Here is a 72,089-nt window from a genome sequence, read left to right as displayed (position 1 = left end):
TATGGTTTGCCTTTGATATTTTTTACTTCTTTTGATTAATGCGGTGTATCACACTTGGGACTAGAGTGACAGCACAGTGGTTAGGGCACTTGCTTTGCATGTGGCTGACCAGAGATAAATTTCTGGCACCCCATATGGTCCCCCACGCCTGCCAGGTAAGACCTCTGTGCATTAAGTTAGAAGTAAGCCTGAGCACACAGACTGGTGTGCCCCCCGCATCCCCCCTGAAAGTGGTGTATGCATCACATTAATTGATTTGCACATATGATGTACACTTTCACATTGTGAATATATCCTGCTTGGTCAGGATATATGATACATTTAATATAATGCATTTTATTAAGTTGGGCTGGAGCAAAAGCATAACGGGTAGGGCAGTTGAACTCATGGTCAACCCGAGTTCAATTCTCCCTCTGGGAGAGCCCAGTAAGGTACCGAGAGTATCCTGCCAGCATGGCAGAGCCTGGCAAGCTCCCCAGTGCCAAAAACAGTAACAAGTCTCACAATGGAGACGTTACTCGTGCCCGCTCAAGCAAATCGATGAACAACAGGAGGACAGTGCTACAGTGTTACATTGCATTTTATTAACTAGACTTTTATCTAGAATCATTTAACCCATGATCCTCAGGGATATTGATTTGAATTTTATTTTTAGTGATGTCTGTGTCAGATCTGGGTATCAAAATAATTGTCTTATAGAAACAATAGAGGATTTCTATTACTTTCACTTTCTGGAAGAAATTAGAAGAATGAATAGCAGGTAGTCTTCAGTGGTTTAAATGAACTAACTAGTGAGCCAGTCTGACTCAGCACTTTTGATGTGGCTATTCCTTGATATTGTCTTACCTTTCTTGATAGTAAATAGGACTATCCAAGTTGTCAATTTCCTCCTCACTCAGTCTTGGAGTTAGAAGACTCTTTATCGTTTTATCATTTTCTTTCAGATTTTTCCATTTAGTGTCATTATGTTTAGTAATCTAACATAATCTTTTGTATTTCTGAGGCGTCTGATATAATTTCTCCCCTTTTATTTTGAACCTAATTTTTCAGGGTTTTCTCTTTCCATTCTGTGAGTCTGGTCATGGATGTATTGATCTCACTAACCTTTAAAGACCCATCACTTTGCTTCATTGGTCTTTTGGATTTTTTTAAAATTTCCATCTTATTGAGTTATTTATTTGGATTTTTATTATTTCCCTTTGCTACTTTGGATTACCTAGTTATTTTTTTCTATTTTTTTCAGTTTTGTTTAAGTTATTTGCTTCTTACTTTTCTTACTTCCTTAATGAATGCCTATATTGTCATAGATTCTCAAGTATAGTTTTTGCTGTGTCTCATAAGTTTTGGTAGTTAGTGTCACATTTGTATTTAAGAATCATTTTTTTAGTTCTTTAATTCTTCTTAAATCTCGTGATTATTCGATAGTGTGCTATATTCAGCTTCCCAGCATTTGAGTTTTCCCCCATACTATGTTTGTGTTTTATTTCCATGATTGGGTATAGAGATCTGAAGGGTACTTCGCATCATTTCCATTTTCTACATTTTGTAATCATTTGTGTCCTAGTATTTGGACTGTCCAAGAGATGGACACATGTGAACTGGAGAATAACGTGTGCTCAACTCTTTTTGAATAGAGTGTACTATAAACATAATTTTAGCTCAGCATTTCATTTCATCCTTTTAATTCTCTTCTATTTCTTTATTGAGTCCCTGTAAAGTTTATCCATCCAATGATGAGTACTATTGGAGTCTCCTACTACTATTGTTTAGCCACCTATATTTTTACTTTTTACTTATTAGAAGTTATGTTTCACATGGTGCTTTCTCAGTTACTATGTATATGTTAATTAGTTAAAAATCCTGATGTACAAATATTTTGCTTATTTTATAATGCCTATCTGTGTCTTTTTTTAGTCTGAATTTTGATATTAGTATGGGAGTCCCAGCCTTTTAAATTCTACTGTCGGTCTGTGAAATTATTTTCCAGCTTTTTGCATTTTTTTTTAATTTGGGCCCCTGTTTAAACAACACAGGTGGAACCTCCAGAGATTTGTTTGTTTGTTTTAGGTACACACCTGGCTGAGCTCAGAGCTTGCTCCTGGCTTTGTGCTCACAAAGCACTCCTAGGGTTTGGGAGAACATAAGTGGTTCTGGGGTAGAAACCCAGGTCAGTCACATACTGGATAATCACCCTAACCACTGTACTATCTTTTCAGCCCTCCAGGGATATTTTAAATCCCTTAAAACCGTATGCAAAAGTAGATTTTTGCATGCTTTCTCAATTATTTAAAAAAGAAGTCTTGAGATTTATGTTTAAAAAAAATTGTGAAAAGTCATTATTGAAAACCAGGATACTCTTAAAAGAGAAGTTACTTGAAACACATAGATTTTTCTTCATTTACCATGATGAAAAGTCTTGCTTTCCAACCACTAGAATGCAACCAGTTATTGAAACATTTTAGCTTCCAAGAGAGTTTGTAGAGGAATCATCCTCTAAAACTACATTTAAGCCAAGCAACTTAAATTTTATGTCTCCAGAAACAATCAATCAACTCCTAGACACAGTTAACATTAGTCAGTCCAGACCTCCTAAATATTTATATTAGTGATTCACTAGCTGCCTCTTCTTTGGGTGCGTGGTGTTTACAATAGAATTGTTCTTTATTGATTTTTATGCATCTCTAGAAACTTATTCAAATGATATTCATGTAGACCTAAATAAAGTTGACAGAAAATATATGACCATGTTATTTTAAATTTAACTCGATGAAAAATGACAAATATGGTTATCTCCCAGGTGATTTTTCTCTTTGCCATCTCAAATTCAGCGCTTTAGAGTAATTAATGTTCTTCATAATTTAGTAACACAGTTTCAGCTTTTAGTATTTTTTTACTGTAGGTTTCATTCTAATAGTGAAAATTTTTTCCTGGTTATGTTCACTGTCCACTTAAAAGAGATAATATTATTAAATTATTTAGCTTATTTGAGTCTTATGAACAATTTTCTTAAAAGTAAGATATTATTATTTTTAGACATGCATTTATTATCACTTACTTGAATTTATTGGTTGGTTAAAAACAAAGCCAAACAATTTTTAAACTTACTGAGACACTGCAAAATATTGTTGTGAAACTAATTTTTCCATTACAGCCTTGTATGTAATAAGGCTGTGGAATAAACAGGTTATTAATCGAAAACATAATGTTATATTTCTTCGACGTTCTTGAAGGCGTTCCAAGCTGCTCTCTTCCTCCTGCGCAGCTCGGGTGCCAGGTCATTTGTCATGTTGACTTCTCGACCTAGGTACACATAGCTGTTTCATTCGGAGATGGTCGTTCCGTTGAGAGCAAATGGGGCATCAGGAACGAGGCTGTTTCTCATAAACATTGTCTTCGTAAGATTCAGCTGTAGTCCTACCTTTCCACACTCACGGTCAAAGTCGGCCAGCACTTGTGCCACTTGGCTGATGTTTGGTGTTATTAAAACAATGTCATCAGCAAAGTGGAGGTGGTGCAGTTGCCGACCATCTATCTTCACTCCCATTCTTTCCCATTTTAGTTGCCCTATGATGTTCTCAAGGGTGGCACTGAAGAGTATCGGTGAAATGGTATCACCCTGCCGAACCCCTCTCTTGACATCAATGATTACTTCTTTGTAGAATGGTGAGATCCTGGTAGTGAATCCGTAATACAGCTCATGGAGGATCTTGATGTATTGGGCTTGAATGCCCTGATTGGCTAGGGCTTCAATGACCGCTTCCGTCTCAACAGAATCAAAGGCCTTCCTTAAATCAATGAACGTTAAACAGAGCAGCATCTTAAACTCCCGAGAAACGTCAATGAGCTTGGTTATCGTGTGGATATGGTCGATGGTGCTATATCCTTTGCGGAACCCGGCTTGCTCACATGGTTGTCCTTCATCTAGTGTTCTGCCAATCCTATTTAGGATTACTCGAGTGAACAACTTGTAGATGACAGACAATAGGCAGATCGGGCAATAGTTGCCAATGTCATGGATGTCTCCCTTCTTGAACAGTAGTACGGTCCTGCTGGTTTTCCATTGGAATGGAACCTTGCATTCAGACAGGTAGCGTGTGAAGAGCCGAGCCAGTGTGTTGATGAGTACTGGCGGCAGGTTCTTCAGGTGTTCAGGTCTGACCTTGTCTGGGCCGGGTGCTGTTCATTTCTTTTCTGACGAAATGGCATGTCAGATTTCGGAAGAGAGAACGTTGGGAATGACATATCCATCCTGTGGAATTTGGTATGTCGGCAAGTGGACATGGCTATCGAAGAGAATTGAGTAGAAGTCATGGATAATCTTCTCCATTGCCATTCTGGAGGACGTGATGGATCCATCAGGACGTCGGAGGGCAGTCATCTTGGTCTTGTAGTTGGCGAAGGACAGGCGGGTGTTACGAATACTTTTCCCGGCTTCTGCCGCATCTACCAGTACTTCTGCTCTTCTCTCTTTGAGGTCTTCCTTGATCGCATCTCTGCACTGCTTTGCGAGCTCGGACGTTAGCTTGCAGTTGCCTGACTGACGCAGCGCCAAACCACGTTGGCGAATAAACTCAAGAGTTTTTGAAGACAGGCTTTTTTTTGTGGCTATCTCTCTCTTGTCGTTCTTCGCACAAACATGGACGTGCTGAACCAGTCTATCGTATTCCTCGTCAATGTTGTCAACAATGGTATCTTCCCATGTTGCCGCAATAATGCCAAAGAGCTCCCAGTTGGTGGTCATTCTGGGAGTTCTCTTTTTAAACTTTGCAGCCCTTTCTCCCCGCTCTGTGAAGTAGAATTTTGCATGAAGGAGACAGTGGTCCGATCCCATTCGGAATTTTGGGACAACAGCGACATCCGTCAGGAAAAACCGTCGATTGAATATGATGTGGTCTACTTCATTGTGGAATTGTCCACCGGGAGACTCCCATGTCCAACGTTTAGATTCTGCCTTCTGGAACTCTGAGTTACCAGGAATGGTCTTGGTTGACACGATGTTGAAGAAATAGCTAAGAGGAACGTAGAACCTCCGGCTCCGGGCACATCTCTTTGATTCCACTGTTCTTCCTGCATTAACGTATGCCTCAGAGACCTGGGCCCTACTTAAACAGGATGAGAATGGTATTCGGGTCTCCCAAAGAGGAATTGAAAGAGCTATGCTTGGAATATCACGTTTCACTCAAATGAGAGAAAGAATCCGGAGTTCCGACATCCGCCGACGAACAAGAATCAGGGATGATGTCTCGTTTGCCAAGGTGTCAAAAATCAGATGGGCTGGTCACGTAATGAGATTTAAAGACGACCGCTGGACTAGAGCTGTTACAGACTGGATCCCAGGGGATGTCAAAGACTGCGTGGCCGCCCACCTACCAGATGGTCAGACTTCTTCATCAAGATCATGAACGATCGGTTTGAGGCCCTTCATGTTCCCGGAGCGAACAGATGCCATTGGGCTACACTAGCACGCGACAGGGACAAATGGAGACGTTACTGGCGCCCGCTCAAGCAACTCGACGACTAACGGGAAGTTAAGTGATTAAGTGATTAAGTGATAATGTTATATGTACCTTAGCTTCCAGAATAAGACGGTACAAAAGTTTGCATGATTACAATTCCAGAGAACAGTGTCAATAAGTATACATTTCTTAATCTCAGGATAATGCACAAATATATCACATTAGTGTTTTATTATTAGAAACAAAGCATCAAAATGATAGAGAAATAATAATATAATGCTACATTGTAAATATGACATAAGAAAATAGCGACAAGAGATATCAGTTTTGACCTTGGCCCCAGATTGAAACAGGTTCAAAAAAAGATCTCTCTTAAATACTTAACCACAGGCAAGTTATCTTTTCGATGTGAGGTTTACACCTGCATTACAAATATGTCAACCATTATAAAATTCATAGCAATATAATTTTTGGTTTTGAGCTGGCACTGCCATTTAATGATTTTTTAAAAATTGCTGTCTTGATGCAAACTTCAGGCAACTCAGTTAAATATTAACATGCATCTCATTCTCAGAATATTAGGATTGATATATCTGTATTGGGACATATATGGAAGCAGCTGAGGAGTCTGAAGAATAGCATGCTCAGAAAAACAACATGTTTTGAAGTATAGTTTATTTCATATTTTTTTAGATTGAATCTTAAAAATGCATGATAGACCTAATGATAGAAAAAGAAAGCCCAAATGAGAGGTTAGTTTGCTAATAAACAAGTCACCATGTTCCCAGAATAAATTTCAAGAGGTGGTTATGTGGTGTATATTATTGAGGTTTGCATATAGACAGTTGCTGGTGGAGAGAGAATGGGGTATAGAAGAAACTGTAATCAGAGGAAAGTTAAAATATTTTACTGCAGTGGAGGAAGATTGAAAAATATTGGACACAGCGCAAGCCTGAGTTGAGAATCAGGGGATTGTTTCTTTTCGGTTTTATATGTGAATTAGACATCCAAAGAAGGATGTAAGTACAATGTCAGTAGGCTAAGACTGAATTTTAAAAGAGAGTTCTTCATTCCAGGAACCCTTTGCTCACCAATCTAGGTACCTGCCCAGCGGCAGGGCCCCTTCCCAGGGCTGTGGGTCTAACTAGACCCCCCAAGAATGGCCAGTTTTCATCCTTGGTCAGCAAAGGACGTGAATTGAGGCACACTGCATGCACCCACAGCTGAACCATTCCGGGCACCCTCTGCTCACTCATTTAGGTAACCTTTCCCAGAGGCGTGGCTGCTAATGTGGCCATGAGTTTTTATCCCCCTACATATCCCATAGGAACTATAAGTTATCCTTTTAGATGGAACTTTCTCTAGGTTAGCTTAACCAACAGAAACACATTAGCCAATAATTCATTAAGCCCGTCTCAATTCTGCATCATAAGCAGAATAATAACAGTCAGTGTGAATGTCTAAACCACACAGGGCACAGTGGTAAAGTAATTCAGAAGCTCACCAAGCTTAACTATTGAAGAGACTAGCCCAGAAGGCCCCAACAGTAATGAAGTCCTAGACAACGTCTCTGACCAGGAATTAAAAAAGGAGCTATTGAGGATGCTAAAAGAAACAACGGAAAGCAATGCCAATAAAAGACAAGAGGATTTGAAGGTAGAAATGAGGAAAATGTAAAGAAAATTACAAACAGAAATGTCAGACCTGAAAAACCTGGTAGGCGAATTGAAAAACTCAGTGGAAGGTCTCAACAGCAGAGTAGCAGTTGCTGAGGGCAGTATCAGTGAGTTCAAAGATGAAGTCCAGAGATTCTCCAGAAAAGAGCAGAAAATGGAAAAGAGATTACCAATCTGGGAACAGATGGCAAGAGGAGATCCTGATGAAGCCAAGAGGAGTAACATAAGAATTATTGGAGTCCCAGAGGAACAGAAAGAAAACCCTGATGAAGAAGAAACTGTAAAAAACATTGTTGCTATGACGTTTCCAGAGCTGAAGAAAACATGTGACCACACTGAGGAGGCCGAAAGGGTATCAGCTAGAAGAAATCCAAATAAAAATACCCCAAGACATATGCTGATCAAAGTGACCAAAACCTTAGATAGAGACAAAATTCTGATTGCAGCAAGATCAAAGAGAAAAATTTCCTATAAAAGAGCATCCTTAAGATTCACAGCCGATTTGTCTGATGAAACACTCGTGTCCTCCAAACAGTGGTGGGATAAAGTGAAAAAACTCAATGAAATAAAGGCCTCACCAAAAATACTTTACCCAGTGAGACTCACATTCATAACAGAGGGAACAACACACAGTTTCACAAACAACAGCTCAAGAACTTCATAAACTCAGAACCATGGTTACAAGAGCAGCTAAATGGACTAGTTTAAGACAAGACAGGCCCTTCAAATACACCAAATTTCAAGAGAAAAATGGGACAAAACCTCATAACAATAATCTCTCTCAACGTCAATGGGCTAAATGCACCAAATAAAAGACACAGAGTGGCAGGATGGATTAGAAAATTGAACTCAACATTCTGTTGCCCACAAGAAACACATCTCAATAGTCAGAGCAAACACAGGCTCAAAGTCAAAGACTGAAAAACAACCCTACAGGCAAACAATTCCCATAAAAAAGCTGGGGTAGCCATCCTTGTATCAGACCACATTGATTTCAGACTGAAGAAGGTCACAAGAGACAGTGAAGGCCATATTTTATTGATCCAGGGATCTGTACAACAAGAATAACTTACAATACTAAATGCATATGCACCTAATGAGGGACCAGCAAAGTACTTAAAACAACTACTAATAGACTTGGAGAAAGACATCAACTGCAGCACAATACTAGTGGGAAATTTCAATACTGCGTTATCACCTCTTGATAAGTCTACCAGACTAAAATTTAGCAAGGACATACTTCATCTGTGGGAACACATTTAAGAAAGGGGCTTAGAAGATATATACAGGCCACTCCATCCTCAAAAACGTGAGTACACATTCTTCTCAAGTCTATTATGGAACATTCTCCAAGATAGACCACAGGCTGAGCCATAAAACCTACCTCCATAAAATTAAGAAGATAGAGATTGTATCAACAATCTTCTCAGACCACAATCCGCTGAAATTAGAGCAAATCTCATACACAAACAGAAAACTGAATCAAACACCTGGAAATTAAACAGCTCACTCTTGGACGAGTGGTTGAGAAAGGAAATCAAAGGGGAAATCAAAAGATTCCTGGAAACGAACGAAAATGAGGACATGAGTTACCAAAACTTATGGGACACAGCAAAAGCTGTGTTAAGAGGAAATTTTATAACTCTACATGCATTCCTCAGGAAGGAGTAGCAAGCCCTAACCTCACAGCTTAAGATCTTGGAAAATGAGCAACAGAAGTAGCCCATCCAGAACAGGAACAAGGAAATAATAAAACTCAGAGCAGAGATTAATGAGATGGAAACCCAAAAAACAATCCGAAAGATCAATGAAACCAAGAGCTGGTTCTTTGAGAAAATAAACAAATTGATTCGCCTCTAGCAAAACTCACAAAAAAGGGAGAGAGAAAACCCTAATAAACCAAATCAGTAATGAAAAGGGGTCATTACAACAGAAACTACAGAAATTCATAGGATCCTTAGGAAGTACTTGAAGAAGCTTTATGCCACGGAACACGAAAACTTCAAGGATAAAATTCTAAATTCCTATTACCTCCCAAGGCTGAACCAAGAATACCTGGAATACCTGAACAGACCTATCACCACCAAGGAAATAGAAACGGTAATAAAAATTCTCCCAAGCACAAAAGTCCTGGCCCAGATGGATTCAGTAGTGAATTCTTCCAAATCTTTAAAGAGGACTTACTCCCAATCCTCTTTAAGCTTTTTCATGAAATTGAAGTATCAAAAACATTCCCAAACAGTTTATATGAAGCAAATATCACCCTGATACCAAAAGCAGAAAGAGATACCACAAAGAAAGAGAATTACAGGCCAATATCCCTGATGACACAGGCACAAAGATCCTCAAAAAACTATTAGCAAACAGAATCCAGCGTCTCATCAAAAAGATCATAGACCATGACCAAGTAGGATTCATCCCAGGGATGCAAGGATGGTTTAACATTCGGAAATCGATCAACATAATTCATCATATCAACAAAAGAAAAGATAAAAACCATATGATCATATCAGTAGACACAGAGAAAGCATTCGAAAGATCCAGCACCCATTTTTGATGAGAATTCTCAGCAAAATAGGCATTGAAGGAACTTTCCTCAATATAGTGAAAGCCATCTCCATAAGCCCACGGCATGTATCATTCTCAATGGGGAAAAGCTAAAAGCCCTCCCTTTCAGATCGGGCACAACACAATGTTGCCCACTTTCGCCACTCCTATTCAATGTAGTACTGGAACTCCTGGCCATTGAAATTAGGCAAGAGAAAGGTATCAGGGGAATACAGATAGAAAAGGAAGAGGTCACACTATCACTATTTGCAGAAGATATGATACTATACTTAGGAAAAAAAGCTACTAGAAACAATAGGTTGGTTTAGTAAAGTGACAGGCTACAAAATCAACACCCAAAATTCTATGTCTTTCTTATACACAAATAACAGAAAAGAAGAAATAGACACTTAAAAAAAAATTCAAAATAGTACCTCAGAAAATCAAGTGCCTTGGAATCAGCTTAACCAAATAGTTGAAGGACCTATTCAAGGAAAATTACAAAACACTACTGTAGGATGACATTGGTTTGTCCTTCCTCCCTTGCCACAATGAACTCAGGTTTATTACAGTGCTCCTGAGGCCCTTCCATTCCATTGTGTTTATTTGTAAACTCTTTATTATGCTCTCCTTCCCAACCAGTTAATCAGCTTTTTCCCCTAATCAGAGTCTGTTAAATTGTAAGGTCAGATTCTTCAGAAATCTATGATTTTATATGTATGAGTGAAATACTGTCTTTCTCCTCTCCTTATGTCATGACTAGTTTATTTTAAAGCAATGTCCTTTTTGTATAGATACAGGAAGCCAGTTAATATTATGCTTTTGTAACTTAGGATTTAATTGGCTTTGAATATTATTCACTCCCGGGCATCTGCTTTCTCGACTTAAGCCTCAGTTTCTCTTAGTTCCTAACACCCCTAAAGTAGGGTCCTAACGAGGGACTGAATGGATCCAAGGCAAGCTGTGAGCTACCCTGGCATCGAAATGGACCAGGACAAAGGCCATGATTCTTAACTGTAAGTTAATAATCTTAGACAAATGCTGTCAGGATCCAAAAGTCACGATGAGACTAGGACTCTGCTAGGGATAGGAAAGACTATCTGGCCGAGCACTGTAGTCTGAGGTTGAGATGGCTCTAGGAGAGTAATTCTATAACCTTAATGTGTCCATAGAAAATGATTAATGTTATGAATGCATTTATGTTTGTTGGACAATGAGAGGAGAAACACACCCATGGGATTCTGCTCTATGGTGGGTTGGCCTGCTAATGAGAATCTGTCGTAGAAGCAGCTGTCCCCGAGGGAAAGAATTTTACCCCTATTGATTGTGACCACACCTATGTGCAAACCCCAACCCCTCAGGCGTTGGGATATAACTAGATTGTAACAGTGGGCTAGGGGATCAGGATCCAGACTCCAGAAGGAGAAGGAGAAAGGGGATACAGACCCAGATTCCACAGTCAGAAGGAGGATGAAGGGGTATCGAGGAAAAGAATGAAGTAGCCATGGGAGAGGAAGAAGCAGAAGGAGAATCAGAGGAAAATGGAGATGGGAATAGAATAAATAGAATAGAATAGAATAGAATAGAATAAATTGCAACTAAGACCAACAAGCCTAGCCCTCATTCCTTCCTTCACCTGCCCTTCACCATAGACCTCCCCGGGGTGGGAGAGCCGGGGTGAGACTACTGAATGTAGGCGGTGGGGAGAGATAGACCTTTATGAGTTTACACACACTACTTCCAGACATAAAATAGGACAGTGGGAAATGGAGACACATCCCCTGCTCATGGATAGGGTGGATTAACATTATCAAAATGGCAATACTAGCCAAAGCACAATACAAATTCAATGCGGTTCCTATCAGGATACCCATGGAATTTTTCAAAGAAATAGACAAAACACTCCTGAAATTCATATGGAATAATAACCCCCCACAAAGAGCTAAAACAATCCTTGGGAAAAAGAAGATGAATGCATCACCCTTCCCAGCTTCAAACTGTACTACAAAGCAGTAGTAATTAAGATAGCATGGAACTGGACTTAAAACAGACCTGCAGACCAATGGAAAAGAGTTGAATATTCTGTCACAGACCCCCAAATATATGACCACTTAATCTTTGACAAAGGAGGTAGAAATGTGAAGTGGAACAAGGAAAGCTTCTTCAACAAATGGAGGTGGCAAAACTGGATAGCTACCTGCAAAAAAATAAACTCTGACTTCTGTCTAATGCCAGGCAAAAAAGTCAGATCAAATTGGATTAAAGACATCAACATCAGACATGAATCCATAAGGTACATAGAGAAAATTCCAGGCAGAACTGTCCACAACATTGAAGCTAAAAACATCTTGGAGGATGAAACAGCACTGACCATTCAAGTGGAAGCAAACATAAACAAATAGAACTACATCAAACAAGAAGCTTCTGCACTTCAAGAGAAACAGTGACCAAAATACAGAAAGAGCCAACAGAATGAAAAGAATATTTACCCAATACCCATCTTATAAGGGATTAATATCCAGGATATACAAGACACTAGTAGAATTGTACAAGAAAAAAACGTCCAACCCCATCAGAAAATGGGGAGAAGAAATGAAAAGAAATTTGCTCAAAAAATACAAATGGCCAAAAGGCACATGAAAAAATGTTCCTCATCGTTAGGCATCAGGGAGATGCAAATCAAAACGATGATGAGATATCATCTCACACAACAGAGACTGGCACACATTCAAAAGAACAAAAGCAACCAGTGCTGTCGTTGTTGTGGGAAAAAAGGGACACTCTTTCACTGTTGGTGGGAATGTCTACTAGTCCAGCGTTTCTGGAAAACAATATGGACAGTCCTCCAAAAACTAGAAATTAAGCTTCCATATGACCCCACAATACCACTTCTGGGAATATACCCCGAGGATTCAAAAAAGCACAGTAGAAACGACATCTATATGTTCATTGCAGCACTGTCCACAATAGCAAAAATCTGGAAAAAACCCAAGTGCCCTACAACAGATGACTGGTTAAAGAAACGTTGGTACATCTACACAATGGAATAATATGCAGCTGTCAGGAAAGATGAAGTCATGAAATTTGTGTATAACTCGATAGACATGGAGAGTATAATGCTAAGTCAGAAGGAGAGGGACAAACATAGAAGGACTGCACTCATTTGTGGATTATAAAACAACATAACATGAGGCTGACACCTAAGGATAGTAGATAAATGGGAGAGATCGATTTATCCTAGATGGAAGCCTGCCTCATGAGCAAAAGGGAGAAGGCAGCTTGAATAGAGAAAAGATCACTAAGAAAAATGTGGCTGGAGGAACCGGTCGGGATGGGAGATGTGTGCAGAAAGTAGATAAAGGACCAAACATGATAACCTCTTAGGGTTTGTATTGCAAACCATAATGCCCCAAAGTAGAGAGTGATTATGGGGAATCATATCTTCCATGGAGGAAAGGGGAGGGTGGGAAAGGGGGGGGGCATATCGGGGATATTCATGGTGGGGAATGTGCACTGGTGGAGGGATGGGTTTTGATCATTGTAATTGTGATTGTAATTGTAATCCAAAAATGAAAGCTTGTAACTATATCACAGTGATTCAATACTATTAAAAAAGGGGGTTCTTTCCTAAACATGTGCTTCTCTTGGCATTTATAAAATACCATAACAGAAACATCACAGATGAGAAAGCTTAACCTAAGAGTGGACCAGTCTTTGATTCTGAGATACTGAGCTTGAAGAGGATTAGGAAAAACATTTAAAAAATCAGAATTAATTATTGGGGTATCAAATACAATACCCTCAAAATTGCTTATCTTTGATATAAACAATAACAGCTTAAACAGGGTGGTAGGTGGGAAATAATATGTACTAGTTATCTAGAAATAATTCTATCTTTCTTAAAACTATACCAAACTGTATCCTTGATAAAATGAGTTCTGGAATCTATGAAACTTAGCACATAGAAAACACTAAACATTTCTTCAATTTTTAATTTGTAATATCGAAGACCAAATTAATCATTAATTCTCTGAGAAATACATAGTTTTTTCAGGTTCTTGTTTGCCAAGGAAGACAGACATAAAGTTTTGTCAATGAGCTGCTTTCAATAATTTGTAAACAATAATCTCTTAAAAGCTAGTTTCAAAAATATAAATAATTCAACCAACAGAGTAGCAACTTAAAATGCTAAATATTTCCCTCAAGTCAACTGAATTTAGACAGACATTTCTCTTTCAATGAATATTTAAAAATGATATAACAAAAAAAAGATATGGTAATTATAAAGCTAGACGACAGTGATGACATATTTTTAAAGGAAGAAATGGGGACAATTAAATAATGACTTTCCCATCCAACTCCCATAGGGAAAAATAGAGCTGTTATTTTTTTGTTAAATTTTGTTTTTAAGACCAGATAAAGTACACCACTATTTTGTAAGATAAAAAGAATCAGATGAAGGGCCTGAAAGAGAGGAATTGTCAGGGCATTTATTTGCATGCTGTCAACCCAGGTTCAAGCTCTATCATCCCATATGGTTCCTCCCAAAACACCAGGAGTGATTCCCAATTGAAGCAACTATAATATGCCCTGATTACCAACAAGTATGACTCAAAAATTATTTTTAAAAAATACTCAGGTGAATTAAAATACATTTTCTCAAGTCATAGTAATCAAAACCTTAATATTGTCTCCTAAAACAAATTATGAAATAAAAAAATTACTTACAGAACAAGGAAAAGGGGTATGCATTTTTTGTTTCTAAATTATACTAATATTTGCATTTTGAGGAAAAAATTCTCATTTTTGTAAAATATTTTAATTTAACAGCTTCTATAACACAAATGCCTATACCAAAGGGATATAACAATGTGTATATTTTACTTTATTGAGAATTTTTAATATAGTACACTTTAACTCAGTTTAAGGGGCTGAGGAAGGTTGTGCCAAAGTCGTTATAAGGTCAAATGAAGAAAAATAAAAGGACTTTCTGGAGGATAGTTGGTCTAAATAAAAGATAATGTTATAGTGAGTTATAGTGAGGAATGTAAGGAAATTGCCCAGAGGTTTTTTTTTTTTTTAAACTCTGTTTCTCAACTAGAAGTTACTTTACCGATACATTATATTTGGCAATTCCTGGAGTTATTTTTGATTACTAAAATTTAGCAGAGGCTGATAGGATACTACATCTAATGTACAGACTATTGATGCTTAAATGGTCTAATGTTCAATGTTTGTCCCAGGACAAAACAATGACCTTAAGTCTGTAGAGATAAAACAGGAATTAAGATGCATACCTTGCATGCAATAAGCGCCAAGCTGGAATTCTCTAAGCAATTCCAGGTGTGATTCCTGATCATAAAGCCAGGAGTGAGACCTTAACACAGCTGAGTAAACAAAATAGAAACAAAATTAACCATTGCAAAAAAAAACTCTAGCCTTTCTCTGAAGTTGAGGCAGTTTGAGCCATTGGTAGACTACATCCTATAACCATCTTGCACACAGTAAACACCTCAAAAAGAACAAACTATTAAAAATACACCATATTATATCTTATAAGAACTATGCTATGATTAGGTATCATATATTAGGGTAAATAATATTTTCAAGAACATTAAATTCTGATAGCATTACTTTTGAAACATAAAACCATTGTACTGATATAAAGAGGAAAGAATCCCCAGCATAGGATTATAGAAACATTTTTAAAATTTTATTTTAGTTTTATAAAGCTGCTCACAATAATATGCTACATTTAATATTCAAACACCAATCCCACCACCATTACACCTACCTACTATTTCAAATGTTTCCACCCTGGCCCCCAAACCTGTTCCTAAAGCAGGACCTAAATAATTTATTTTGTATTCCTTGTTATGAATAACCCACTAAAAATAAGCCAAATAAGTTTTCTTAGAGAAGTGTTAGAAGATTGTTGGATTTCACCCTGGAGCAATTAAGCCCTTGTAGAAGAGATTACTAACATAATTTCAATGTTTTCTGTAAAGCAGAAATATTGAATGGTTTGATCTTTATAGAATTCATATAACTATTTCAATAAGAGATGACCCAAATTATCTACACACAGTTGTAGTAAGTTCTAATCAAACAAGAATAAGAATATCCCTTATTATTGCATAATTCTAAACAACCTCACTAGAAAATAAAAAATTTATTGAAAAAATAATTAAGTCATAAAATTTTAAATCTTCTTTTAAACTTTTCTGTTCATAATTAATTTTTCCCTACACTGAAATTGTAGGTTTGGCTTCAGATTTCATACGAATGCAGTACTTATTCATTATTTAAATATAACTAACTATAACAATGTCAAATACCAGTTATTTAGTTAATTTTATATAAATCATACTGCAATGAAAATATATTTATTGCTCAGCTATGTGAATGTATATATAGAGATATATGTATATGTATGTATATATATAAACATATATATTTTTTATTTACTATTAGCTCTATTTCTTTTGGCTTTTTTAACCCAGCGATGCTCAGGAGTTACTCCTGACTCTGCACTCAGGAATTATTCCTGGCAGTCCTTAGAGACCATATGGGATACTGAGGATTAAACCCAGGTTGGCTGTATGTAAGGCAAACACCCTATCTTTTGTACTATTGCTTCAGCTCCAAGATTTTTTTCTCTTACAATATTTATACCTTAATATGTGATTTAAAACATTTAAAAATAAATATGCCATACAGTTCATGAAAAATTGTGTATGTCTTATGCAATAATTATGGAGACCATCACTGATCTCTATGTCAATATATTTTTCAAAAACTATTACAGTGTCTTATAGTATTTTAACTTCTTTTGAAGTGTTGATAATGATAAAAGTCAATGCATAATGCATTAGAATAAGCTCTATATAAAGCTACACTGACCTTTTTCTTTTTTTCTTTTTTATTAGTGAATCACCATGGGGTACAGTTACAAACTTACAAAGTTTTGTACTTGCATTCAGTCATACAATGATTGAGTACGCATCCCTCCACCAGTGCCCATTCTCCACCACCAATGATCCCAGTATCCCTCCCACCATCCCCAACCCATTTCCCCCACCCCACCCAGCCTCTGTGGCAGGACATTCCCTTTTTTTCTCTCTTTACTTTTGGGTGTTGTAGTTTGCACTAAAGGCATTGAGTGGCCATTGGGTTTGATCTATAGTCTACATTTGGCTCACATCTCCCAGCTCAAGCTGGTCCTCTAAATACCCTTTACTTGGTGTTCTCTTCTCTATCTTAGCTACCTTTACCCCCAGCATTTGAGGCCAGCTTCCAAGCCATGTAGTAAACCTCCTGGTCCTAATCACTACTATTCTTGGGTGTTAGTCTCCCATTCTGTTACTTTATATTCCACAGATGAGTGAAATATTTCTGTCTTTCCCTCTTTCTGACTCATTACACTTGATAGCACAGCGATAGGGTGTTTGCCTTACACTCAGCTGACCCGGCAGAGCTGGTTCGATTCCTACGCCCCTCTCAGAGAACTCGGCAAGCTACTGAGAGTGTCTCGCCCGCACAGCAAAGCCTGGCAAGCTGCCTGTGACATATTCAATATGCCAAACACAGTAACAATGAGTCTCACAATGGAGATATTACTGGGCCCACTTGAGCAAATCGATGAACAACGGGAGCACTGTGCTACCGTGCTACACTTAACATGAAACTTTCCATGTAGAACCACTTGTGTGCAAATTTCATGACTTCTAACAGCTGCATAGTATTCCGTTGTGTAGATGTACCAAAGTTTCTTTTACCAGTCATCTGTTCTTGGGCACTCAGTTTTTTTCCAGATTTTGGCAATTGTAAAAAGTGCAGAAACTTTCTCAAAGAAGATATCCGAATGGCCAAAAGGTACATAAAAAAATCCTCTGCATCACGAATCATCAGGGAGATGCAGATAAAAACAACAATGAGCTATCATCTTACATCACAAAGACTGGCCCACATCCAAAAGAACAAAAGCAACCCAGTGTTAGTGCGATTATGGCAAAAAGGGACTCTCCTTCACTACTTCAATTTTCACAATGGAGATGTTACTGGGCCCATTCAAGCAAATTGTTGAACAATGGGAGGACAGTGACAGATATAAATACAAGAAACAATGATAAATTCTCTAAAGTTGAAAGCTTTTTTTCCCTTAAATTTTTATTAGTGAAACATCATGAGGAACAGTTGTAGACTTACAAATTTTTGTGTTTGGGTTTCAGTTATACAATGATCAAATACCCATTTCTCCACCAGTGCCCATTCTCCACCACCACTAATCCCAGTATCCCTCCCACCCCCCATATCTAAAGTTGAATGCTTCTGAATTTGAAGTGAATAAACAGGTTACAAGAATATTATGCAATATGTAAAAGTAAAACCATTATAAGACAGAGTAATGTAATTATACTAGGATATAGATAGGGAGTAATTAAAGAGAGTCTGATATACATCTCCTAAGAATTCTGGAAACCAGTAATGGCAAGTATAAAAAATTAATGAACATCCAAAGCAATATCACCAAAAATTATTTTTGTAGATAAAGTAGTATTCAGTTATTAAATGGAATATTATTTTAGATACAATAATAAAATATTCTCATCTTGATAAATAATCACAAAACTATAAAGCACTTTTAAAAAGACAAATCCTTCAAAACAGCATAGAGCCAAAAGTGATACTGTAGAAAATCAAAGTAAATACAAGAGTAACAAACTTTGCTTAAGCATAGAGAAGACAAAAGAGTAATACTTTCAAATCATTGAGGATAGTGTTCAAAATTTGTGCATAAAAAACCCTATTTTCCAGAGAACAACCCAAATAAAGCCATTTTTTGATAAACACTAGCATCTACTGTCAAATTCATCTCTAAATTGTGAATGAATTTTAAGAAGGAAAAATGATTCTATGAGATAGCTGACGTTATAAGAGATATTGCATGTTAATAAAATTATAGATAGATTTTTAATCTGCATGTCTGAAATAAAGTGGATAAAAGCTAAAGAAATTCTAATTGGTAGAATAAATAGTTTTAAACAAGTGCAGCTCAGGAGTTTTGACCTGCTCCGTTTCTGACCTTGTCTGGTTTCCCCTCCTTGGGCCACCTGATGGTCCTTCGCTCCCGGAGGGTCACCATATTGATGCCAAACTTAGTGGGAACAACCTATCAGCATAGTGCACTACAGCTGTGGGCTGGAGTAATATCACAGTGGGCAGGGTGTTTGCCTTGCACACGGCCAACCTGGTCGGCCCAGGTTCGATTCCTCCACCCCTCTTGGAGAGCCCAGCAAGCTAATGAAAGTATCTCACCCACACAGCAAAGCCTGGCAAGCTACCCGTCTGCTCAAGCAAATCAATGAACAACAGGAGGACAGTGATAGTGATCTTCTTTCCGGAGACAAAAATTACTGGCCTGTAAATGCAAAACAAGTGAAGTATTTTATATAAACTATACTGAATCAGCCTAGCATAATTTCATTGTGGGCCACTTTATGGTTCAGAAGAAGAATAAACCAATTATTTATATTAACATTTTCTTAATTGATTAAATATCTTTAATTGTCAAATAAAAGCACTAAAATAATAAACAGATCGTACATGTTCTAAGTAAGTGAGTGTGGGGAAAAGAAATAAAATGAGGAAATAATAAGAGAAGTCCAATGAAGAAGAAAACACATTTTGGAAAATCCAGACTATACCTGAAAAGTAGAAAACAAAGACAAAACAAGCTGGGGGAAATATCCAAATATGTCATGTTAATGATTTAATTAAAGATATTGAACTAGATTCAGATTAGATTACAAATATTTACTGAAGTTTAAAGGAGAAATATTGGCATGTAAGGTGGAACAAAAAAAATAGTGTTGTATAAGTTTACTAGAAGTGCCATAGCAAAGCACAAAAGACTGAATATGTTCAGTTATTATAAATAATATTCTCAAAGTTATAGAAGATAAAATTGTTATTTCAAGATGTTGGCAAAAATGCTACCTTCTGAAGACCATAGAGTATCTTCCTTGACTTGTTAATGGCTCCCTTCTTCCTGCAATTTTCTTTCATCTTGAACTTCATAACAATATGAATGACGAAAAACTTAAAATTTGGGAGATAACTATATTTTAAATGATGAAAACACTAACTTGTGATTGAAGAGTCATACAAGAGTTATATAACTATGAGAACTAATTTTTACATTGTGTGCTAATAAAATCCTTTTAACTGATGACAGGTAACATGAAATATTTAAAAAAATTTTTCTAAAAGACTGGATTTGGGGGGACTGGAGTTGTAGTACAGTGAATAAGGCACTTGCCTTGCACACAGCCAACCTGGGTTTGATCCTTGGCACTCAGTATGGCCACTGACAACTGCCAGGAATGAATGATCTGTGAGCTCATAAGCAAGAGAAAGTCCTGAACACCTACAATGTGGCAAACAAAATAAAATTTAAAATATTAGATAAGCATAGGAGATTTTCAACAAACTATTTCCAGTACATCATTAATGAAACAAAGTCATTTTATCTAATTATTTAAATAAAAGTCTTAAAACCATATTTAACAGACTTAATAGATATCTAAAATTCCTTCATGTGACCCAACGTTACACACCCAAGGATGCACAAAATATATCCATCATCTTAAAACCCTGTATGCCATCATGCATTAAGTGTTAAATTTGTTTAAGTAGAAACATTAATTATATATTTATACTGGATCAAATTATGATTTTATTATAACTTAACATGACAATTCAGAGTGTAAAGTTTTTTTTTGTTATGTTAAGAAGTTTCTGTTCCCTATTTCATTTAATTTAAACAGGATTTTTTTACTTAATTTTTAAGAAATTTTTGTTTTGGAAACTAAGTCTTATCAGATATATAAATGAAAATGTTATTGCCAAATTTATTGCTATATACTCATACTTCTGATACATGTCCTTTTGTGCATAAAAATAGTTTTCATGAAGTTATTTTCTCCCTTTATGTTGTTCATGCATGTGTTATCATATCTAACATATTTCGTCATATCATATCTAAGAATCATTGACAAATCTAATCAAACTTTTCATCCTATTTTTCGTCTGACACTTTTAGAAGTTTTAGTTTTTGTTTCAACAGAATGAAGCATTTGCATATAAAACATAGGGCTGAAGGAATAGCTATGTCTTCATTTATTTATTTAATGTATTTCTTATTTTTTATTAGAGAATCACTGTGTGGTACAGTTACAGACTTAAAACCTTTCGTGCTTGCATTTCATTCACACACTGATCAAGTACCCAGCCCTCCACCAATGGCCATTTTCCACCACCAATGGTCCCAGCATCCCTCCCACCACCTCCATCCTGTCCCCTCCACCGTACCCCACCTCTGTGGCAGGGCATGTCTTTTTGCTCTCTCTCTCTTTTGGGGTGTTCTGGTTTGCTACAGAAGGTCACACCTTCTACAAGATCAATGTCAGTGACTTTAATGCCTAGATAGAACCAAGAAGATCAGCCGAAAAAATCCACATAGGGATCTATGGCCTAGAATGGAATGAACAGGATTAGAGACTGTCTGAGTTCATCATGTAGACCGAGACCATCCATCACAATTTCAGAAGGCCAAATCTAAACGTTGGGCATGGGAGTTTCCTGGTGGAAACCTCCACAATGAAATTGACCACATAATATTCAATTGACGTTTTTGCCTGACCAATGTCACTGTTGTCCCAAAATTCCAAATGGGATCTGACTACTGTTTTCTTCTTGCAAAATTCTACTTCACAGAGCTGGGAGAAAGGACTGCAAAGTTTAAGAAAAGAACCCCCACAACGACCACCAACCGAGAGCTCTTTGGCACTATTAGTGCAACCTGGGAAGATGTCGTCATTGACAAAACTGACGAGGAATATGATTGACTGGTTCAGCACCTTCATGGTTATGCAAGGAACGCCAAGAGAGAGAGAGAGAGCCACACACAAAAAAAAGCCTATCTTCGAAAACTCTTGAGCTTATTCACCAACATGGCGTGGTGCATGCCTCAGGCAACCATAAGCAAAGGTCTGAGCTCTCAAAGAAGTGCAGAGAATTGATAAAGGAAAACCTCAAACAGAGAAGAGCAGCATTATTGGTGGATGCGGTAGAAGCCAGGAAAAGCATTCCTAACGCCCGCTACAAGCATTCACCAACTACAAGACTAAGATGACTGCCCTCCAATGTTCTAATGGATCTATCACATCTTCCAGAAGAGCAATGAAGAAGATTATCCATGACTTCTACTTAGATCTCTTTGATAGCCACTTCCACCTGCCCCCATACCAAATTCTGCAGAATGGATATGTCATTCCCAAGGTTATCCCTTCAGAAATCCGAAACGCCATTTCATCGGCAAAAAAAAACAAACAGCACCTGGCCCAGACAATGTCAGACCTGAACACCTGAAGAACCTGCCATCAGTACTCATCAGTACACTGGCTTGGCTCTTCACATGCTATCTGTGTGAATGCAAGGTTCCATCCCAATGGAAAACCAGCAGGACTGTACTACCGTACAAGAAGAGAGATATCCACGAAACTGGCAACTATTGCCCGATCTGCAGGTTGTCTGTCATCTACAAGATATTCACTCATGTCATCCGGAATAGGATTGGCAGAACACTAGATGAAGGACAGCCATGCGAGCAAGCTGGTTTCTGAAAAGGATTCAGCATGATCGACCATATCCACAGGATATCCAAGCCCATTGAGGTTTCTGGGGAGTTCAAGATGTCTCTCTGAAGTTATTTAAACTTCAATATTCTCTTAATAGGGCCAGAGGTAGAGGAATATGATGAAGACACTTGTGCTGTGCTAGTTACATATGAACCCCTGAGCATCACCAAGAGTGATCTTTGACCAAATAATGTGGTATCATCATCTATTGTGACCGGTGTGGCCAAAATTATAAATATCTCATTTCCATTTCTAGTATTGTATCTGATTTAAGGTGTATTAAATTTGATAACAAAATCTATTAAATACAAAACAATTTTGATCTTTAATTTAGCAACTCCTTATATTTTTATCTTCCCATCAAACACTGAGTGTTCCCAAGTGAATATATTTCCATGTATCCTTTTTTCTGTTATATATATAAGTAAGAAATTTATTTTTATTTTTCAACCATTTTTTCAGTTGACTTTAAAACTTTGAAAGTTAAAATTCTGTTTTGCCCACATTTTAGTTCATGATTCCCAGTACATAAGTAGATCAAGTACAAAGCAAGATGTGTTCTAGCTCCACTTTATTAAACATTGCATTGGATCATCCAAGAATCTATAAAACATATAAAGCGTTTTAAGGGAAATATAAGCAGAATGCACTAACATCTGGGCCTCAAAACTGTCTTCAATGATCCAACACTATTGACAAAGCTACAGGATAGAACATAAAAAAGGGACTACTTTAAATTCAAAAGTTTCTGCATGACAAAAGAAACATGTCAAAACCAAAAGACAACTGACTCAGTGGGAGAGGAAATTTGCACAAAAGATATAAGATATTTGATTGATCCCTAGGATATATGAAGTACTCACAAAGATCAAGAAATAAAAATTAAAAAACACCTGTGGTAATCACCAAATGGCTAGGAAGCCCGAGGATTTCTCTCACTTTCTGCACATGATCTTGCAGCACTTCTGCATTCAGGACAGCAGATGCCATGGGCAGACGAAGGAGGAAACCAGGAGTTAGGCTGGTTGGTGATCGGTTGCTTTTTATTCCATTCTCCCCACATACCTGTTTCAGTCTCACAAAGCCCCTCACTCCTGTCTCTTCATGGTCTCCCTCATTCTTCTCTCTATGCTCCTTGGCCTCTTTCCCATCTCTCCCAACCTGTCAGCATTGGGGGTAGCAACCACACCTAGGTCAGGTAGTACAATCAACATATTAAATCCCTTCCTGATCTTCTGCAGCCAGGAGATCCCAGATCAAGGATGGAATACCGCCTAGGAATTTATCTCCTTTCCTTAGTCTAATAACTTAATTAAGGTCTTTGTGTCCTAGCACATGGTCTATTTTGGAAAATGTTCTGTGTGCACTGGAGAAGAATGTGTACTCTTTCTTTTTGGGGTGTAAAGCCCTGTATAGGTTTATAAGCTTTCTCTCTTCTGTTTCTTCTTTCAAAGCCAATGTTTCCTTGCTGAGTTTGGTTCTTGTTGATCTATCCAGAGGTGATAAGGCGATGCTGAAGTCTCCGGCTACTATTGTGTTGCTAGCAATGTCCTCCTTAAAATCCGTTAGCAGTTGTTTTAAATATTTAGCTCTTCCCTCATTAGGTGCTTATACATTTAAGAGTGTGATTTCTTCCTGTTGTACGTATCCCTTGAAGAATAGAAAATAACCTTCACTGCCCCTTCTAATCCTTTTTAACCTGAAATTGATGTTGTCAGATATTAGTATGGCCACCCCACCTTTTTGAGGGAGCTGTTTGCTTGCAGGATTGTTTTCCATCCTTTAACTTTGAGTCTGTGTTTGCTCTGACTGTTGAGATGAGTTTCTTGCAGGCAGCAGAATGTTGGGTTCTGTCTCTGAATCCATTTTGCCAATCTTTGTCTCTTAATTGGGGAATTTAGACCATTGGCATTGAGAGAGATTATTTTTATGAGGTTTTGTGTCATCTTTCTGTAAGGGTCTGTTGTGCTTGTAGGATTTCTCTTATCTTATAGTAGCCCCTTGAGCCCTCCTTTTAGGTTTGTTTTTGAGTCTACGAAGTTCCTGAGCTGCTATTTATCTAGAAAATAGTGTACCGTTCCTTCGAGTTTGTGTGAGAGTTTTGCCAGATAACGTATTCTTGGTGAAGTGTTACTTTCAGTGAGTTTTTTCACTATATCTCGCCACTGCCTTCAGGATTTATGGGTCTGCTGTGATTCGAAGGGATGCTCCTTTTTATGTGATTTTCTTCTTTGACCTTGCTGCTTGCAGTATTGTTTCTCTATCCGCGGCATCCATCATTCTAACTATGATATGTCTTGGGGTGTTTTGGTTAGAGTCTCTTTTAGCTGGCACCCTTTGGGCTTCTTGAATCTGAATGGCTGCATTATTGAGCCCTGGGAACTTTTTCGCAAGGATTTGTTTAACCGTGGCTTTTTCATTGGTATTGTTTCCTGAGCTTCTGGTACTCCTATGATTCTAATGTTGTTCCTCTTGGAATCATCTCCTAGGACTCTGATTATCTCTAGAGCTACTTTGAGGTCTCTTGCCACTGTTTGTTATTGTCTGTTGGCTTGGTGCGGCTGATCTGCTAGTTCACTGATTCTGTCTTCAGCTGTGGTCATTCTACTGTTGAGGGCACAGACTGTGTTTTTTATTTCATCTATGGAATCTTTAATTTGTGACATTTCTGTGTATAGCTTTCCAATTTCTGCTCTCATTTCTTTCTGGATTTTCTCAATTGTCCAATCCATTTTCTTTCATGTCTTCCTTCCATTTACTGGATATCTGTCTGAGTGTTTCATTGAGTTCATTGGACATCTTCATGACTTCATATCTGAATTCTCTCTCAGAGAGATCCCTTAGGTGAGTAGCACCTACTGAGTCTTCTGGACTCTTTTTATTGTCCTCCCCATGTGGTGGGGATTTGCACTGTTTCTTCATATTTGTGTGTAGGTATGGGAACTGTAACGTTACACTAGATTTCTTGGTATGACTAAACTATCACACCCACTTCTACTGAAGCCATGCCCTCTTCTGAAGAGGCCACATCTCCAGGGGATCCTGGTGTGTTTGGGGGCGGGTGTAAAGGCTGGGTGGGGAAGAACACTGGCACAGCATTGAGGACGAAGAGGAAGAGGCTCAGTTCTGCTTTGTTCCTAGGGTCCTAGAGGACACTTGGGGCTTTGCACAGTGAAAGCCAAGTCCCGGGTTTAAATATTGGTGGGCAGACTGACCTGGGTTGGGAAGAAGACTGGCACAGCCTTGGGGGCGAAGAAGAAAAGGCCTTAATTAACATCTTAATTAACATCTTAATTCTACTTCTTAATATTAGTCATTTTGTATGGACACATTAAAAGATACATTAAACTTGTAGCGTGACTTTCCTGGGGACATCTCGCTATAGAGTTCAGCCTACAATGCTCAGGCCAAATTAGTCTTTTCTAACCCTAGCAGGTTCATAATTCTGTTACTATTTGGATCATGACAGAATTTGTTCCTGACCGTGCTCTTAACTTATAATCAAGTATTATGGCACTTGACCTTACTTGTTTCGATGCCAAGGTAGCTCAGAACTTGTCCTGGATACTTTGGGCCCTTTGTCGGGACCTTGCTTTTGGGGTGCTAGGAACTAAGGGCAACAGAGGCATAAGTCGAGAAAACAGATACCCAGGAGTGAATATTATTTGGAATAAATTAACTCCCAAGTTATAAAAGCATAGCATTAACTGTCTTCCTATGTCTATACAAAAAGGACATTGCTCTGAATTACCTATTCAAAGGACATAAGGAAAAAAGAAAAGCAATATTTACAAGATAACAGAGTCTGATTAGGAGATAAAGGTCATTGACTGATTGGGGAAACAGAGCACTAAGAAAGCGTCTACAAATAGAGACAGAAGAATGGGAGTGACTTTTGAGCACTGTGAATGGTTGCATCCTAACAAACCTAAGATCTGTGTGGGAAGGCCAAAAGGACAAACCAATGTTATTCTAAAACATTTATCCACAAAATATGACTAGAATTTAATGAGCTTCTCTGAAAAAGATCAATGATGGCCAACAGACACATTATATAAAAAGACCACATCACTTATTATTAGATAAATGTAAATCAAGATGATAAAGATATACCATCTTACACCAGTGAGAAGGACACATATCAAAAATACTTTGGACAATATTTTGGCATGATTTTGGTGAATAGGAACTCTCATTCACTGCTGGTGGATTATTATATGGTTCAAAATTTAGGGAAAACAATATGGAGATATCTCAGTAAACTAAGAAGTAATTTCCACTTGACACACATCAATTCTTCTTCTGTGTATACCACCAGGACACCAAAATAGTCATCCAAAAGGAAATATGCACATCATTATCCATTTCAGTATTTAGTACAATGTTACAATTTGGAATAATCTATAATCTTAGGTAAACAACAGTAAATAAGTGGATCATGAAAATGTGGTATATATAAATACCTTATATATACTTATATATACCTTCAGATACTTATAAATTATAATGCTATCAGTTTAAAATTAAAAAAGGACTTTAACATTTTTAAAGTCCTTAATTTGTATTTTGTATTTTTGCCCTAATTTAACATCACTGAATGTTCAATAACTGAACTTTAACAGATTAATTGAAACTTGTTTTTCCCAATTGTTTTACATATAGTGTTAGATAAATATAAACAATTGTATACCAAGAAGCTGTGAGGAATGATGAAATCATGCAATTTGCTGAAACATAAACAGAACTGGGAAATATCCTGTTGAATGAAGTCAGAACAAGAATGACAAACACAGAGCAATCTCACTTACATGTGGTATATCGAATTTGTCATGGATAGCTTGCCAGGCTTTGCCGTGTGGGCGAGATACTCTCAGTAGCTTGCTGGGCTCTCAGAGAGGGGCAGAGGATTCAAACGGGGGTCAGCCCAGCCGGCCATGTGCAAGGCAATGCCCCACTGCTGTCCTATCTCTCACTAAATTATAGATAAGTGAAAAATCGGACATTATTAAAAACAAAGATAATTCAATATATTATAATTTCACATCCATATTCTTATAGGTCAGATCATTTGTAACCAAATCAACTCCAATTGAAGAGCAGGGCACTAAGAAGTCAGATACCAGTTCTAAAATTTCCAACTGAAAATAGAGATGTTTATTTTTAAAATTTTTTTTCAAGTCCCAGTTCAACATGGTCAGAAAATAAAAGTATTGCAATGTGAAGACTCAGTAAAAATGATTGTTCACACAGAAAGCATTGGAGTTCAAAAATTAGGTATAAATCTAATTTGGAAACTAACAGCAGAAAAAAATGTAGAAAGAAAATTATTCTTATTCTTTGAGGCAATAAAATTTAATAACTATAATGTTTTGGCCAGCATTATGACATGATGAAAGTGATGTTTTGGAAAATTTTATAGCAGCAGTTAAAATGATTGATTTTGGTAGGGAATAGGCTGGAAGCAAAGGGATTGATAATGGGATTATTGCATTTGCTTTATGCTGCTAATACTACTGCTACCTGCTTAGAGGCTGCTTACCATCAACTTCAAAATGGAAATTTACTTGTCATAGCATAAGCCAAAAGGATATTCAATAAAAGTGAACATGTATATCTCCCATACCAATTTAGCGTACCTGTCTCTGAAATAAACAGTCTGAGATAAATTTCTTGAGTTTTCACAAGAAATAGAGTCAGTGTAATGACAGGCTCTTGTATGGAATTGCTAACGACTGCAAAATTGAATATAGCAGCGTAGCAAGGGTGTCAACGTCATCTCTATTACATTCTAAATGCTGCACAGAGCAGGTGAAGAAAGTACAGACACTGATGCACTTTGAAGGAAAACAATAATGTTTCTAGAGAAGGTTAAAGAGAAATATTAACTATACTATACCAGATTAAAAATAAGCATAACTATTGTACACCTGTAGATGTTTACATAACATAGCACAGTTTAAGATTTAGCACTTTTGAAGATTTAAAAACTATCAGTAATCTTGAAAAAATGATTTGGGTAATCTTATTTGACAAATCTCTTTTAGGTTTAGTTCTCAAATTTTAAGTGAAAAACAATACATCATATGAAAACACATATTTCCATCCCAAGATTAAGAAGCAATGAGAATTGTGGAAAACAATAGTTTAGCAGGCATTTAAAAAAGCAGATTGAGGATAGAATCTTTATTCATCAATCATATGAAGTTTTGAAAGCAAAAAATCTGTGGTAATAAGATGCCTTTTAAATTCAAAAAATCTAATAAATATTGTTATACATATGGGTTAGTGGAAAAACTATGTATCTGTATGTTGAGAACTAAAAGAAAAAAATGCTGAATGCATGTGGGTTTTTTAAAAAGTAATTTGATAGAATGATTTACAATACTATTAATAATGTTTTCACATGACGATTATTTCAACACCATATCCATCACCAGTGTACCTATCTCCCTTGCACAAGGACTTCAGCACCCCTCCATCTAATATTTTTGCAGCTCAATTGACTTATCGCATTATGTGGTCTTTGGATCTTGGTTGCTACCTTGCTGCATATCTGGAATTTTTTATTATTAAAATTTCAAGCTTTGATATAAAAAAAAAAAACAGTGCAGCAGGTAAGGATATTTCCTTCCCTAGGGCCAACCCAGGTTCAATCCCCAGCACCGCATTCTACAGCTGCATTATAAATTTTCACTGAGACAGAGCCAGGATATGCCCAATCAGGTTTTTCCTCTAAACAAACAAAAAATACTAATAAAGAAAATCGAACATGCAATGCTTGTTAACTAGGACGATGTTTACACATTAGTTAAAATGTCAAGACAATTCAAACTTAACTTTGTTAAAAAATATATTGGCACCCATTTAATAACTTCAATTTGTTCTGTGTATAAGTGTATTTAATGAAATAAAAGAGCCACAAATATTTTTCAGATTACAAAAAATGTCATTATATTTAGAGAAATTACAGAGAATACATTAAAATTAAGATTTAATGCATTCATAGAGAAAAATCTGAAAAAGCTTTCAATATTTGCCCATTCTAGAAATAATCTTTGGTCTAATATAAAAACTTCATTCAATATGGCTAGAAGAACCAACACAATAATGTTATAGTATTGTTGTTTGTTTTCAAATAGCTGTCTGTGCTCTAATTAGGACTGAAATTTGTGCTTATTATTCACATCATGTATTACTAATTTTTATCATTATGTTATTGCAGCAGTCTCAAATTCCAAATACCATATATATATATATATATATTCAATTACTATATCCAAATCTTATACGTTTTGAGAAGAAACTTTCTGTTTGACCGTGTTTACTGAATAAACCTTGTGGTGATCAAATTTGACTCTACTAATGGAATGGTTTATTGAGAAGACAAGCAAAGAATGTCATTATTCCTTGAGTTAAGCACCATTTTCATCCAATATATGTCTAATGACTAGTTCAAAGATTTAATGTATTAACAATGAATGAATATAATTTTTTATGGATTTTGTTGAAAACTGTATTATAGAGTGCTTTGCCTAAATAATATGCTTATTACAGTAAAACAAAAGTTCCTTATAATTATTAGATTTGAGGGAAAGTGTTGGGCCACACTGGTGGTTCTCAGAACTCACTTCTGGTAATGTCTGCATTCAGGGATTAGTCCTGGTAGTGTTTATCCAGTTCCTTTATCTCACTAACCCCTAATTCATTGATTTTTTAAAAAGGAAAGTAATGGAAATACAGGCCAGGGGAAGTGGAGAGAGGGAAGAAAAATAATTGAAACCAATAAGAGAAGACAAAAGGAAAGGTGAATGTTTATTTAGATATAATGGGAAAATTCATACTTTCACTATACATATTTTAAATTATATATCTAGACTTCTAATACTTCTTTACATTTGTGAAGGCAATGCAGCTCACTCTTACCCCATGATTTGACTGAACCTTAAATATTAGCTTTTCTATTTTTATTCTATATTTCTCATTTCTTTCTCTTATTCATCAACCCTAATATCAGCAAATGCTTATTCAACATCATATTTCTTTTTATGAGTTAAGTCAGACATTTGAGCATCCTCTTCCTCCCTTCACCTTCTTATTCACATTTCAGAGATATTCCTGCAAATTATTTATATGAGAAAAGAAAACTCACCTTGTTTTGCAAAATTTTACATGTATATGATCCTCTCAGGTGTGTGGAAAGAGATTTGGAGCATGGCAGCAGTTGCGTAGTGGAGGTCACTTGCAGGGGCTTGGTACCTTGGGGCCGGAAGGGCTCTTGCTCGGCCCCCTCTGGGGTGCCCCGAGTGCAAAAAGCCTGGCACAGAGTCCGGTAGCATGGTTATGGGGCCTCATTTTATGCTCCCTTCCAGGAGTAGCAGGTGAGTTCTGGAGGGTGGCCAATGAGGAGATTATCTGGCAACAGCAGGAGGTGGCTTATAGTGTGACCCCTGAATCTCCGGAGACTGGAGACTGGGGGATACAGGTAAAGGATCTCTGCTACAGGGTTCTGTTGCGTGCAGAGTCCAAGGTCACAAAGTTCTGCATTACCTGGGTTCCAAGGGACTTCTCTCAAGGGACTTCTCTCATGTGTGAGGCTCGGCCCAAGCATGTAGAACCAACTGCAGCTATATATATATATATATATATATATATATATATATATATATACACATAACCTGGCACCCGAGTTATGCAGGAAAAAGAGAGCAGCTTGGAATGCCTTCAAGGACGTCAAAGAAATAGCTAAGAGAACAAAGAACCTCTGGTTCTGGGCTCATCTCTTCGATTCCACTGTTTTTCTTGCATTAACATACACCACAGAAACCTGGGCCCTACGCAAAACTGATGAGGATGCTATTCGGATCTCCCAAAGAGGAATAGAAAGAGCTATGCTTGGAGTATCATGCTTCACTCAAATGAGAGAAATAATCCAAAGTTCCGACCGTCCTCGATGGTCAAGAGTCAGGGACACTGTTTCATTTGCCAAGGTGTCGAAAATCAGATGGGTTGGACATGTAATGAGATTTGGAGATGACCACTGTACTAGAGCCATTACCGACTGGATTCCACGGGACATCAAAAGATCACGTGGTCACCCATCTATGAGATGGTCAGACTTCTTTGTCAAGACCCTGAAGATCCATTTGAGGCTCCTTGTGTTCCTAGAATGAGCAGATGCCATTGGGCTACATTAACACGCGACAGGGATGAATGGAGACATTATTGGTGCCCGCTCGAGTGAATCGATGAATAACGGGATGTCAAGTGATATGTATATTTCAGAGAACCCAGCAAGTTACCAAGAATATCCCACCTGCATGGCAGAGCCTGGCAAGCTACACATGGAGTATTTGATATGCCAAAAACAGTAACAATAATGGGTCTCATTCCCTTGAACCTGAAAGAGCCTCCAATATGGAGCATTGTGAGAGATAAGTAAAGAGAGGCCGCTAAAATCTCAGGCCTGGGATGAATGGAGGCATTACTGTCCGTTTGAGTAAATCAATGAACAATAGGATGACAGTGATACAGTGATACATTGATGATCGTCTTAGAACAATATGGCTTCGAGTTTGTATTATCAAAAACTTTTATTTTATTTCAGAAAACACATTTGGCAAAGTTAGGATTCAAAATACTTATATTTGGATATTTTAGATGATTTTAAATTATCTACTTCTACCAAATTTCTTTGTTATGATAATTTGCATATGATGCTGGGCATATCAGTAACAATTCGGTATGTTGGTCCTATTCCATTTTTATTGATTTATAAACTGAATATCATTGATTTTAATTATTTTTAAATGTGATATGAATTTTCTCTCCAATTTTGTTCAGAGAATATAGTAAATATCATAAAAATAATAAGAAAATAGTGACTATTAAAGCAAAGAAGTCTCAACATTATGAAGCAAAGTTATATCTATAAAGAGAAATATTGTTTTTTATATTACATCACTTGGTAGAATTGTGAAACTTAGAAAATGTGGGATTAATAATAATTTAACACTAATGACAGTAATCTACACACATAGCCTCAGTGAGTTGTAAAGGCAAACTGAATTTTTAAGCTTGTAAATATATATTGAATGCTGTAAAATGACTCAAAACAACTATCATAGAAATCAGAAGTAAAGATTTAAATGTTTGTTACTTTGTAGCTCCATTACTTACAATTAGAAGGAATTTCTCCAATAAATATTGGCTAGAATAAGGAAGTAATTTTTCTCTAACAGCATTGCATTTTATCTCAGAATGTGTTTGCATTGCATGCAGAAAACTCAAGAACATAGACAACATTTATCAGTCACATGGTAAAATAGAATAGTAGGCATTAATGTTAAAATTGCTGATCTAAGAGCTTCATAGACTTGAGACTTCAATATAAATTTGATTTAATTAGGATTTTTTTTATTAAAATAAATTTCTGAGGGACAATTTTAACATAGCGAGTTAAAAATAATAATCCTAACTTAAAACTGGGCTGGAGCAATAGCAAAGAGGGTTGGGCATTTGCCTTGCACATGGCTGACCTGGGTTTGATTACTCCGCCCCTCCCTAAGAGTCCAACAAGCTACCGAGAGTATTCCGCCTGCACTACAGAGCCCGGTAAGCTACATGTGAAGTATTCAATATGCCAAAAACAGTAACAATAAGTCTCACAATGGAGATGTTACTGGTGCCTGCTCAAGAAAATCGATGAACAATGGGAGGACAGTGCAGTACTACTTAAAACTACTAATTTGTATCAAAATTTGTCTCAGACTAGGTGCTGGGAGGTAAGAAATGGTTTAAGGAGTATAGTGTGCAGACAATGCATTGCTTTTATTTTTTTTTAGTCACACCAGCTATGCTCAGTGGTTACTCCTGTCTCTGCACTCAAGAATTACTCCTGGCGGTGCTTGTGCTTTGGGGATCATATGGGATTAGGGGAATTGAACCTGGGTTGGCTGCTTGCAAGGAAATTGCCCTACCTGCTGTGCTATAGCTCCAGACCCAGCAATGCATAACTGATCCAACCGTTGAACTGCTTGCTCAGGTGCCTGAAAATAGCTGGGAAAGACCTCTGTACCTCTTGGGCAACAACTCTACTCCCCGATTTTATCAAACTCAAAATAAAATAAACCATTTAAAAAATTGTTTGCTTACTGAATATATTGGAAACTGTAATACTTTTTAAGTTTGTGAGACAAAATAAAATTTTGAGGTATGATTTTTTTTTTATCTAAGGGTTTAGTTACTAAATGGACAAAAATTTACATCTAAAATCTGCATGTGACTCCAACAGCAGTTTTACTTATACTTTCCCAAACCTGGAAACAACCAACATATTCTTCAGTATACAAGTGGAAATTCAACATGATGTATCAAGATAGGGAATTCTATTCAGTGATGGCAAAGTGCTACCAAGAATAAAAATAATCAAAGTTCCATTTTATCACAAGATGTGTTTCCATTTCTATGACTTTTGGTAAAAAGAAGAATTACAGATCAAAGTTTACTGTGATCATCATAGGGGTGGGGGGTGGGTTACATAAGTCACAGTGGATATGTTAAAAGACACTGTATCTGTCAGAATTAACAGATCTTTACACCTTTAGAAATGACTCTGACATGAGAGTCATTAGAAAGAAATAACTTTTTTATAATTTCCAGAATTTGGAGGCAATATGTAGAATTATGGGCAATAAACAATCACAAAATGGTAATATATCAGAAATGCATGAAGTAATTCTAACAGAAATATACATGAAAATAAGGTGACTTAGAATGAATTGTCTTTGAGACACAAAGAACTGTATAGAACCTCTATATTCTAGTTGATCAAGTTGTTTTGCTTGGGAGTCAACAGTTTTTATATCATTATACATAATAGTATTGAACAATTAAACAACTAAGGCATCTCAGTGATGTAGGAGATTATTGAAAAATGTCATGATCTGTTTGTTTTTATTTAGGAGCGTCGAGCCACAACCTGCAGAAAACCAGATGTGGTAGTAAGGATTGAACAAGGTCAACTGCATGCAAGGCAGTATTTTAACTCCTGTACTGTCTCAAGCCACGTCATCTATTTTTAAAAATTATATTAGAATTGTAGACATAACATTTCACAGAGAAAGTGAGAAGGGGATTGTCATTTCATGTGCTCAGATTGTCCAACCCACAAAACCTTATTTGATAGAGTATAGATGATCTGATTGGTAAATTCTACAAAACTTTGTTTACACTGGATATCACCATAAATAGCAGGCAGAGCTGAGAGGTGGAATTATCAGTCAGTGCAAATTCAGGTTATCCATGAGTGAAATAGGAGCAGGGTAAGAAAAACACTGATGGGACATGGAGAGAAGAACATGGAATTGGTGGAGAAGCAGAGATTGTTGAGTGGTGGAGTGGTAGGGTGACAAGGAAAATGGCAAGGAGGATAAGAAGTGAAAAAAATGATTGGGCTTGCTACCTTGGATAGGCACTGTAGCACTGTCTTATCGTTGCTCATAGACTTTGCTCGAGCTGGCACCAGTAATGTTTCCATTGTGAGACTTCTTGTTACTGTTTTTGGCATATGGAGTACACCACGAGTAACTTGCCAGGCTCTGTCATGCAGGTGGGATACTCTCGGTAGCTTGCCAGGCTCTCTAAGAGAGATGGAAGAATCAAACCTGGGTTGGCCACCTGCAAAGCAAATAAATACCCTACCTGCTGTGCTATAACTCCTCTTGGATAGGGATGTCTCGATTTTGAAGGATGCTGAAGTCTACAAACATAAGTCTAAATGAGCTGTAAAATAAAAAGCTGTTTGGGAGAGAGAAAAAAAAGAGAGAGGAAAGATATTTAGTGGTCCATATACTAATCTTTCTTGCTATCCACCAGAACCTAGAAACCAAATATGTACTGTCATATATTTGTTACCCGAACATGGGATGACCAAATGCTTCATTGAATGCTGAAAGACTGGAGTAGACATCAGAACAATAGCTTTAAAGTAAAATAGAATGAAAGTACCTCATCAAGGCTATAATGATGGCCCATCAGGATGTGGCTATGTATACTGGACTCTGACTTTTCTAGTCCCATTTATTTAATCCTAAACTTAGACCCTCCTAAAGTTCAGTATATTCTCACACAAGACCTATAAAACATAGGACTATCTCCTATTTCTCTTCTATTTTTATATCTGTCTGCCAATTCATGCTTAGTACTTCCTCAGGAGAGCCCTCTTGTGAAGGGAACTTGTATTTTGCCTTCTTAAGGAACAGAAACTGGATATCACTCTATAAAGTCAATAAAAACTGTGCAGGTTTTCACCTCATATCCAGTCATTAATAATGTAAGAACTAATAATGCATTACCCTCTTAACGGCCAAAGACAGTGAAATTATAGTAAAATTTAAAAAAATAGTAAAAATTTGGATGAGGCCAACTCAATTCCCACATGGTTGAATGAAGAGTCTCCATGATTCTTGTATTTGTTTTATATGAAGGTTTTCTGTCACCAATTAAGAGGATCTCCAAATTGTAGTATCAGAAAAAATAATGATGCGAATCTGCATGCTCAATAGAAGTTATATTTTATTCACCACTGGCATAACATAATAGGATTTTATGCTATAGTGCGAGTGATATTCAAATAGAAATAAAAATGAAATAATAAGAAGTTTTAAACATATTTTATCTGTATAAAGAATTTTAACTTTCATATACATAAGTGTCTGTACAATTTTATGAGCCACTCATAACCAGCTCTGAAAATAGTTAAGAAATAAGCAGTGTTCTATTTTAATATTAATCAAAATACCTCTGTGCAAGTTGTTCCTTGTGTTCAGACAAATTATACAAATAGAACTGTCAGATTACTATTCCTATTGTTACTGAGTAAATCACAATTTCTGGACCTGTAAATCTGAATAGTAGCTAATCTTCCATTAAAGTTATTAATAACTTGCAAAATCTAACCTAAGATAAGAAGATACATTAAAATAGAGTATCTGTCTTATAAATTTTAAAGAAAGAACTGTCACCTTAGAATATATGGCTTTGGTGACATATGTAGGGCTTTGTAATTTAAAAAAATAAATAACAACTTAATATTACTTAAAAATATTAAAGTAACGTTGCAAAATGTTTATACAAAATGATTAAAGCATATGACCATTTACCAAAATGTGTTTTTATTTATATGATCTTGCATATACTTTTTCTTTAAGCAAAAGAGAAAACATAAAGAAAACAGATATTTGTCCTGGAGAGCTTTTTTTTTTTTTTTTTTGGCTTTTTGGGTCACATCCGGCAATGCACAGGGGTTATTTCTGGCTCTGCACTCAGGAATTACTCCTGGCAGTGCTCAGGGGACCATATGGGATGCTGGGAGCTGGGAATTGAACCCAGGTCGGCCGCTTGCAAGGCAAACGCCCTACCCGTTGTGCTATCGCTCCAGCCTCTGTCCTGGTTAGCTTTTTGCTGTCTGATATTTAGCACCTAGAAAAGTGTCTCAAATGTTGTTTCACAAATGTACAGAAAATATAGCACAGTGGGTAGGGTGTTCGCCTTACAAGCGGCCAACATGGCCGACCCGAGCTCGATTACTCCGCCCCTCTCGGAGAGCCTGGCAAGCTACCGAGAGTATTGGATATGCCAGACACAGTAACAACAAAGTCTCCAATGGAGACGTTACTGGGCCTGCTGGAGCAAATCGACGATCAACGGGAGGGCCTTTACCTTTACCTTACAGAAAATATATGTTGTAGGAATCATTTCAGTAATGAATAAATTCTAAACTTATTAACCTGTATCCTACTTACTTATATTCTCATTGCACTGGGGTTAGTTAATATTTTTGAAGAATAAATCTAATGTAATTTAATAATCCAGTTCCCTCTTCAGGAAAATAGACAATAAGCAATCAATTTACTATGATACATTTGCATTTATTATTTATGAAATGACAGGAAACAATATTTGGAAATGTGATTATTCACAAGAAATTTATCATGTCTTGCTTCATATTCAATTTGCTTGGTTACACTATGCTTCTAAACTGTCAGAAATGTAAATCTGGATTGATTATCCATCTTCAAAACCATATTAAGACAACAAATGCCAATCTCTACATCATAGTTGTCATCAATGAAACAAAACTGAAACAATGTTCTTTGAATAATTTCATCACAACTTTTGCATGCAAAATATCTGAGAAGGAACTTGAAAGAATATATGAAAGATATTTTTCTTTGCTTCATGCAATACTAATATTATAATTAATTATAAGATTTATTCAATGATAAAATCTCCCACCCAATATTCTTTAAGTGCTAGTTTGCCAAAAACCTCTATAACTCTGTTTTCATAAATGTTTATTCCTAAAATTATTTATCTTCAATATTATCAATATGAAACAGTACACTCAGATCAATCTAGGAATTAACTTGAGTTGATACTATGATCATCTTCAGGTGCTGAGAACAGTATTTGCTTAGCAACGTTAACTGAACTGAAATGAGAAAATAAATAAAAAGTCTCATGACTTTCTGTCTTTAAACATAAAAATTTATTAAACTTTATTCTGAGGTCTAAGGCTCAAAGACTTTTAGCATAAAGAACATATTTTATTATGGCTTTAGTTTTAAAAATACTTTGTTGAAGTAATATTACATTATAACATAACATATATCAATCTATCTGGATGCTATATTAAGTTCGCTACTAAAAGTCCAATCCTATCTCTCATATTACAATTGACCAATTTTATTTAATTTGATAACCCCCTTCCTTCTTTCTACCATTAATCCCTCATTTGATTTTATAGAATAATTAAGTTTGCTTGTTTTATTTAGCTCCTTTATTTGGGTCTTTATGTGCCACTTGATAAGAATGAAAGTAGTGTAGTGCGTCTTATTATTTGACATTTCATTATGTTTCCCCCTTAATCCCTGTAGACCTGTCTTCTTGGTGAAAATTATAGGATTGTTATGGTTATTCTTTGGGTAATTGAATAATAAGGTAGCTTCTGTTTGGTTAAAAAAATGTATGATTTTAGGAGCAACATCAGAAATAATGAACAATGCCAGTTGTTTTATTCTTTTCTGTTTTCTATTTTTAGTTGATTGAGATTCTGTGGTTACCATTAACGGTTTCTCCTGCACATAATTCTATTCAAATCACCAGTATATTCACATTTCTCCTCTAAGTACCCATTCCTGCTTCTCAAACACCTCAATCTCATTTGATCTTCATTTATGTTGCCTTGGGATCTTTGCTGCTATCTTGCTGTGTATCTTTAAATCCCACATATGAGAGAAATCATTCTGCAAAAGTCAGTTGTTTTCATAGCTGTGGATTCAAAGGTATAATTTTCCATTAAGAATGCATAAGCAACACTATATTTAAGCAGTATACATTTGATTTTAATTTTAGCAGGAAAACAGCTATCATTATGCAAAACAATTTTAAAATTGGAGTTGTTTAGCATTTGTAGCATGATAATATACATTTTATTAATATTATGTTGGGATTGAATGGAAGTATATGTTTGTTAAGCAGAATGTATATTTAGATACATGAACTTTTAAATTATATTATAAAGTGATATGTTTACCTTTTCATTCTTTGTGTTTGATTAATATTTTGGGAACATTGTAATAGATCAGAAAATTACTTGAGATCAAAGATCAAATTAGAGTTGAAATTAAATGAAAATTTTTATATATTACCTATTGTGCCTTTGATTTACCTGATCAAGTAATATCAACTAATGAGTTATAGAAGTAACTTTTCAGGAATATCATATAAACCCTTCATTATGAAAAAATACAATAAAAGTGTTATGTAGAAAGACTTCTTGGCAATTCTTTTCTGATCCATCAAGTACTAAAATTTCTACCTTGCAATATTATTTTGAATAAACTTCGTTTGTTATTAATATTGCTAATATATTATCACTATGACTATTACCAGTGTATAAGTACACATAATGCATATAAGAAATAAATTATAATTGATTATATTTTATGCTAGTGTCTTCTACTTTGTTCTATTACTTTTACAAGATGTGGGTATAAAATCATTAAAAATTAAATTACATTTAATTTTCTGGATGGATTATTTGTATTCCCCAGTATTCACACATGGACTCTGGGTCCCCAGGTATTAATAGGTGGTCAGCTCAGGCAAATAATTAGCTCATTAACTATGACCTATTTACATGAAGACAGAGGTCTTAAAAATGTCACTGTCACAGTCACTGTCTTCCCATTGCTCATCGATTGTCAAGGGGTGCCAGTAACCTTTCTATTTGTTCGTATGACGTGATTGTGTAGCCGAATGGTGTCTGCTCACTCCAGAAACATGATGAGTACGTTATTGTTACTGTTTTTCATATATCAAATGCGTCATGGGAAGCTTGCCAGGCTCTACTGTACGGGGGCCGGGAATCAAACTTGGGTTGGCCGTGCGCAAGGCAAACACCCTACCCACAGTGCTATTGCTCCAGCCCCCTTAAATATGAGGTATACTAAAGAATAATTACTATAAATTGACAGACACAATTTGAATAAAGTGGATGAAATTATTGTTTTTTTAACAATTCTATAATTCCTGTGTAAAACTATGTTCCAGATAGGTGAAGAGCTAAAATTTAGCATCTTTCTAAAGATGAACACTAGAAAATAATCTAAACTTGTGTAATTGGTAATTCTCTATTTTATCTAAATAGAAAAAGTTAAAGGAAAAATCAGATTTATTTATTTATTTATTTATTTAAGTTTCCTGGGTTATTATATTCAGCTACAGATATTATTCTTTTGAAAAGATTTGATGTATGTAGCTATCGCATTGGATATACTAAAATCCAACCATTACTAAGTATAATGTCACTTTACTTCTAACTATAACTTTCACATTAAATGAAGAGAATATGAAGATTTGAAATGACACATAATTTGCAAAATCATCTGTGTTTGAACTGTTTCAATATGTATGACATTTCCATTTTATATCAAACTCCTATTCTCTTTCTGGAAAAATACATTATAAATACACACAATCATAGAAAAGTACCATTATAGAAAAGTGCCACAGTGCCCTTGATTTTAAACTATAGCATCAAGTTTGAGCAAATATTATTTTATTTTATAGTACCAGGATCTATTTAAGAGATCAAATACAGCAAATATTTTATGAAGAGTAAAACATACAGTAAAACAATACATAATCCAACTGAGACAATTTCCATTAGAAGTATGAGCCTACAATTACAGCAAGCCATTGTTTATTTTCCAGGGCAAATGAAGGGTGTTTTCCCTAATTAAAAAAGACACTATTTCTAATTTTAAATAAATGCAAATATATTCCTGAATTTTCAAATAATATCCAAAAGAAATATTCTATGTCAAACATGTTATTATCCAATATCTATTCATATTGCCGGGTTGACTTTGCAGCAAGTTAGGGAAAAATTGTATAAGGTGTGTGGTGGTGTTGGTAATAAATATCCATACAAAGCAATAACGACTTCTAAAATATGCCATAAAATGAAATCTGAGACCTCTCTGCTACACTTCCTAGCACGTAAATTGAAATCTTAAAATGCCTTACAATATAACTCATCTGGATATTAAATAAGTTTCCCTAAAATGCACTTTAACTTATCTGAGAAGAAAGATACAAAGATTCTTAGAAAGGTGGTCATTAAGAAAAATATTAGTTATGAACAATATGAGATATAATTTTATAGGTACCATAATTCATTTGCTAAAAATTATTTCCCTTATTTTTACGTCTAAACTTCAGAGGATTGTTGTAAAATATTTTCAATACTCAGTACTGAAATTGAGGATGATTCAAAGCCCTAGTAAAAAAAATTTAGCAAGATTAGGAAGGGAAAAATTGCTTTTTCACCTTATACCAGAAAAAAGAACGTATAACTATTCAGATTACATATATATATATATTTTAAAGCGTATATGTGTAGAAAATTTTACTTTTTTGGGAGGAAGTCACACCTGGCGGTGCTCAGTTGACCATATGGGATGCTGGGAACGAAACCCGGGTAGGCCACATACAAGGCAAATGCCCTAACTACTGCACTATTGCTCCAGCCAGAAAATTTTACTTTTAACAATGGTCTACCCTGAGAAGTATTGTTCAATGTTCAAAATTTTAGACTTGATACTTTTTTTTTTTTGCTTTTTGGGTCACACCTGGCATTGCACAGGGGTTGTTCCTGGCTTATGCACTCAGAAATTACTCCTGGCGCTGCTCAGGGGACCATATGGGATGCTGGGAATCGAACCTGGGTCGGCCGCGTGCAAGGCAAATGCCCTACCCACTGTGCTATCGCTCCAGCCCCAGACTTGATACTTTTCAAGTGTCTCCTGTGAACCAAGTTATCTCTCTTGTATTGCTATAATGCAAGGATGTTGTGTCAGGAAACCCCAGGTTGACACTTAGCAATGCCCAAGGTTGCAAATGGTTCAGAAGTAAGTAGCTAAGAAGAGCATGAACAGGTTTGGGTATATTCGAGGCATCTTTATTTCCTAAACTTTTGTTTAAAAATGTGATGACATGACTGTTTGTTCATTCCTAAGAGCTTTGAAAAAAGAAATCTGGCAGATGTTTTCCCTCTTTTCAAAAGAAACTGTTGGGACCAAAAAAGTAGTATAGTAGGTAAGGGTATTTAAACATGGCCAAACTGGGATCAATCCCAGACATCATATATGGTTTCCCGAATCCAGCTAGGAGGGTTCCTTGAGCACAGTTAGGTGTGGCCAAAAACCTAAACAAAAAACAACAAAAAGAAACTTTAACTTTTTTCATTTACATCTTATTTACTTAAGAACTTCCTGCAATACTTATGGCAACATTCATTCGTTTACTTAATTTTAATAACAAATAAGAAATACGTTATAATCTCTGATCTCATGCATTTCCATAAATTAATTTATAGTCGAAGGATTTTTTAGTCCACCTTGAGTTATCTGATTAGGAGATATGAGGTTTAGGGTGTGTGTGTGTGTGTGTGTGTGTGTGTGTGTGTGTGTGCACGTGCGTGTTTGTGTGTGTGATGAAACTTACATAGTTTCTTACTTTTGATGTATTTGTATTAGTCATGTGATGAATTAGTAATTCAATTCAATAAAAATCCTTCAGTTCAGACTAGTTTAATAAAATTCATTGCCTATATTTTTAGTTTTGTTTGATTTTGACAGCTGTTAAAGGTGAAAACTATATGAGCATAAGGGTTTTATTTTGATTTTCAATTAACTTCTTCCCTTTTACTTTATAACTATAAAATTTGCCAAAAATACAAGAAATATATATATTTGTTAATTCGTAGACTCAATTCTCATATTATTTTTATAATTATAAATAATTTCCCATTCATTATTTTCTGTTCATTATTAAAGTAAAAGTAAAACAAATTATCTCCTATTATTCTGTTTTTTTTCTCTATAGCTTTGACATGTTTTCTATAGAATATCTACAACTTGTGGGGTAATTTTTCTAAACAAATTCTGAACCCAAGCCGTTTATTTATAGAACTAAAATATATAAAATATACTCTTCCTTTAGTTTCCATTATATAATTCTAATATCTAGTTTGTCCCACTCATCTCTACATTATTTTCATTATTGCATAATATTTGGAAATTTTTTGCATATAAAAATAGATTATTATTAAAAATTTTACTGAATCACTGTGACATATAGTTACAAGCTTCCATATTTGAGTTACAATCACAAAATGATCAAATACCCATCCCTCCACCAGTGCACATGTCCCACCACCAATATCCCCAGTATGACCCCCCTTTCCCACCTTCCCATTGCCTCCATGGTAGATAAGATCCCCCATACTCTCTCTCTACTTTTGGGCATTATGGTTTGCAATACAGATACTGAGAGGTTATTATGTTTGGTCCTTTATCGACTTTCAGTACACATCTCCCATCCCAACCGATTCCTCCAACCATAATTTTCTTAGTGATCCCTTCTCTATTCCAGCTGCCTTCTCCTCCTCTACTCCACAGGGAGGCTTTCAATTATGGAGCAATCTTCCTGGCCCTTGTATTTACTGTCCTTGGGTGTCAGTCTCATGTTATATTATTTTATACTCCACAAATGAGTGCAGTACTTCTATATCTGATCCTCTCTCTGACTCATTTCACTTATACATCAATTTCTCAAAACTTATTTTGGGCCTAATTTCTTTAATTGATTGTACTGTAAGCCCACATAGTGGTCCATATGTTTTACCCTACAACATGTATTATTCTAAACCAGTGGCATTTTGTTCTGCTTATCTTTACGGATCGTTTCAGTTTTTTATACGAATGAATTTACAACTATGATTTAGAGAACAAAGTAGCTTTTACTACTAAAAGTAATAACATATGACAAAGCTGGATACAACCATTTCCAAAATAATTTCCCATGGAAAACCAGAGAAAAGACAGATCTGGAAGATTTTGGGTGGAATTTGGGGTGGGGAGTTTTACCTTGTGACTCTTAAAACTTCTTCCTTGGTTGCTCTGACACTGAAGAGACAATATTTTTATAGTGGGTGTTTTTGTACTTTATTAGCTAAAGCAGTCACCTTAAATCCTACAAATAATTATTTAATTATGAGCCTAAACATTTTCTTGTTTTCTGATTTTTGTTCCCATCAGTGACAAAGTTACTTAAAATCTCTGCCATTTATTTGCCACCTTCCCCTAATTTCTGAAAAGGACAGTCATTGATCGTTACTTTATATACTCATGTTTCTCTGAACAGGAAATATGAAAGATAATATTTTATTATTAATTATTATTTATTATTAATATCTCCTACCCTGTGTCTGACTATCCTCGCCAGGGCCCAACAGCTGAAGACCTCCAGGCCCCAACCAAGGCCTTACTGGGGCCACTCTCCACACACTTGGATAAGCCTCAGACATAACAGAACTGGCAGAGGAACCCAGGTGTGTGGGACCCAGGGCTGAAATCTCCAAGCCTGCACGGTTTGGGACTAGACCTGTCAGTAGATGGACAGTTACATCCTCCAACTGCCGTGTAACCCCAACAACGGCCAGGATCCAGAGATTATCACAACAAGCTCCCGGGAGCGTGTGGCCGCATTCGTGGCCGCGCGACTATTTATTTACTTTTCTCTAAGTTTTCAGGGTACCTTAAATATCCAACCAGCACGGCAGAGCCTGGCAAGCTATCCGTGGTCTATGCCAAATAGACCAAATTGATATGCCAAATCCAGTAATAAATGGATCTCATTTCTCTAACCCTGAATATGCAGAGTTGAGAAGGATATGGAAGGAGAGGCTGATAAAACACCAAGGCAGACATAGGCTGCCAAAACACAGAAAAACAAAAATGATTGTCTGTACTTTTAATGCTCGTACACTGGCATCTGCTGCATCCATTGACGACCTTATGATACAAGCGCGAAAGATCAAGTACGACATCATTGGTCTGACCGAAACGAGAAGACATCAGTCCCATCATGCTGTTTTCGACACTGGAGAAGAACTGTTCCTTGGAACATGTGATAAAAGAGGCATCGGTGGTGTCGGTATCCTTGTCAACACAAACTTAGTCACGAGCATTGATTCATTCGAATGCCTAACAACCCGATTCGGATAATTACACTTGAATAAATGTGGCTCACTACCTGCAGTTTCTATCTTTGTTGTCTATGCACCAACATCCAGTTATGGTGAAAGAGAAACTGAGAAATTCTACATGGAGCTGGAGAAGTTCTATAAAGAAGATCACACCTTCTACAAGATCATTGTCGGTGATTTTAATGCCAAGATAGGACCAAGAAGATCAGTCGATGAACTCCACATCGGAACCCATGGCCTGGAATGGAACGTACAGGGTGACAGACTGTCTGAGTTCATCATGTCAACCAAAACCTTCCATGGTAACTCACAATTCCAAAAGGCTGAATCTAAACGTTGGACATGGGAGTCTCCCGATGGACGGTTCCACAATGAAATAGATCACATCATATTCAATCGGCGGTTTTGCCTAACCAATGTTGCTGTTGTCCCAAAATTCCAAACGGGATCAGACCACCGTCTTCTTCATGCAAAATTCTCCCTAACAGAACGAGGAGAAAAGAATGCAAGGTTTAAGAAGAGGACTCCCAGAACAACCACCAACTGGGAGCTCTTTGGCTCTACTGCGGCAACATGGGAAGATGCCGTCATTGACAAGATTGATGAGGAATATGATCGAATGATTCAGCACCTCCATGATTGTGCAAGGAATGCCAAGAGAGAGATAACCACAAAAAACCGTCTTTCTTCGAACACTCTTGAACTTATTCGCCAACGTGGCTTGGCACATGCCTCAGGCAACCACAAGCGAACATCCGAACTGGCAAAACAGTGCAGAGAAGCCATCAAAGATGACCTCAAAAACAGGAGAGCAGCAGTACTGGTAGATGCAGCAGAAGCTGGGAAAAACATTCGTAATGCCCGCCTGTCCTTCACCAACTACAAAAACAAGATGACTGCCCTCCGACATCATGATGGATCTATCACATCTTCCAGAAGGGCAATGGAGAAGGTTATTCATGACTTCTACTCAGATCTCTTTAATAGCCACATCCACTTGCCCACATACCACATACCACATGATGGATATGTCGTTCCCAATGTTCTCCCTTCCGAAATCCAACATGCCATCTCGTCGGTAAAGAAACAAAGAGCACCTGGCCCAGACAAGATCAGACCAGAACACCTGAAGAACTTACCATCAGTACTCATGAGTACATTGGCTCGACGCTTCACATGCTACCTGTCTGAATGCAAGTTTCCATCCCAATGGAAAACCAGCAGGACTGTACTACTATACAAGAAAGGAGACATCCACGACATTGGCAACTATCACCCAATCTGCCTATTGTCTGTCATCTACAAACTATTCACTCGAGTCATCCTGAATAGGATTAGCAGAACACTAGATGAAGGACAACCATGTGAACAAGCTGGATTCCGAAAAGGATTCAGTACCATCGACCATATCCACACAATAACCAAGCTCATTGAGGTATCTCGGGAGTTCAAGATGCCGCTCTGTCTAACGTTCATTGATTTAAAGAAGGCCTTTGATTCTGTTGAGACGGAAGCGGTCATGGAAGCCCTAGCCAATCAGGGCGTACAAACTCAATACATCAGGATCCTTCGTGAGCTCTATTGCGGATTCACTACCAAGATCTCACCATTCTACAAAGAAGTAATCATCCATATCAAGAGAGGGGTTCGGCAGGGTGATACCATTTCACCAAAACTCTTCAGTGCCACCCTCCAGAACATCATGCGACGACTGGAATGGGAAAACATGGGAGTGAAGATAGATGGTCGGCAACTACACCACCTCCGCTTTGCTGATGACATCGTTCTAATAACACCAAACATCAGCCAAGCGGCACAAATGCTGAACGACTTTGACCGTGAATGTGGAAAGGTCGGACTACAACTGAATCTTACGAAGACAATGTTTATGAGAAACAGCCTTGTTCCTGATGCTCCATTCGCTCTCAATGGAACCACCGTCTCCGAATGCAACAGTTTTATATACCTAGGTCGAGAAATCAACATGATGAATGACCTGGCACCTGAGTTGCGCAGGAGGAAGAGAGCAGCTTGGAATGCCTTCAAGAGCATTGAAGAAATAACTAAAAGGACAAAGAACCTCCAGCTACGAGCACATCTCTTTGATTCCACTATTCTTCCTGCATTAACTTATGCCTCGGAGACCTGGACCCTACGAAAACAGGATGAGAACGCTATTCGGGTCTCTCAAAGAGGAATCGAAAGAACTATGCTTGGAATATCACGATTCACTCAAATGAAAGATAGAATCCGGAGTTCTGATCTTCGTCAACGCTCAAGAATCAGGGACACTGTCTCATTTGCCAAGACATCAAAAATCAGATGGGCTGGACACGTAATGAGGTTTACAGACAACCGCTGAACTAGAGCCATTACTGATTGGATTCCACGGGACATCAAAAGATCACGTGGACGCCCACCTATAAGATGGTCAGACTTCTTCGTCAAGACCCTAAATGATCGGTTTGAGGCTCTGCATGTTCCTAGAACGAACAGATACCATTGGGCTACGCTAACACGCAACCGGGATGAATGGAGACGTTACTGGCACCCGCTTGAATAAATCGATGAATAACGGGAATTAAGTGATTAAGTGATAAGTGAATGTATATTTGAGGCATGGGAATCTCCCGGTGAATGATTCCACAACGAAAAAGACCACATCATATTCAATCGACGGTTTTGCCTGACTGATGTCCCTGTTGTCCCAAAATTCCAAACGGGATCGGACTACCATCTTCTTCGTGCAAAATTCTACTTCACAGAGTGGGGAGAAAGGGCTGCAAAGTGTAAGAAGAGAACTCCTAGAACAACCACCAACTGGGAGCTCTTTGGCACTATTGCTGCAATATGGAAGATGCCATTGTTGACAACATTGATGAGGTATATGATCGACTGGTTCAGCACCTCCATGATTGTACGAGGAATGCCAAGAGAGAGATGGCCACAAAAAAAAAAGAGCCTGTCTTTGAAAACTCTTGAGCTTATTCACCAACATGGTTTGGCGCATGCCTCAGGCAACTGCAAGCGAAGTCTGAGCTCACAAAGAAGTGCAGAGATGTGATCAAGGAAGACCTCAAAGAGAAAAGAGCAGAAGTGTTGGTAGATGCGGCAGAAGGCGTGAAACGTATGCATAAGGCTCACCTGTCCTTCGCCAACTACAAGACCAAGATGACTGCCTTCTGAGGTCCTGATGGATCTATCACATCTTCCAGAAGGGCAATGGAGAAGATTATCCATGACTTCTACTCAGATCTCTTCGATAGCCATGTCCACCTGCTGACATACCAAATTCTACAGGATGGATATGTCTTTCCCAGTCTTCTCCCTTTTGAAATCCAAGACGCCGTTTTGTCAGTAAAGAAATGAATAGCACAGGGCCCAGAAAAGGTCAGACCTGAACACCTGAAGAACCTGCCATCAGTACTCATCAATACGCTGGCTCGACTCTTCACAAGCTACCTGTCTAATTGCAAGAATCCGTCCCAATGGAAAACCAGCAGAACTGTACTGCTGGGAATGGGAATCTCCCGGTGACATTCATGACATTGGAAACTATCGCCTGATCTGCCTATTGTCTGTCATCTCCAAGTTGTTCACTCGAGTCATCCTGAAAAGGATTGGCAGAACACTAGATGAAGGACAACCATGCCAGCAAGCCGAGTTCCGCAAAGGATTCAGCACCATCGACCATATCCACACGATAACCAAGCTCATTGATGTTTCTTTGGAGTTCAGGATGCCACTGTCTAAGGTTCATTGATTTAAAGAAGGCCTTTGATTCTGTTGAGACGGAAGCGGTCATTGAAGCCCTAGCCAATCAGGGCATTCAAACTCAATACATCAAGATCCTCCGTGAGCTGTATTACGGATTCACTACCAGGATCTCACCATTCTACAAAGAAGTAATCATCCATCTCAAGAGTGGGGTTCGGCAGGGTGATACCATTTCACTGAAACTCTTTATTGTCACCCTCGAGAACATCATGCGGCAACTGGAATGGGAAGGAATGAGAGTGAAGATAGATAGTCGGCAACTACACCACCTCTGCTTTGCTCATGACATTGTTTTAATAACATGAAAAATTAGCCAAGTGGCAAAAATGCTGGCCGACTTCGACCATGAGTATGGAAAAGTCAGAGTGCAGTTGAATCTTAAGAAGACAATGCTTATGAGAAACAGCCTCGTTCCTGACACTCCATTCACTCTCAACAGAACCACCATCTCCGAATACAACAGTTATGTGTACCTAGGTTGAGAAGTCAACATGACAAATGACCTGGCACTTGAGCTGCACAGCAGGAAGAGAGCGGCTTGGAAGGCCTTCAAGAGCATCGAAGAAATAGCTAAGAGGACAAATAACCTCCAGCTCTGGGCACATTTCTTTGATTTCACTGTTCTTCCTGCATTAACATATGCCTCAGAGACCTGATCCCTATGCAAACAGGATGAGAATGCTATTTGGGTCTCTCAAAGAGGAATTGAAAAAGCTATGCTTGGAGTATCATGTTTCACTCAAATGAAAGAAAGAATCCAGAGTTCTGACCTCTGTCTACGATCAAGAATCAGGGACGCTGTCTCGTTTTCCAAGACGTCAAAAATCAGATGGGCTGGTCACGTAATGAGATTTAGAGATGACCGCTGAACTAGAGCCGTTACAGGCTGGATTCCACGGGATGTCAAAAGACCATATGGCCGCCCACCAACCAGATGATCAGACTTCTTCATCAAGACCATGAACGATTGGTTTGAGGCTCTTCGTGTTCCTAGAAAGAACAGATGCCATTGGGCTACACTAGCAAGACGACAGGGACAAATGGAGAAGTTACTGGTGCCCTCTCGAGCAAATCGATGATTAACGGGAAGTCAAGTAATCAAGTGATATATTTGAGGCACATCATTTAGTTCAATTTTACGTTGAAATCAATTTTTAACTCTAAACTATGTTCGTTCAGTGTTTCCCATGAACAAAGTTCCAAAAGCCAGAACATTTTAATCCTTCTACAGTTGAAAACAAGGATGCTGCCAAACGTTGGAAAATTTACTTCTGGTTTAACATACCTCAACTTTTTCTTGTCTCTTATTATTTCTTCCTCAGAATCTTCCTGATAGTCTTTTGAGCAATGACTGAGATACTCAGGCCTCACTTCTGATTGAGTTACTGAGAAAATAGTTTCTCAGAGTTTTATTTTACACAAAAATATCTCACGTTAGCAATTGACATATTTCTCTGACTTTTTTTTAACCTCCTCTGATGACGAAACATGAAAAAGTCCTTAGGTATCCTCTGATACTCATAGTACTCTCCAGTTTCAGTGTGGTGTGTGGCCCCAGGGAAGAATTAAGTAAATTAAAATGATTGGGACAAAGAAAGAGCACTAGTAAACCACATTCAGTATAAATGTGAGTAAAAATCACCTTGGTGACACATTTTTCAGACCCAGATAGCACATAAATCAAAGACAAAATCAGCTGAAACTTTGCATAGAATTTCCAACTCACAATATTTTGAGAAAACTTAAATATTTGCTTTAAGCCAAGAAAGTTTAACTAATGTATTAAACAGAAATTAATAATTAGAAAAACTAATAGGATAAATACAGCCCAGTATTGATACCTGACAGCTGTATTGTGCCTTTACTATATTCATTTTCCTGAAAACATCAAAAGGTTGTAAGCAGAAGCAGAAGTCATTGGATGCTGCGATAAGACATTCTATTACTTTACCTCATTTATCTTCAAACAAGTTCATAGAATAAGCAATCATTCACTCCATTTGGAAACTAATATTAAAGGAGTACCTGACTATGAGACTTTTCCTGGTTCTAAAGTATAGTGAAATCGAAGGCAGTGCAACCACTGAAGGACTACTGATGCTCTAGAGAAGAATTTAGAGAAGTCTTTTCCAGATACAAAGGAATATCCTTCTACTAGGAAGGGAGACATGGGTGGAATTAGCCTAGTTCATTCACTTTGTATACCAGAAAATTTGACTTCAAATAAACTTATTGACAATGGCTAATGATTGCTTGAGCAAAACCCAAAGGCAGCCAAGAATAGAATATTGAAAACGATTCTGGAAAAAAAAATGCAATTTTACTAATAGAAGTCAACCTGAAGCATACATATTCTGGCTATTCACATTATTAACCATCAAAGACCATCAGTAGAGTTCAAAGAAGATAGAGAATGGGTGAAACGGCTTATTTCCTCACTGTCAGTCAAACTCTCTGCACTACTACTCTTTGTTTAATCAGAATAAAAAGTTGTTGTGATAAAAGTTTTAAGGAGAGAGGTTAAAAATAAGTAATAAAAGCTATCTAACTATTGCTATCATTTAATAGTCAAATAATCAGAAGAGAATAACACTGAGCTCTAGATATTACACAATTTGTGATTCAAACCTGTTGTCAACTTAATATTAGTTTGTTGGACCCCTGTATTCTGGTGGAGCATACATTTAATTTTACCTAAATTTATATATGCCCTAGAACAAAGTGAGGTCGTCATGCTAGCATTACTTCCACAAACTCACAGAAGTTTTCACAGTGTGCCTGGCTTCATATTTAGAAATTGTATTATTATATTTAAAGTAATTGACATGTAAAGTGAAAGTATAGTCTAATTGACATATTTTTAATGTGTATAATATATATAGAGAAAAACAGACAGATAGACATGTAGATAGATAGATAGGCAGATGATAGATAGGTAGATAGATAATAAGCATCCATGTTGGTAATTGCTTAAGATATAAAAAAAAAACCTCACATTCAGCCTTAAAAATGTGCACTGTAGCAATGGTCAATGTATGTCATACTGCAATCCCTAAATCTGGAGCAAATAGAACTGGACCATGAAGTAAAAATAATATTGAGTTCATTTGTGTGATTTACACTAGTTACTTAATTTGGAAGCATGTGTTTCTTGTCTATTATAATGTGTGTTATTATTAGTTCTGACAAGTATAAGGCCCTGGTTTCCTAAATATTATGATACTAACAGCCAATACGGGGTCTTACTTTCAAAGCATCAAAGGTCAGTCAAAGATTTACTGCCCTGTCTACTGCCCTCACATCCTTGGAAAGATCAGAAAATCTGCCAAATACTCAAGGAATGTTCCAGAGGATTCCCTGAATTTCAGTAGGTGTAAAGTAAAAAAGTCCAGAAATGGAGTTGTAAGAGTGAGTTGATAAATATTAATTAAAAAAACTTTTATTTAGAGAGAAACAACTGCATATTGAAAATTATGTTTTCTATGGATTAATAATCTGTGTCATTTTCCCATATTATATGTATAATGGGAACCAAATATGTATTACTTTTGTTTCTTTTACTACGGGATATTCAGAAAAAGTAAAAAAACTAATTCAGTTAAAATCATAGCATTGATTTTTGCTAATATTTCTTAGAAATTATATATAACATAAACTATAATTGTTTTTTAATTTTAGCATATCATTAAGGGATAAAGTTCAACGTAGATTAATAATTATTTTTAATTATTATACTTAAACTGGATTGAAAAATTTGTACAATGCTTCTCAATTAAATTTGTCACTCTCCTCATTGTTTTATGTTTTCCTCTACTATTTCATTTAATTTCAAATAATTCTAAAGTTTTTTGTGATTAAAACAGCAATTTTTGCTAAAATTAGCATATTTTAAAATATTTTGTCTTCTTATCTAATAAGTATGATTTTTATCTTCTTTATCTTATTTTTTTAAAAACTAGCACTGTTTTTTAAATCATTATGAACTATTTGACTTTAATATTTTTATATTCTTGATGTCATTGTACTTTGAATTTTACTAGAACAATTGCTCATAAAAAGCTTTTCTAGGAAATATTATTGAATGTACAATGAGCTTTCTGATTTTCCAGTTCACTGGTTTCATTCTTACTCCCTTCCTCCCTCCCTTCCTTTAATGTGGTTAAAACATTAAAATCTTACTTTAGAATACAAAGACACAGTGTCATAAATTATTATAAAAATGATTTAGTGCAGTTTTGTGGCTAAATTCTAATTGCATACTAGCGAACACTTGACAATTCTTGGGTATACATTGTACTTGCTTCTCAGGGGGCATGTGATTATCTTCTGAGAGGATTCTGTACATTTTTTTAAGAGAACACTGAGATTTTAATGGAAATTAAGCATAGCCATGACCTTAGGCAAGTCATCAAACACAGTATAATAAGAGAATGCATTATGCACTGTCAGAAATATGTTGTAGAGTCAAGGTAATAACGTATAAAAACATTTTTAGTATTTTGTAGGAATGTCTTTGAAAAAATAAATAGCATGGCTCTGAATATTTAGCTAACCTACATGTCTTTTCTCACAGTGTAAATAAGATAATTTTTCTACATGGGGTAATACTGACCTTTTTTTAGGTTGTAGAGAAGAACTGTACCAGAGTTTTAACTCACTTCTATACAGTTGCAGAGTAAATGCCATTAAATTTCTAAAATTTAATTTATTATTCAGATGCAAGATGCAGATACAAATTATTCTCTTGAATAGCTGAGATATCATATGTAAAATGGTTTAGAAGCAACTGAATCGTGTATATATACTGGTTGATTAGATTTTGGTTTTGTGTGCTTTGAATTTTTATTTTATAAAATAAGGATACACAAGGTATATTGGACATCACTATCACTATCACCCCGTTGTTCATTGATTTGCTTGAGCAGGTGCCAGAAATGTCTCCATCTGTCTCTGTTACATGCTAGTGTGGCCTGATGGCATATTTTGAGCTCTTTCAGGGTTAGGGGAATGTGGACCATCATTTTTACTGTTTTTGGCATATCGAGTACACCATGGATAGCTTGCCAGGATCTGCCATTCGGGCAGGATACTCTCGGTAGTTTGCCGGTCTCTCTGAGAGGGATGGAGGCTTTGGGAAGAGCCTCTAATCACCTTTACAGGTGTTCCCAGTCAGGCATATATGCGGGAAGGATACTCTCGGTAGCCTGGGTGGTTCTCTGAATGTGGCCGCACGTTTCTAGGAGCTTGATTTTATAGTTCCTGGATCTTGGCCATTGATGGGGTTGCACAGCAGGTGGTGAGTGTGACTATCTAGATACTGGGAGATAGGAGGGTCTAGGTGGAGGAGGCCCAATCCCAAAGCGAGCAGGCTTGGAGATTTCAGCCCCAGGTCCCGGACACCTAGGTTCCTTTGCTGGTTCCTTCATGCATGGCGCTCATACAAGCGTGTGGAGAGTGGTCTCAGCATGGCTGTGGCTGCATCCCAGAACTCTTCACTGCATGTTGGACATATGAAGTAATATTTATTTAGACAGTAAAATCACTGTAAATCTAAGTTAGTAAAATGTAAGTATCATAGGTTTCAAAAGACCAAAACGAATAAGTCATTGTAATATGTAGAGTTCGTTTCCTGACACCTCTATAACATTTATCCATATATTACCTAATGAATATTCCTTGAAAAGGTCTTCTTAAAAATAACTTAAATCTTGTCTATAGAGGTAATAAAATTGAGTCTGTTGAATTATGCTTACTCCTTCACACCCATGTACTTTCTTTCTTACTGGAGACTAAACTTAAGTCATGAATGTAAGCCTCATAAATTTTATCAGAGTCAGCAAAGATACCATTAGAAAGACTAAAATAATAAATGTCAGTGTGGAATCTTTTGTGCATCATCATATTCCTATTTCTTCTCACAGTCCTGACCTATAATAATACTCAACAAATAACTATTAAATATATCTCAAAGATAAGAAATACCTGGAGATTGTCTATCCTGATTCCTACAAGATACTTCTGAACTAAATATTAACTTAGCCCTCAGAGGCCAGACATATTTGAATATAACTCATGGAAGTATGATAATGTAGTTAAATATTTTTTCTGTTTCTCTTTACCATATATTTATTAAAAATATTCATGCACAATGCTTGGTATGACCCCAAAACAAACAAAATAAGTCTTGCAAACACACGTTAGCTAATGAACTAAATCTATGAGGAAAGGACAGACAAACACAGACCTTATCATAATTTAAAATCAGTATCAAGCCATTATAAAATACAAATCCACCACATTGTCAAAGGTTGTGGAAGTCATCTTTGCAATAAAGTACTGTAAATTTTTCACTTTATTACAAATTCATTTCTAAATGTATGTGGAAAAGAATATGGACCTGAACACTTAATGGAATTTTGAGAAACCTGACATTCTTTGAGAGACCTGATATCAGTTTAATACATTGTACTGAATCTGATCATAGTTTCATGCCTCCTTCCCCTATTGCACAGTTTAATTTTTGGTTCTTGATTCTGGGTTGGCTTCATGTTTTGGGACCACATCTCGCAATGCTAAGGGGTTGCTACTGGTTCTGAACTCAGGAAATCACTCTTGGAGATGCTTTCGAGATCATATATGATACTGGGGATCCAACTAAGGTTGGCGTAGTGAAAGGCATGTGCCTTACCTGCTGGACTATTTTGCTAGCCCTTATTTCATTTGTTATTTTTGTATTCTTCACTTAGAACATTATTTTAAGAGCTGTGATAAATCATTATTGACAGAATTAATTGGTAAAGGAATATACACATAGAAGCATATATTTTGTCACACTATAGACTTTCTACCAGTGTAAGTAATGTCTACCAGTATAAATAATTAACCAGGATAATACAATGGCTTTCCAACTGAACTCTGCTTCATTTTTATTCCCCCCACCTGAGGCAATCTATTTTTAGACAGAATTTAGTATACTTAAATTACAAAACAACTCTTCTCCCCTTAAACTAGATCTATTAGTTATAATTCAATTCTGCTTTGTCATTTAATGATATACCCCAGTCTTTCACTAAAAGACACTTAATTTCTAAGTTTACCTTTCACAGTCGACTCATCCTCCACTGATTATTTTTTTCTATAGCATGTGCATTCTGACATTATTTTTGATAACTTTATATTTATATTGTCACTCTATGTGTCTAACTTTTTTCGCTTAGGATTTACATCAAGTTTAATGTTTGTTTTTAGTTATAGTTACTTTCAAAACTTGGTAAGTGAATTATATTCCACCCTTATTGTCACTTTATCATTTTCTTCTTTTTTTATAGCAGTGTTATTACTACATAGAAGAAAGATTTTTCCTTAATTTTTGTTAGAATTTAAAAAACAATATTATATTAATTTCAATATATGAAATCATTTTAAAATTTATAATCTTTATTTTATTTTGCACCACATTTTGTTGTCTTAAAACTGCTAGTATTTACTCACTTTTGAGTATCACTCTTAGCTACTCAAAAAATTGTTTCCCCTTTAGTTTAATAGATTTATTAGGCTTGTCCTTTTTATTTATACATGAAGCATGTATATATGAATAAATGATTCTTCTTATTCTCAAATATCTTGTAAATATCAGCACAATTCATACACATAATGCATTACCTACGGACTTTATTTTCCCACTCCAGAATCACAAAAAGTAAATTACCCTTTCTTTATGTGTTCTTGATAAAGAAAATTGGTATTAGAAAACTAGTAGGAAATTTAGGCTGTGAAATCTGAGGTCTACTCAATAAACTCAAGTATTTGAATAATTATACCTCTGATGGATAGAGATTAAAATACTCTGCCTTCACCCACATCTACATACCCTAAAATAAGGAAGATGATAAAGACATTGGTATAAGTGGAGCATATGATGTCTGCTTAGAAATTGAGAAATGTGGTGTCTTTTAAGCAGAGCTCATGGATAAATTTTTTTGCAATTCAAAAAAATAAATCAAAAGTTGAGTGTAAAAAATACATTACGTGCGCCATGGGGGAGGGATGCGAAGATGACAATGTGTTATTGGTGGCGTCTCAGGGCAGTTCTTTCTTGACGCTCGTGTTTGGTGCTCTCGAGCCGCTGTGTATGGAGCAGATTGTGCTCTGGTTCTCTGCATGCCGCTGTGCTCTCTTCTGTCTGTATCTCTATTTCTGACTCTGTCTCTGAAGTCTCTCCTCTGGTCTCTTCAGATCTCTCTCTCTGGAGCTCTTCTGCTTCTCTCTCTGGAACCCTTTGCTCTGGATTCTGACTCTCTCTCCCTGGATTCTGACTCTGCTTCCTCTGCACTTATCATCTTAGTTTATAGTTTAGGGTGGTGAGACAAATGTGGGTTGAACATTAACAAATCAACAAAAAGAGGTAAGACTACTCCTCCAGGAGATTAACTCAAGGATAAAATCTCATCTAAAGAGATTACTCTGGATTACTAGGAGATCCGCTTAAGGGCCAGATCCCATTCAGTGTGTGTCATTTTCTTTTTTCCTCAGCTAGTCTACTTAAATAGTTGTAGTAAATCTACTTCTAATATTTCAAGCAATGTCATTCTGTATGAGCACAGTAAGAGACATATCAACTTAAAGTTTGGTTCTTCCTGAAGACGTTTTACCACAGTACTCAGGCCAGGTTAGTCTTCCTAACCCCAGCAGGGTCCTAGTCTTGTCGTTGCTTTTGGATCATGACAGCATTTGTCTATGATCATGCTCTCAACTTATAGTTGAATATTGTAGCACTTTGGCCTGGCCCATTTCGATGCCAGGGCAGCTCACATCTTGCCCTGGGTCCATTCAGTCCCTTGGAGGCACCCTGCTTTTGGAGTGCTAGGAACTAAGGGCAACTGAGTCAAGAGAGCAGATGATCAGGAGTAAATATTATTGGAGTCAATCAACTCCCAAGTTACAAAGCATAATATTAACTGTCTTCCTGTCCATTCAGAAAGGACACTGCTTTAAGTAACTAAGTTCCCTGTGGCAAGGATGAAAGGACAAACCCATTGTTATCCTACAGTTGAGGAAGTAGTCATTACTGTAGCACTGTCCTCCCATTGTTCATTGATTTGCTCAAGCGGGTACCAGTAACGTCTCACAATAAATTGTGAGAACTTGTTACTGATTTTTGTCATAGTGAATATGGGTAGCTTGCCAGGATTTACTGTGCGGACAAGATACTCTCAGTAGCTTGCCAGGCTCTGTGAGAGGGGTGGATGAATTGAACTCGGATTGGCCGCATGTAAGGCAAATGCTCTACCCGCTGTGCTATTGCTCCAGTCCAGTCATTACTAAAATATCAAAATATTATGGAACAATATATTTAAATTTAAATTTCTTTTGGTTTGTTTTTAGGTGACACCCAATGATGCACAGGGTTTACTTCTGTCTCTGTGCTGAGGAACACTTCGGAAAATATTCAGGAGACTGTATGTGGTACTAGAGATAGAACTGGATTCAACAGCATGCAAGGCAAGGACCTTAACCCCGACCTAATGTACTATATCTTTAGTCCTGGCATGTCAATTTAGACTGTTATAATAGTATATTAGCAATATGTACAGTACAAAATTCCAAAGGTTGCAGAAGTTAGAAAAGTAATTAAAGGCTAGAGTCTGGCAAATTAGGCACTGATTTTTTCATTCATTTTTTTATTTATTGATTTTAATTGAGTCACCATGAGATACACAGTTACAAAGATGTTCATGATCAGGTTTCAGTCATACAATATCCAATATCTATCCCTTCCTAGTGTCCATTTCCCATCACCCACCACTAATGACCTCAATTTCCCTCCTGCCACTCCACCTCCCCAGCTTGCCTCTACCACTCTATGACAGGCACTTTCTCTCACTCTCTCTCATTCTCGGTGTGTGTGTGTGTGTGTGTGTGTGTGTGTGTGTGTGTCTGTCTGTCTGTCTGTCTGTCTCTCTCTCTCTAACTCACTTCCCTCCTCTATCTCTGTCACTTGTTTCTCTCTGTGTCTGTCTGTCTCGTTGTCTCTCTAACTCTCTTCCCTCCTCTCTCTCTGTCTCTGTTAAATTGTCTCTCTCTGTCTCTGTCACTCTCTATTTCTCTTTCTCTGTCATTTTATTCATCTCTCTCTTTGTCTGTCTCTCTCTGTCTCTCTGTCTTTCTGCCTCTGTCTCTCTGCCTCTGTCTCTGTCTCTCTCTCTCCCTCTCTTTCTGTCTTTCTCTCTCTCTTTCTCTCCTTCTGGGCAGTATGGTCTGCAACACAGATACTGAGAGATTATTATGTTTGTTCCTTTACCAACTTTCAGCATGCTGTTCCTATCCAGAGTGGTCATTTCCAACTATCTTTTTCAAAGTGGCCCCTTTTCTATCCAAATTCCCTTCTTTTTCAGCAGCTGAGACAGACTTCCAAGCCATGGACGATTTCTCCTTGCTCTTATTTCTACCTTTGTTTCTACCGTTCTTGGGTATGAGTCTCATATTATGTGGTTTTTTATCTTTGTATTCCTCAAATTAGAACAATCATTCTAAGATTCTATGTCTGTCCTACTTCTGACTCATTTCTCTCACTCAGCATGGTAATCTTCATGTTAATCCAATTATAAGCGAACTTCATAACTTTATTTTTCCTAACTGCAGCATAGTAGTCTATAGTGTAGATGTACCACAGTTTCTCTAACCAGTAATCTGTTCTTAAGGCACATGTTTTGTTTCCAGATTCTATTGTGAACAATGCTGGGATAAACATAGAAGAGCAGATGTCATTCTTGCCATGTATTTTTGGGCCCCCAGGTTATATTCCCTGAAGTGGTATTACAGAGTCATACAAAAGCTCAATTTCTACCTTTTTGAGGAATGCCCATATTGTTCTCTAGAAAGATTGGATCAGTTGGCATTCCCAGGAACAGTGAAATAGAGTCCCTGTCTCCCTACATCCATGCCAGCACTAAGAGCTCCTGTTCTTTTCGATGTGTGCTAGTCTCTGCAGTGTAAGATAGTATCTCGTTGTTTTGATTTGCATCTCCCTGATGATTAGTGATGCAGAGCATTTTTTCATGTGTCTTTTGGCCAGTGATATTTCTCCTTTGAGGAAGTTTCTGTTCATTTCCTCTCTTTATTTATTGATGGAGCTAAGTGTTTTTTCTTGTAAATTTCTTCCAGTGCCTTATATATCTTGAATATTCACCCCTTATAAGATGGTAATTCTTTTTCCTAATCTATGGGCTGACATTGTACCTTTATCACTGTTTCTTTTGAGGTATGGATGATTCTGAGTTCAATGTAGAACCATTTGTTTATCTTTGCTTCAACTTGCTTGGTCAGTGGTGCTTCATCTTTGAAGATGCCTTTAAGCTTCAATATCATGCAGGGTTCTGCCCATATTTTCCTCCATGAACTTAATGGATTCAAGAATGATAATGAGGTCTTTAATCCATTTTGATCTGACTTTTGTAGACACTGATATTGAATCCTCACAATATCTGCTGTAAATATATATATGTATATATATACACACACACACATATATATATATATATATATATATATATATATATATGGGGCTGAAGTGATAGCACAGTGGTTGGGCATTTGCCTTGAAAGCGGCTGGCCCGGCCGAGCTGGGTTCGATTCCTCTGCCCCTCTCAGAGAGCCGGCAAGCTACCGAGAATATCTCACCCACACGGCAAAGCCTGGCAAGCTACCCGTGACATATTCAATATGCTAAACACAGTGATAACAAGTCTCAGAATGGAGACGTTACTGGGCCTGCTTGAGAAAATCGATGAACAACACGAGGACAATGCTTACAGTGCTTATAGTAATTATATATATGCACACAGATTGATACGTCAACCTTATTTACAGATGAAGACTTTGAAGTTTTAAATTCTATTCAATTGTTTATTTTATTGAGTTAGCACATATGTAGAATTCAATTTATCAATCCTTTTCTAGGAAGTAGTATTTATACATCTCTAGCAATGAATGCAAGTCCTCAACCTGGACTGATCCCCGATTTTCTGCTTGGGTAGAAGCAAAATTCTTACAGTTTAGAACTGCTGTTCTGTTCCAAGAGCATATAGTCTTATAATCCTAAAATGACAATAATCCTAGGTTTCAAATTGGGCATGACAGATTGTTCAGTTATCCATTTTTAAGAAATTACAGTGATCAGAATCTTAAGAAGTGTTTACTGCATATTGGATACATATATGAATAGCTGATTGGTGATTTTCTGCTTCTTTTGTTCTTTTATTTATTATTTTAATAAGGATGTTTGTGCCTAACATAAAACTTTATGTATCTTTATACAGCCACAGAACACTAAATCACAACTTTAAGAGTAGGAAAAACTAAATTTAACATTCAAGCCTTCTAGAGTAGAAAGTTTTGTTCTTACTCTCTTATCAAATCAAATTTTCTTCAATGCAATCTCCTCAAAAGACTTTTGATCACAGTAAGTCAAAAGGTCAATACTCTACATTTATTCATTTTAGTGACAAAGATTTAAAAAATGCAGAGGCGCATAATAATTAATAGCAGTTTGTATTTAGATAAATTTCTCTAAATGTTAATGTCTCATAGAAAATGGAAAATTAAAATTCCAGTTATTCAGGCTGTATTGCAGATGTTGCTTTTTTTACATGCTGATCAATTTGTATTAACCTATGACTGATCTTGGAGGTTTTCGTTATTTAACTATTATATAAATAAGACACAGAATGAATTCATTTTAAATCATTTCCTGGGAGAATAATGACTAAATCTATGCCAAGAGTCAGAAAGATTTAGAAGCTCTGTGAAATATTGAAAATTAGAAAAAGAAAATATAGATCCTGCCTGGAACATTAACTTTTTGTAATTATACTTCTCTTAGAATAGAGTTTACTTTCAACCTTCACTTTCTTTCCACTCCAGATAAATCAATTAGTGATTTAATATTGCAACAATATGTGAAAAAGCACATATACATAGTTATTTTAACTGAAAACCTTAAGGTTTTCCTTCCTATCCTTCTCTCACTTGAGTGAATTCTCCATGAATCCAGAGTTCCGACTTCCGTCGACAATCAAGAATCAGGGATGCTGTCTCACTTGCCAAGGCATCAAAAATCAGATGAGCAAGACATGTAATGCGATTTTTAGATGACCGCTGTATTAGAGCTGTTACTGATTGGATTCCACGGGAAGTCAAAAGGACGCATGGCCACCCACCTACAAGGTGGTCAGACTACTTCATCAAAACCCTGAACAAATGGTTTGAGGCTCTTCATGTGTCTGGAGCAGGCAGATGCCATTGCTCTACACCAGCATGTGACAGGGACAAATGGAGACATTACTGATGCCTGCTCAAGAAAATAAAAGACCAACCAAATGACAAGTGATAAAAGTGATAGCTTAAGGTAGAGTGATATGTATTTGGTAAGTTTACTGGTCTCAATTTTTTTCTTTTTCATTTTTAAAAAGAATTTAATGTTTGATAAATTACTTTAAATAATTCTTAGCGATTTAAACTCAAAAGTATAGTAGATAGACTGCAGAGCTAGTACACAGGTATGGTGCTGGATTTGTATGTGTCGATCTTGTTTCAGCCCCAGCTTGTTCCTGGAGAGTCACCAGGAGTGAACCCAAAGCATGGAATCTGTAGCATTCCCTGAACACAATTAGGTTAGTTACAACCTGCTGCCCAAAATATAGTAAAATGATCACAAATCAGTACAGAATGGAATTTATTTGAGATGCAAGACAGAAATCATATGAAAATAATTGAATGAATAAAGACTAAAGTCATATTATCCTAACATTAATTGCAGAAAAAGCTTTTAACAAGATTCAACATTAATGAAAGATTAAGAAAATCTCAATATTAGGGGATCGAAGAAATATATTAAAATACAGTGAAGGACATACATGCAACAAATTCAAATTTTGCACAAAGGCCTTGAAATCGTTTCTTTTAGTGTAAGGCTCAAAAAAATTTTTCATGCTCATCTCTAAAATTCAATTGAAAATTTTATATTTAGCAGTTAGGCAAAATGAGGAAAGAAAGTAATTCCATGTTGGGAAATAAATATGCAGATGACAATATAATATACGTTAAACATTCTAAAAATTTAGATTCATCACATATATGTATATATACATATATATAACACAATAGACTAATTCAGTAAAGTGAAGGTTATAAAACTACATCATAAATTGATTTCATTTTCATGAAATAAATATTTTAAATTCTGTTTCATTTTTGTGTAAAAACAATAGACTAGAATAGAACCACATTGGAAAATGGTATCATTTGTTCTTACATCAAAAATTAAATTACTAAGAATAAATTTATGAAAAGTTATGAAAGATTTATAAAAGGAAAAACTGTAAAATATTTAAATAAATAGAATACATTACAAGTAAATATAATTGCACAGTTTGCTAATTTTTGGAATAAATAACATTCATAAAATAACTATTCTACTCAAAATACTATATTGATCATATGAAACTCTTATCAGCTCAAACTGCATTCTTAAACAAAATACAGCAAATGATAACATAATATACATAAGGACCTAAAGATCCCAAATAACACAAGCAATCTGAGAAAATGATTAGTTATCGAATTACTGGTACGGTAATACAAGCAGTGCTGAGTTAAACTGATATTCAGAAAAATAAAATAGAAATGAGAGCTCAGATATGTATACATTTTAAAAGAAAGCTTAATGAGCAATAAATGAAGAATGTAAAGGTTTTTAACAATTACTATAAGGATCAATGTACGTGACTTGTATATGGTCACACCATCCCCTAAGCATCCCTGGAAGTGACCCCTAAGCACAGAACTAGTAGTAGCCCCTAAGTACCACCTAATGTGCACTATCCCCAAACCCTACCCCTAAATATGCTGGCAAAAAATGGTTAGAAACATGAAAAAATAATGAAATTGTGGGGTCTGAGAAAAGTTTCAACAGGTAAGGTGATTACCTTGCATGTGGCTGACTGGGATTTAATCTCCAATACCCCATATGGTCCTTGAGTATTCCAGGAGTGAATCCTGGGCACAGAGTTAGTAGTAAACCCTGAGCACCACCAGCTGTGGTCCAAAGGCAACAGAAAAGACAAGACAAAATAAAGAAATTAATACCTTTAAGGGGTTAGTTCAAACTGAAATAAACAATATAAGAAACTGCACAGAGATTACTCAGAAAAACTAAGAACGGGTTTACCAAATGATGCAGGAACACATCTCTCAAGTAACTATCTAAAGAAAATAATATCATCTATCCTGAAATATGTAAAAATCTTTGTTCAGGAAGTAGCATTTGTAATAATCTACATCTAGAAACAACTCAAGTAGTTAGCAATAGATATGGGTAAATAGATTGTTATATTATACATATATATTAGTCAGAAATACTAGTCAGAAATTGAAAGACAATTACACTGATGATCTCTTTAATTTGTGGCATATAAAGCAACAAAGTAAGGGCATAATGTCTAAGGAAAACAAATGCTAGTTCACCGAAATGAGGTTAACGTGATTGTCAATTTCTGTAGTGAAAATCATAGCACTGTAGCACTGTCCTCCTGTTCTTGTCAATTTGCTTGAGTGGGCACCCGTAATGTCTCCATTGTGAGACTTGTTGTTACTGGTTTGGGCATATTGAATACTTAACAGGTAGCTTGCCAGGCTTTGCTGTGTGGGTAGGATACTCTTGGAAGCTTGTCGGGCTCTCTGAGAGAGATGGAGGAATCAAACCCGGGTTGGCCGCATGCAAGGCAAATACCCTACTTGCTGTGCTATTGCTGTACCCGTAGTGAAAACTATAAAAATAAAACAAAAATGTGCTCTTTGATGACTTTTGCAAAAAAAAAAATGATTATATCAAATAAAAGTCTCATATGATGATTTAGAAATAAAAAATAGTAAGCAAGCAAAATAACAAAAACTACAGATGTAAATGCTTTTAAGTGATCAGTAGAAAATATTTTAAAGAAGTCAGGGAAATGTCTTTGGTGGTTTCTCACATACTAGCAAAGTGTGAATCCTTGAGTTGGATACCAAGCACATATGCTCCACTATAAAATGCACTGGGTAAAATCCTCATTTTCAGTAACCCTGGGTCTGATACTGATGGCAACCAGAACTACAGATGTAATCCCAAACGTAAAAAATACTACAACTAACGATCACAATCACAATTATCTTGTTTGTCAATTGCCTCGAGCAGGCACCAGTAACGTCTCCTTTGTCCTAGCCCTGAGATTTTAAAAAGTGCCATATTCAGGGCTTGTTCAGTAAGGTTAGGAGAATGAGACCCATCATTGTTACTGGTATTTGGCATATCGGGTAGGCCTCGGGGAGTTTTCCAGACTCTGCCATGTGGGCAGGTTACATTCAGTAGCCTGTCAAGATGTCCAAAGAAATAATGAGATAAAAAAAAAAAAAGATGTTGCACGGCTGCGAATGCGGCCATGCACTTCAGGGAGCTGGGTTTTATAGTCTCTGAGTCTTGACTGTTGATGAGATTGCACGGTGCTGGGGGGCAGTTGGTGGGTGTGACCCCTGCCTACTGGAAGACTACAACTAAGACTATATTAATTAAAAAAATAAAACTAAAACTAAACAAGAAAAATAAAATATTGGATAATATAAAATAAAACTGTCAAATATCAGTAATACAATGAGTTAAATTTAAGCAACACAAAATTTTCCTTTTCCTCTAATATTTAAACTATTAAAAATTTGGAAGCAAAATATCCTAAATATGCACAACATGTGTAAGCATGTTAAGTAATCACACTATAGTCATTTAAAATAAAATTACTGAATTATGATTTCATGATTCCATGAAGGTCAAGAGCACAAAAACAATTGAGAGATATAGAATACCTAGACATATATAAGCTATTATCTCAGTATTTTTCTTAACTAAGTAGATCACATTTTCCATCATTATTATTCTAAAAGATCCATTTATTTGTTGTTAAAATGATTCATTAAAACCTTTTAATAAGAAACTTTATATTTATTTTTGATAACATTTAAATAAAGGTTTTTGAGTCACACTCAGTGATGGTCCGCTGGCTCTACACTTAGGGATCACTTTTAGCAGGCTCTGGAGGCCATATGTGTGCCAGAAATTGAAGTCAGGTTAGTCATATATAAGGCAAGCACTCTGCAGCTGTACTATAACTCTGGCCCCAAGAAATTTTTAATTTAAAAAAAAGTTACTCTTCATTTCCCAACTTGCCTTTTCCCATAGTCTTTAATTTATATTATACTTTAAAATCTATTTTTCTTCCTTTAGAACTTTATATTATCAATTTTATAATTTTATAGTTTTAATTCTTCTGCTTATCATTTTTGTTGTTATTTTTCCTCAAGTTGCTAATAATACAAGTTCCACAAACAGTAAAACAGTTTGCTTTTTTAGTGTTCTAGACTTTCCAAACTAAGAACACCCAACATTAGTTTAAAAATTCACAGAATTTTCAATGAAGTGTCTTATTTTCTGAAGTAAAAATAAACCACGTGTATAATTCAGCAATATATTTTCCACAATGCTAGATCCCGTGTCTCAATTAAAATCAAAGAACTCAGGCACATTACTTTTATGACTGACTTAATTGCCTCTAGCAGTAATGACCTGTTAGATCTTAGTTATAACTTAGTATAATATCAATAGAAAATGGCTTTAACATTATAAAATTTAACATGTAATATTTATGGTTTCTTTAGATTTTGTTAGTTTGTACTGATGCTTTTCAATTCGACTGTATGAACTTTACACACAACTTTCATATCAGAGGAACATGTAATGATTTTCACTTAGAACATAGCACATTAAAAAGAAAACGTAGCATATTTTGATTCACTGGCAAAGAAATCTGAATCTTTAATGAGTGCAACATTTTTAGTTATTTATTCACTTCCATATAAATTATTTAATAAAAATTCATTATAATTATTGTATGATCCCAGATATTGATATCAACATAATGTTGTTTTATGATATCAAATTACATAAGGTTCTAGCTCTTCTTTATTTGCATGGAGCCAGGCACATTCAGAACCACTCTTGGCAGTGCATGGAGGAACAAAGGTAGTGTTAGGGATTTGAGCCAGAGCAGCTGTTTTCAGCCTTACACGTCTTCTTCTATACACTGATAGTGTAGGTTTTTAAGTCAACTAAATTTTCTAAAATGAGAAGATGCAATATTGCTAAAAAACAAATGTACTGGGAACGGCACCATACAACAAGATCATGTTGCTTACTACAATATGGACAGAGCAATAGCACAATGGGCAGGGAGTTTGCCTTGCACCCTGCTGACCTGGGTTCAATTCCTCCATCCCTCTCAGAGAGCCCGGCAAGCTGCTGAGAGTATACTGCCTGCACGGCAAAGCCTGGCAAGCTACCCATGGCATATTCGATACGCCAAAAACAGTAACAAGAAGTCTCACAATAGATACGTTACTGTGCCCACTTGAGCAAATTGATGAACAACAGGAGGACAGTGGACTACAATATATTTAACATGAAATAAACAAGAATTTTAGTTAAATAAACAAAACACAAATAGTTTCTAAATTCTTTGCCTGAAAGAACACATTTTTATTTTGCTCTTTTTGAGATCTGAATTACTGAACACCACTGAAATTCAGTAATTGGCAAATGTCTCCTGAATATAAATTGCCATTTGAGTGTTTATTGAGTAATCTACATTTTGGTTTTAGACAAACAAAAAATATTCTAAAACATTCATAAAGGTACTAATATCAATTTTATAGGGTAACATTGTGTTATATGTTTTTCATTTTTATGAAGATTCAGCGGGTTGGGGACTTTGATTAAACTGTTTAGTTCTATTATTTCTTTTACATAGAAAGGAATTTTTCAAATATTCAATAACTATATATGAGACACTCAAAATTAAAATCATGGAAAAATTTTCCAAAATGAGGAGATAAAATTATATTTCTGTAACTTATTAACAATGAAATTACATGGATCAAAACATGTTAAATGTTCATTCTACTCATTTTTTTCTGAATACTCTTTGCCTAGACTATTATCTGAAACTTTGGTCACTCTTTCAAAACATAAAGTGCTGCTCAATAGTCATGGAAAATTAGCATTGTTTGTATCAAAAATAGTTCAATATCTTAAATATTATCAACATGTTCAAGTACCCTTTACAAATATTTTAGACTGACAGGTTTTAGGGCTGTAGCGATAGCACAGCAGTAGTGCGTTTGCCTTGCACGCAGCCAACATGGCTGACCCAAGTTTGATTCCTCCACCCCTCTCGGAGAGCCTGGCAAGCTATCGAGAGTATGTTGCCCGCACAGCAGAGCCTGGCAAGCTACCAGTGATGTATTCGATATGCCAAACACAGTAACAACAAAGTCTCCAATAGAGACATCACTGGGCTCGCTCAAGCAAATCGATGAACAATGGGAGGACAGTGACAGTGACTGGTTTTAAACAGAAAATAGTGTGGTTAATACTTAAGAAGTTATGGGTTTTATTTGTTTTTTGTTTTAGGGGCCACTCCCAGCTATGGTCAGGGGTAACTTCTATCTCTGTGTTGAGGTGTCATTCCTAGTGGGCCTGAGGTACAATGTAACGTGACTGGGTAGAACCCGTATTGCCTTCATACAAGGCAAGCATTCTACTTACTCTACTATTTCTCTATCTGGAAAATCAAAGTAATTTTATGGTAATAAAAATTTTAGGGCATACTCTACATAATTAATCATCAGGGAGATGCAGATCAGAACAACAATGACATATCATTTCACACCACAGAGACTGGCCCACATTCAAAAGAACAAAAGCAACCTGTGTTGGCGCGGATGTGGTGAGAAAGGGACCCTACTTCACTGCTGGTGGGAATGCCGACTGGTTCAACCCTTGTGGAAAACGGTATGAACGACTCTCAAAAAATTAGAAATTGAGCTCCCATTTGACCCTGCAATACCACTCCTGGGAATATACCCCAGAGAGGCTAAAAGGTACAGTCAAAGTGACATCTGCACTTGTTTGTTCATTGCAGCACTCTTTACAATAGCCAGAATCTGGAAAAAACCTGAGTGCCAGAGAACAGATTACTGGTTAAGGAAAGTTTGTACATCTACACAATGGAGTACTATGTAGAAGTTAGAAAAAATGAAGTCATGAAATTTAAATACAAGTGGAAAATACATGGAAAATACATATTATGCTTACCGAAATGAGTCAGAAAGAGAGGGACAGACATAGAAAGACTGTATTCATCTGGGTAACATAAAGTAACAAAATAAGAAACTAACACCCAAGAACAGCTGTGATAAATACAAGGCCGTGGCTTAGAGGCCAGCTGCACACTCTTAGGGGTAAAGGCAGCTCAAATAGAGAAGGGGGCACCAAATAAAGGGTGCTGGGAAGAACTGCCCAAGATGGGAGATGCCTACTGAAAGTAGTCTATGGACCGAACATGACTGTCACCCAATGTGTCTTCTGCAGACCACAGCACCCAAAACCAGAGATAGAGCAAAAGGGAGTGACCTGCCACAGAGGCAGGGTGGAATAGGGAATGGGGGATAGTGGGAAGGATACTGGTAATGGTGGGGGTGGAGAATGGGCACTGGTGGTGGGATGGGTACTCGATCATTGTATAACTGAAACCCAAGCACAACAACTTGTAAGCCTACAACTGTACCTCATTGTGTTTCACTAATAAAAAAATAAAAAAGTTTAAAAACAAGAATAAAAGCCAGAGGCCAATAAGCTTCCAATAGGCTTTATTTTCAAAAGAAAAAAAATTTAGGGCATAAAAATTTTCCGTGAATATATTGAATAACTTTCCAGGAACAATTTCACATCACTACTAGCTTAAATGAAGAAACTTCTATTTGTCCAAAGAAATGCAGAATCTTCTACTAAAGTCTTCGTCTCATTTAAATCAGAATGAAAAATATGCCTAGGGTCTCTCTCACATACACACACAAAATTTATGATATTTTTAAATGTTTGAATCATTTACATGTTTATCAAAATATAAAATCTACATGTCCTTTCAAATATGAAAACATTTCACATATTTTGAAAAAAAAAGTACTATCTCTTCAAGTACCCCTAGAATTCTGGAAAATCAAGGGCTAAAATTGAGTGTTGGCTATTTTTCCTCCCCATCAAATTGTTTACACCAATAATTTCAACCTTTTTATGCCTGTAAAAAGGTGAAAATAGAAATAGTTTGTGAACTATCAGAAAGACAGAAAGTTTGTGAACTGTCAGAAAGACATATGCTACCATACCCAAGTCAGCATAGAGTCATTACAGATAGGACTGTCCCTTTTGACCCTACTATGAGATCCAGTGGTATCTTGTGTTAAGCAGCAATGATTTTTTTCACTAATTGGCAGGAAATTTCTATAGACCAGAAGCTGAAAATCACTGGTTAGGAGGCCTGAGTGATAGTACTACAGGTAAGGTTCTTGCCTTGCATGCAACCAACCTGGATCAATCTTTGGGATCACATTTTTCACCTCCAAGCAAGCTAAGAGTAATCCCTAACTAAAACCTGAAGAGGAAGTGTGGAGCATTCTAGAGTGTGGCCCCAAAACCTTAAAAGAAATAAAAAGACCTGTGGTGTATAGCCTTGAAAAACAAACTAACTAAAAAGCTCAATTAAGTAAATTAAAACACAATGGAGTAGGAGGAGAGGGGGGAATTGTTTCACTGCTGAGGTCCAGATGGATAATTATAAACTAATTGACAGGCCATAGAGGTCTTGGCAGAAGGTTGCTAGTATACTCTGCTCTCTGCTCCATCTTTTACTAGTCTCAGACCACAAGTATTTCCTTACCCTGAGAAAAATGTTATTCACATGTATATACTAGGATTAAATCAAGCTGTTAATGATAAAATATAAAATTAATACCTGCACAGACAAGTCAGAAGTTTATTTCTTCTCTATACACATTTCACGGCAGAGCCTGGCAAGCTCCCCGTGACATACTCGATATGCCAGACACAGTCACAACGAAGTCTCCAATGGAGATGTTACTGGGCCCGCTCGAGCAAATCGATGAACAACGGGAGGGCCTTTACCATTTATACACATTTAATTTGGAAAAAAATATTCTGTTCTTTATTGGTTTACTTAAATAATTATTCGGAACCTAGCTTTTACATTTATTGCTGCTCTAGACTCCTTAATTCAATATATATTATATATGTAGGGCTTTTGCCTTGCACACGGCCAACCCGGGTTCGATTCCTCTGTCCCTCTTTTTTTTCAATTTTATTGAATCACCTTGAGATAGTTACAAGCTTTCATGTTTTGTTTACAATCACATCCCTCCATCAGTGTATATTTCCCACCAACAATATCCCCCTTTCCCATGCTCCAACTGCATCCATGGCAGACATTATTCCACATAATCTCTCTGTACTTTTGGGCATTATGGTTTGTGATACAGACACTGAGAGATTAACGTGTTTGTTCCTTTATCTATTCTTGGAGAGCCGGCAAGCTACCGAGAGTATCCCGCCCACACGGCAGAGCCTGGTAAGCTACCCGTGACATATTTACTATGCCAAAAACAGTAACAATAAGTCTCACAGTGGAGACATTACTGGTGCCCGCTCGAGCAAATCAATTAACAATGGGAATACAGTGCTACAGTGCTACAGTGCTATATATAAATTAAAACGTGTAAGCATTAATTGTGATGTGAGAAATAATACTCAGAGAATTCTACAAACATTTTACACATATATTATAATAGATCCTATATCTAAGATAAACACAATGTAATTTCAGTTTGCACTAAACACTCCACGAGATAATTATCACATGGGAATTAATACATTTACGGTGACATTTTCACCTTGCAACATAGTAAGAGCTTGCTTAGTTATGCTCAAATGCCCAAATCACTTTAATTTGTGTATTTAACCACCCTTTCTTTTTGAAAGCCCTTTATTGCATATTATTTATTCTTATATTTTTCTTGTAACATTGTTTTAAGGTTTTAAAAAAGTCTTATATATTTTATAAATATTAGTTTTATTAACCATGTGCTTTTAACAATAAAACTAAAATGGGGGCGGGAGAGATTGCACAGTTGACAGGGTGCTTGCCTTGTACTTGGCCAACTTGGGTTTCATCTCTGCATCTCATACAGTTCCCCAGGCTGCTAGGAGCGATCACTGAGTGTAGAGCCAGGAGTAAGCCCTGAGAACCCCTGACTGTGGCTCCAAAGCAAAAAATACAAAATAAATCTATCTGGTTTAGTTAAAGGATGTAATTTATTGCATATT

The 72,089-nt window shown here is 36.5% G+C and overlaps 1 pseudogene; it reads left to right on the top strand.

Annotated features, from left to right (window-relative positions):
• Positions 1-44,744: 44,744 nt before the first annotated feature.
• LOC130017920 (craniofacial development protein 2-like) lies at positions 44,745-45,845 on the top strand (annotated as a pseudogene).
• The last annotated feature ends 26,244 nt before the right edge of the window (positions 45,846-72,089 follow it).

The sequence above is a fragment of the Sorex fumeus genome, unplaced genomic scaffold (genome assembly GCF_029834395.1).
Source record: "Sorex fumeus unplaced genomic scaffold, SorFum_2.1 ptg000008l, whole genome shotgun sequence".
In the NCBI taxonomy this organism is placed as follows: Eukaryota; Metazoa; Chordata; class Mammalia; order Eulipotyphla; family Soricidae; genus Sorex; species Sorex fumeus.
Note: the sequence above shows the minus strand (reverse complement) of the source record. Positions and strands in the feature narration are given on the sequence as shown.